Source organism: Nelumbo lutea, chromosome 1 (assembly GCF_056320005.1).
Source record: "Nelumbo lutea isolate HS-2025 chromosome 1, American lotus-T2T, whole genome shotgun sequence".
NCBI lineage: Eukaryota > Viridiplantae > Streptophyta > Magnoliopsida > Proteales > Nelumbonaceae > Nelumbo > Nelumbo lutea.
In genome coordinates, this window is record NC_142684.1 from 150,719,448 (window position 1) to 150,791,536 (window position 72,089).

At 39.9% G+C, this 72,089-nt stretch overlaps 3 protein-coding genes across 5 annotated transcripts; 1 reads left to right on the forward strand and 2 right to left on the reverse strand.

Annotated features, from left to right (window-relative positions):
- Positions 1-17,511: 17,511 nt before the first annotated feature.
- On the forward strand, positions 17,512-19,553 carry LOC148878360 (1-aminocyclopropane-1-carboxylate oxidase-like). Its single transcript, XM_088953508.1, has 4 exons — positions 17,512-17,758; positions 17,944-18,170; positions 18,512-18,845; positions 19,000-19,553. Exons 1-4 carry the CDS (start codon positions 17,654-17,656, stop codon positions 19,297-19,299), a joined length of 966 nt encoding a protein of 321 aa, XP_088809634.1. The 5' UTR covers positions 17,512-17,653; the 3' UTR covers positions 19,300-19,553.
- Positions 19,554-32,534: 12,981 nt separating this feature from the next.
- On the reverse strand, positions 32,535-44,776 carry LOC148878361 (protein CLMP1-like). 3 transcript variants are annotated; one of them, XR_016101951.1, is made up of 4 exons: positions 44,490-44,776; positions 40,954-41,116; positions 33,235-33,631; positions 32,535-32,874 (listed from the first exon to the last, which is right to left on the reverse strand). XR_016101951.1 is itself a non-coding variant. In XM_088953519.1 (2 exons), the coding sequence occupies exon 2, from the start codon at positions 44,297-44,299 to the stop codon at positions 41,966-41,968; it is 2,334 nt and encodes a 777-aa protein (XP_088809645.1). In that variant the 5' UTR covers positions 44,300-44,326; positions 44,490-44,769; the 3' UTR covers positions 41,511-41,965. The 3 variants fall into 3 exon arrangements, 1 of the variants encoding a protein (XP_088809645.1); XR_016101952.1 differs by lacking the exon at positions 40,954-41,116; XM_088953519.1 differs by lacking the exons at positions 32,535-32,874; positions 33,235-33,631; positions 40,954-41,116 and adding an exon at positions 41,511-44,326 and having other exon boundaries at positions 44,490-44,769.
- A 3,995-nt stretch (positions 44,777-48,771) lies between these two features.
- Positions 48,772-55,701, reverse strand: LOC148878362 (inositol diphosphatase DSP4-like). The gene is made up of 5 exons (XM_088953537.1): positions 54,902-55,701; positions 54,666-54,759; positions 49,461-49,518; positions 49,315-49,358; positions 48,772-49,224 (listed from the first exon to the last, which is right to left on the reverse strand). The coding sequence occupies exons 1-5, from the start codon at positions 55,141-55,143 to the stop codon at positions 49,039-49,041; spliced, it is 624 nt and encodes a 207-aa protein (XP_088809663.1). The 5' UTR covers positions 55,144-55,701; the 3' UTR covers positions 48,772-49,038.
- Positions 55,702-72,089: the final 16,388 nt, after the last annotated feature.

Consider the following 72,089-nt stretch of genomic DNA (forward strand, 5'->3'; position numbering starts at 1 on the left):
TCCGATTTTTCAAAACATTAGTCATTCGGTACTTAGAGAAGTGGTAACGTAGCACAGGTCGTTCCTCGCCGGGCCCAGTCCCGCCAAATGATTGCAACAGATCGGGTAACATAGAAATTTTAGAATTCATATGTTCAAATGCCTATCAGAAATTCGAGTTGAAGGTGGACCCATTTCTTATTGGGTCTTTACTTTATGGGTTCGAGTTGGACCCAATTATTATGAGGGTTCAAAACTTGTGAATAGTGCACCTACTACACACACTACACCTTCCTAGTTCCTATTAAGGGCACTGGGCACGGCATTTCAGCCACTCAGTAGTAGTCGCATACCTATTGCCAGTTTGGGCACCCATGGATAGATGTGTACATGTTAATTCTAGACAGATTTCCCTAATCCCAAGCCTCGTATTCATCGAGAAATGGCCTTAGCCCATCCAATCCAACATTAGTGTTTATTGTTTAGCCTCATCTTTGTCATTTTTTATAGTAATAGTCCTTTCTTTTCTTTAAGGCTCAGTTTGGAAAGAGTACAAATAAAAATATGTACAATTCAAAATAATACAAAATACAAGGTTTTTGTATTTTATATATTTGTTTTGTATTGGTACTCCTTCCCAACTAAGCCTTATAAATAATGAAGGATGTTCTATATTGGAAATTTTCTTTTTGGTTGCATTTGGAAATGATACAAATCAAGGTTTTTAAAATCAACATAGAGAACGAATTGGTTAGGGGTCCAGTTCTTAGATCGAACGGTCGGCCTATTCTGACAAAAAAATTTAAAAAATTGTTAAAATTATTCGAACGGTTAACTGCTTGGGTCAGCGGTTTGTTGACCAAAATCAACGGTTTTTGAGAAAAATCCAGTTTTGGGAAAAAACTAGGAATCAGTCACCTCTGGTCCGACCGTCCGGTTTGGTCTAGTTTTGAAAACCATGATACAAATGGAGTGTAAGTCTCAGTTCAGTGTAAATTTGCACTCTGATTCACTTTTACCTATGACAAATGATAGACCAATGCATATTTACATTGATAATAAGATGTAAAAGTACATCAATGAAAAAGAAGTAAATTTGCATTCAAGTGGGCTTTTGATAAAGAAAAATCATATATTTTGTTGGAATTCATATTTGCATCCATTATAGCTAAAAGTCTATTTGGTAAGAAAGTAATTTGTCAATGCAAAACTAACCCAATTTTACAATTTATATGAAGTATTTTACACCCTACATATTTGCATTGATACTTATTTGCATAATTTTCAAACGTAGCCTTAGGATTTAATAATTATAACCACAAAAACCATCGCAGCACAAAATAAATAAATAAATAAATAAACAGGGTTTAGTAATGGAATTTTTTTTTTGATGATCAATAATTTTACCTGATCAATTTACGAGAAGTTCACTTGATTGTTTTACTTGGCTTTGGCTAGCGACTAGTAATTTATTGACTAGCCAATTTACATTTTACCGAGCAAAAATTTTTTTTCAAAAAAAAAAAATCAGAAAAAAAGGTTATACAAAATAGAACACACATAAATGAAATACACTGATACACATGGACTAGGGGAGCAACGGCTCAAAGGCACATGTACCGAAGAGCAAAGTCCCCCACGTAGTCGTACGTTACTGTGGATGGGGTCCACACGTATATCCCACATTTTGGGACCCATAATATGTGGGATTCACATGTGGAACCTTCAGGCGGGGCTAGAGCTACTACCATGGGGCCTAGAGGCAGGATGCGAGTCATGTTACCTCTTCTCTCAACAGTCAACACACGAAGACAAATATAAAGTAAAAAAGTTTAATTAGGCGTCTAAAAACAAGTAAAAATGTTTCATCAAAATTGAGCCAATATTTTCCTCAAATAATTTATTCCATTTGGTTTTACTTTTACGTGGTGGATAAAATGAGATTTTACTTGAAAACAAAATGTTGATAACATCGCAATTAATTGATTTAACATATTTTCTTCCGTATAAAACTAGAAATCACGGTCAGACTGTAATCAATCGGTTACTTTTTACCAAAAAACCATTTGATTTTCGCCATTTTTAATTTAATTAATTTTTTATTTTTTAATTGCAATGGATCATTATAGTCAACAAATGGACCAAAAAAACATTTGATGATTCAAAATGAAAGCTTTGGCTGTTTCTCATTGTCAACAAATGATGGTAGCTAGAAGGAATATCTCCTTTTGATACAACAACTGGTTGGGTAGTGGGTCTTGACGAAGGCCAGGGGAGGCCGGAGGTGAATGTGATTTATCTCAATCAAGTGCTGAATCGTATGAATCTTGGAATTTTGAAGCCATAGTCGTTTCGTTCCACAGAAATCATTGACCAAATTAAAACTCCTTGATGATTCTAATGACTATCTTATTTGGAAGGGTCTCAATTTACTATTTACTCAATTCTATTATCCACTCTACTGAGTCTGGATCTCTGCTTACACAAATTCTGCCCACGTCTACCATCATAATATGACAGCTACACATGGAGAAAATAGTGTGTTGTGGGTAGAAGTAGGCAGAGTTTTCACGGGCAAGAGAACCGGAGTCTACTCTCTACTAACCCAAGTAAATAATGCCACCTGTCTTTAAACATGTTTAGAACCTTAAACATTAAGAGATGTTGTAGGCAAGCTATGAAAATCATTTTATTTTAGAGGTTTCTGTTTTAACATCTTCGTTTTACGGTAGTGAAGAAGACTGGATTAGAAGAAAAAAGAGAGGCTTAAGGGAGGTATATAAAAGGTAATTGCAGTGAAGAGTGGACAGAATTCATGGAGGAATATAGGTTCTATCCAAAGAAAAGGGCAAGTTGGAATTTAGATCGAACACTTACAGCTTACAAGTGGCTAGAAATACAATATTTATTATTCTTGAAATAGGCTTGACATTGATATCCGGGATATGGTTTTTAAAATCGACCCGGAGACCAAATCGGTCAGGGGTTTGGTTACTGGGTCGAACACTCCGATTGTTCAAATCGAATGGTCTCCACATTCTGACAAAAAAAAAACTAAAAAAATTTTAAAAAATAAAAAAACGGTCAAAATCGTTCAAATGGTTTAAATGGTTAACTGCCCGGTTTAACAGTTCACTGACCAAAATCAACGATTTTTGGGAAAAACAGAACCGGTCACCTGACTGATTCCTACCGGTCTGATCGTCCGATCCAATTCGGTTTAAAAAACCATGCTCAGGAAACAATGCAAAATTGGAGAATATTATCTAGAGAAGATCTAGAATTTTAATTGTCACTAGAGTTAGATAGTAGTGATATGCTTTTGTTCTGCATTAGCTGCTGACAAACAAAAGGCTTCAGAGCCAATTCGCCTCAATGAACTTACTAGAATGAGAGCAGATCGATAGCACACTCAACAGGACCCTCTCCAAATTGGGCACTGTTTTTATCCACACTCAATAGAATTGCTGATTAAACTTCGGGATCTTAGAGATTGGTTCCAACCTTTCTCATGATTTATAGAAGCTTATGCGTGAGGAGGTTCTTAGGATTGACTAATTCTTGACTTTTCCATTTGCAGTCTTATGTTTAGGTTCTTTTCTGTTTTCATCCTTTGGTTGTATTTGGATTGGGTTGAGAGATTCAGAGAATATCGTATATTTTGGGCATTGTGGGGGTAAGGTGGGTTATATCTTCCTCTTTGGGCAATAAAATTTTAATGCGGTCTCCCCTCCACCTAGACTAAAGTTTGGGGGTTAAAAATGATAAATGCACAAAAATTATAAATATATAATAATTTCTAGCAAAATACTAAAAAAAAAAACAAATAATAGTAAAATGTTTTAAAAACCTTTTTTTTAAGCCATAGGGCAAGATCTTTATTTAACTTTCAACTTGGAAGTTACATCTCATCCAAAATAATAGAATGGATACAATCTGGAATAGAGGACCAAGTAAACAATCGGTTTTGTCTTAAAGCAAATTGGGCAAGCCCATGGGCTGCTCTATTATAAGATCGAGGGGTGTGATACCAAGCACAACATGAGAAGGATTTTGAGATGGTTTTACAATCCAAGGCAACTAGCAGTGAACTCCAAGAGAGTTCTAGATCTAAAGAGAGAACTTGAATAACAACTTTTGCATCACTTTCTATGATAATCGGGTCCAAGATGAAAGATTTTGCTAGTCGAAGACCCTCTAGAATTGCTTTGAATTCAGATTCAATGGGAGAAGAACTCTTCACCAACAAGGCTCTAGCAACCAGGAGAGATCCAAATTCATCTCGAGCAATGACACCGATTGCAGCTTTTGATGGAGACCATGCTCCATCAGTATTGATTTTAATGTGCAGATGATGAGGTTTGATCCAAATGATGAGGTTCTTTGATGAGAAGAAGGAGGAGCAAATCCCAAGTTTTCTGGCTGGGTCAACAAAGGTCTTTCATGCATTTCACCAAGTCTCCAAGGTGGGCATTATAGGGAATGAGAGCGGATTAATGAGTGAATGTTTCCCATTAAAATAGATTTGGCATCTAGCCTTCCAAATATACCACATAGGAATAGTGCCTTTAGTAAATAGGGAGAGGTCAAACTCCTCTTCAATAATGTTACCCATTTTCCCCAATTCCTCTAACTAGAAAAAAAAAAAAAAAAAGAAAACATTGATCATTGCAAATGTTGACTCATAAACCCATGGACGAGGCAAACCAAATTGGTTGAACCGCTGGGCAGTGGAAAAATAAGTGGTCCAAAGTTTCAGGATCTTCATGGCAAAGTCTGCAGGTGGGATCAATGTGATTCAAACTCTTGGCAGGGTCAGCAGACATAGGAAGGGCTCCTTTGCAACAGCACCAAACAAAGATTTTTATTCTGGGTAGGATGAATTTTATCTTCCAAAAAGATTTCCAGCTCAGTCATGGACAAACCCACATAGAGTGTGAAGATTATGGAAAATTGGAAATAAGTTTATATCCCGATTTATAGGTGTAGTTACCTTGGGGAGTTAAAGTCCAAACCAGGGTATCCCCATGGGAATGAGAAGTAGACGGGATACCAATTCTCAAAATCATATTTACAGTCTCCTCATTGAAACCCTGTGTGCGCACAACATTACTCCAATTATGAGAGTGTTGATTTATAAGAGAAGCCACCATGTTTATGGGCAGGTTCCAAGTTGCAGGTTTGTCAATAAGACCATTTGACAACCAAGGATCATAAAAATTGTTAACATTCCACTTGCTACAGATAATCCACTTATACCCTTTAATTAAGTCATTTTTGCAATCAAGAATAGCAGTCGAAAGAGGTGAATCACCAGATTTTTTCTTCTGACGCCAGAAAGAACCATTTAGAAGATATTTTGCATGGAGAACCTGGGCCCACAAAAAATTATTTTCTTTTAAGAAACGCCAAGCAGTCTTCATTATGAGTGCTTTGTTGACCAAGCCAAAATATCTGAAGCCTAGACCACCTTTCTCACTGGTAAGTAAAAAAGAATTCCAAGCCTTGAGGTAAAGAGGTTTTTTCCCATGAGACACACCCCAAGTCTCTGCAAATGGCAGTTAAAAGATTTGTACCTTCAAAGTTTGAACAGTTTAACTACCATGAAATTATTTCCGTTTCCTTGTTTCCCAAAATTTTTAAAACTTAAAATTCATTGAAACAAAAAAGAGGGTTCCATTGATAAGTTCCAGGCAATGCTTTATGGAATGTCTTTCTTTTTTTTTTTTAAATTCCTTAGGCAACTTCATTCAACTATTAATTTTAGTTACATCCTTGATCAATACAGAAGAAATAAACTCAGGAATAGAGGACCAGGTTTGAGTAAAGTGACAAGTAAGAGCAAATTTGGTTAAGTGGTGAGCTACCTGGTTACCAGATCTCGGAGTAAAACTAACTGAGGAACCATCAAGGTGATTGAGGAGACTCCTACAACTAGATAAGAGAGTAAGGATACTCCAAGGAGGATGAGAGTTTTCCTCCAACAAGAGCTTGATATTTGATTCATTATCACCTTCAAAGATGGTATGAGAGAAACCCATGGAAATGGTGAATTTGATACTTTCCAAAAGAGCAGTGGCTTTAAAAACAACTAGAAGAGAGAGAGATTGATAGGAATAGCTCGTGCAAAAATGAAGGAACTTGTGCAGTCTCTCACAACAAAACCCACACCTAACTTTTGAGTGTGTAGAAAGCTATCATCGACAAATAAAAGTGGTAATCTGAACCTGGGTGGTAATCTGTTCCAAGTTATCACACGAATGGAATAATTGCATAAGATGTAAGATTGGATGGATAAAAGAGAGAAAAACAAGGGTGGAGTGGTGTTGAGAGAGAGAGAGAGAGAGAGAGAGATGGGTCTCCTCTCTTTCTTCATTGTTGATGATCAAACTAGAGAGAGAAAGGAAGGAATGAAAAGTTTTCATTCCAATCACCGCCATCACTGTAGCCAAGGTTTAAAGTATCGGAAATGCAAGGTGTACCGGAAAGACAATTTTAAGAAACATATAAGGATGCACTTTGGGTAATGACAAAAAATCAAGATACACATAAATATAGTAGAAAATTAAAATAAATCCTAAAAAATATATTATTAACAAATTCTATATAATTGTAAATAAATCATTTAAATATAAAAAACCACAATTTAATGGTTTATATAAAGTGTGACATATCGTGACACAATTGGCAACCGTTGAAAAATGATGGAATAACTAAAATGTAAAAAAAAAAAAACTAAAATGTGAATGTCAATTTTCAGAAAACCAATATAATTAATCTTAATATTTATTATTATATAAAATTTAATAATTAATTCTAGCATTTGTTAATAAACACTTGTCACACATTAAGAAAAGTGAAAATTTACTTAAAATTAAAAATAGATATAATTATAACAAACAAATATGTGTGGCTCATTAGTAAACTTGTGGTTGTTAAAATGAAGTGATTAAGGTTCAAATCTTGTTATATCTAAAATTTGAAGTTTTTTGTATTAACAAAATAAAATTAATGAAAGGCAATTATTAATTAAAGGAATTAATGAGAGAATTTGAATTATGCGCTAAAATTCAAATTTAAATTTAAATTTAAATTCCATGTGTTCCTAAAAAAGCTTGTTTGTTTGCGCTTTACAGTGCATTTTCATTTGCACTGTTAAAATTTATAAAAAACATGGAAGCGCAAATGAGTTCGGTTTGGATTTTGATTTGTCTTTTGTTTATTGCAGTGCAATTGGTATAAAATAAAACCTGAAATAGACACAAAGAAAGCGAAATTTACATATAGCATTGTACTCACACGCATTTCCAATGTGCACCTGATCATAGAAATTAATAGGCGCATGGATGCCTATCGGTTCACCCGCAACCTTAGCACAACGGAGACTGGAGAGGTTATGTTAACTGAAATTATCAACAGTTTTTAGTGGCTGTAAACTAAATTCAACAACAATATGAGGCGGTATTAAAAAAAATCTCTTTTTTTTTTTTTTTACCGGGTTTGGTTCTTTGCTGCTGCATTCATTTCCTTATTTCAGAAAAACATGATTATACAAAAATAAAGCTTTGTAATATTTCATATTTTAGCACAGATGTCTTAAATTGCCAAATTATGTTCATACTACTACTGAATTTCCTATTTGAACTCATCTGAAAGATTCCTTGAATTAATATTGGCACATTTGAACGGCCTTAGTTTACTTTATATATAGAATAGAATAGAATAGCTTTTGAATATTCCTGAATTCTTCCTTTTATCTTTGATCGGCTGCATATAAGATGAAGGAAAACAAATTATTGCATGCAAAATCTTATTTTACAGTGTTGGGTTGCATATAAAATGGTCGTGGTAAAAAATGACAATAGGTTGTTGTTGTTTTTTTTTTTTCTTTTTTAATTTCTACCAGTTTTAGAGCAACCCATGCACAACCCTGAGACCCAGAGCCGAGCAACCTGAGGTCAAAGCTCAAATTGGTAACTCAAGTCTGGCTTAACCTCAACCCAACACAACATGGGTTGTTCTGGGCTCAGGTGTGCACAGGATAGTTTGAACGTCTTCCTTCTCATGCTTTTGATTTCTACCTTTCATTCTGCTTTATAGATCAATCTACGATTGGAAGAAAATAAGAATATACAAACACTAGATACTGTTTTTTTGGGGTAGTAATACACATGATGCGCGTAGAATGTATAATATATGTCATATGTGCATATACATGTTTGATGCATGTGTACAGCTTACAGGCCCTATAGTTAATCATATAAATGTTGTAAACATATAGTGTGTACATAAATAGTTTAAATATATAGTCTAGAAAGTATATACACAGAATATATACACATAGGTTAAGTACATTATAAGAAAAAACCTTTGGCTGTTGGAGGCCAAAAGGCCGTTGGGAACCTTCTCGGGCATGACACGTCAACCCATTCAGCCCCTTGCTTGTCTTTTTGGTCAAAAGAACATTGTGTGCGATTACCCTTTTACCCAAGCTATTGGTAATGTGTCGTGCCCAAAATAAAGCTTTGCCTATTATAGGTGGTTACTGGTTAGATAGGTTCTCAATCCAGTCCTAGTTGAGTTGGTTCTAAGGACTCCCTCCATTCAAATCCATGGATAGACACAATTTCAAACCTATGCTCTTATCAGTGACCCCACAAGCCACCAACTAGGTCCATAGCAAAAGGCCTCATTCATTATTGAATGAAAGTAGAACGAGCTCACATTTGCAAGCCCAGGCCCATCCCAGAAGAAAAGAAATCAAGTTAAGCCCATGCAGAAGTTTGGGTTTGTATCAAGTCGGACTTGTGTAATTCTGTTGGGTCTGCCCAAGTTGCTGAGCCAGAGGCCAGAGTTAGCTACTCGACTCGGATTTTGCTTATTGCAACCCAATAAACCAAATTATAAACATAGGAATGAGAAGCGGATTGAACCAGAGAAAGAGCGGGAACATATACTCAAATATATGTATATGTTTATACATTTATATTTAATGATGTTTTTCATGCAAAGGTGTCACGAACAATTAGTGATGTCCTCATATCTCAAAGCTCACTTAATTTGACCATCATCCAATTTGGTGGTACAATTATTGATTCTCACCAATAATTTAGTCCTTTAAATTCCAGCCTGTTTATTATTATAACAATTAATTCTTTTTATAAGTTTGTAATTCAAAATTTCCCTGACCACTGATAAAGTCTCCGTTTGGGAGTGTTTTTTAAGCAATTTCTTTCCGATCAACAAGTTACATCTCAACATGAAACAATGGAGTTTAGTATGGATTTAGTAGGTGCAGCATTGTAAGCACAGTAAATGAACACACAATAAAATATTCTTAATCTTTTTTAAGGTAGGGTGGGGGCATTTTAAGGAATAGGTGCCAAAAAAAGAAAAAAAAAAAAAAAAAAAAACAACTTGTAAGTGCTTACTCAACATACTCATAATATGTACCTACCTGATCCGGACTGCAATCAACGACCTTACAAAGTGAGGAATATCAGTCCAGGTTATTGAACGATTTTGACTATTGAGCGAGTGTATGAGCCACTCGATTACCAGACGGGGATGCATAATAATGAGCCGGACAACAAGGGAAAGATTAACAGAGAGCCTGACTCAAAGCAGTCAAAAGGTCATAGCTGGACCGACTATATAGCGCCAAAGGTGATCTCGAATTACAATCCCTAAAGCACCCTTCACAGAGAACTGGAAAAGCCTAGAATTATGTTCGGTAAAAAATACTCATAAAGCCCAAATACAATTTCGTTCAGTAAAACTGGTTTTATTAACTTCTTCAAAGTGTCTCAGTGAAAGCCGCTTCATCAAGGCTGAAGCCGTCCCACACCGCGGGCAGAAATCGGGTCTTTCAGCAACCCTGGAAATGGGGTGAGAGACTGAGAGGGTAGGGGCAAGTGGCTAAGAAAGAGCACGTTGGTCGACGACAACGGAAGAATGGATCCATCACATGCATGGGAATTTATTAACAAGATGTTCGCATAGCAATAGCATATAGCCTATTGATTGTTGATATATCACCATTCACCAGTTGGAGTGGTTTTTGATAGTTGGACCAAATGGGCCATCGCAATTGAATGATATTGCCCATCCAAATAATTGGACTTCCATTATACATCCACGTATCACTTAGTTTTGGACGGTGAACATTAAAGCCCCTCCATATTATAAGTTACAACTTAGCCCAACTTATCTTGTGTTCAAACTTCAAAATATCAAATAAATGTACTTTTTCAAGGAAAAAAATGTCATTAAAAGAGATTCAAAATAAAAACTTATGAAGAGGCCGTTAATATGATTGATTAAACTATGTTTGTTATATTAGGCAGAGGCCCAGCACATATAACGTATGGCAATAACCGGAAAAACCTATCCAATTAAATTAGTTTATTGTAAAAAGATATTGAATTTAGAAATTAGAAGAAAAATTAGGCTAATCTGCGACAGCGAGCCTAAGATCTATTATCTATATACATGCCTGTTTGGCCTGAAAATGATCCTATGGACAGCTGACAACATTTAGAAGAGGTTCAATGCATGTGGAACATAGAGATGAGGTTTTCAAAAGCTTTGCCTATCCATCATCCATACGTTGAATGAATCATATTTCAATGGTCGTGGTCCTCTTTGCAGACCCCCGCTTTGAACACTTAGCTTATCCAAGTCCACTCCATGCTAGCCCATGGACCATTGGTCTCACATCACAGTCACAGTCGATATTGGCCTTGAAGCCAGTAATGAATATGAATGGGCTTTTTTTGTCTCTGGAGAGGCAGGTGGTCCCTCTCCTAAGTTTATCATAAATTATGCAAGCCACGTGCACGGTAACTTTACGTGTGTCAACTTATGCGTTTGCCCATTACCCTATAGATCTAAAGCCCTTCAATAGGGATGTGCTGTCTGTCAAAACTCAATAGTTCCGGTTCGGTTCAACCTGATCTGATTCCAACCCGAACACAACCCGACCATTGCATCAATCATGATGGTGCGTAAACCCCCCTTTAAGATGACCCAAAATCAGTCCACTAAGATTGGGTCTAACCTGACCAATTGTTATCCCTACCTTCGGAAAATTGCTCCAAAACATCTTGAATATAAACAAGCTAGCTGGTGAACTGGGTGGGTCATGGGTGGTGGTTCCTACAATCCTACTGTGTAGAAGACCTGTTTGATTTCAAGGTGGAAAGGTGAATTTTAACGACATGGAAGATGGAAGAGAAAATAAATAGAGCAAGAACAAGAAACAATGCATACACGATTTTTAACATGGAATACCTTTATGAAAATTGAATAAAAATACCATGGGACACTAGTTCATCAGATAAACTCCCTCCATATCTTTCAACTTTCTTTGATTTTAATCAAAGGATTAGCACAACAAGAACATCAAATCTCATTCTATATTATATATAGATTGACCTCAGTGCATGTTCACTGTTTATAAGGTGAGACTGGCCTGCAATACCATATGATAGGGATAAAAACACAACAAGACCAATTAAACTAAATCAGGGGTGAACACATCATTGTAGTGTACATGTGTTTACTCTTTACTCTTTGATTGGGTAAACTTAGAAGATCCGGAGTCGCCTTTACCTGCCTCAACCACCAAGATTGGTTGCCTATAGCCCCCCCCCCCCCCCCCCAAAAAAAAAAAAAGGAAAAAATAAAATAAAGAGAATGAGAAGGCTAAAAGATGGTTAATTGTTGGTTTACTTATAAGATCGATAAAACTATAGGAGGTCCAAACATGCCACATGGCAATAGAATGGCATGAAAATAGTGCATATATTTTGATTGAAGTCACGTGCCCCAATCATAATTTCACATGATAACCATTTGGCTGTAACATGTCACAAGGAAAGAGGATGACTTGGATAAATTATTTTGGGCATCCGGCCACATGTTGGAATTGTTTTCAACGCAATATCAAAGTTAGCTCTTTCTTATCCTTTCTTTTGATATGCAAATTTGGGAATTGGGAGGGTGAAGGCGGTGTTTGAACCTGTGATTTGACCGGTTGATCCGTTTGAATAGTCAATGGTCAAGATTCCAGGTTTGCATGAAACTCGTCATTTGATACAGTTGAATCATTGACTGTTTGACCCAGTCTTCAAGTCACAAGTTGTATGTTTAATATATGTGCAAATTTTCGGACCTTATCACTTTGCAATTGATTGGGTTTTTTTTTCTTTTTTGGATAATTTTTTGAAATCTATATCCCCCAAGGTCATTTTATTTTTATAAAAAAAAATTATAATTTTTAATATTTTATAAATAAAAAATTAAAAACTTAATTTAAAATATAAAATAATATTTATAAAAATAATTATATATGACATGGTTTGACCCGATTGACCTGAATGGTCAAACCTGTGATCTATGACCACAGAGGCAAAAATGATTCAACCTCTAGATTAGTTTTTAAAGCATAGACAACACAAACTGATTCCTAACTAATCCAGCAGCCCCCTTCAATTCACCAAAAACTAAGTTCAATTTCATATGTAAATGCATACGAGGTAAGATGAAAGGAAACTTGGATGATGGAGTGATATTAATGCAACTTAGAATGGATCAATCCCAACTCAAACAGAACCAGCAAATGGAAAAATAGAATTGGGTTATAAGATTGGTGGAAAATAAGGTCAATTATAGGACCCCAATTTCCTGTTGGAGTTAGGATAGTGTGAGGATGATTGAGGTTTAACACATAGGGTTGGATTAGGATATTAATATTTGACCTCAAATTTATCAAGCTAACCCAAACTCAAGTTGCAGCCCAGTTGATCACAAATGAATGAATGGAAGTCTTTCGAGGCATGCATGTTATCATTATAAAACAGTTCTGCTGGACAGCTCTTTCAATCTCAGCCATAGGATAGGGCCGGGAGGGATGAAATGGGAAATGCAGAATGCCTAGTTGATAAAACGCAATCTTAATTGGCAATTAACACTACAACATTCTCTTGAGTTGCCACAATAACAAACCGTCCAATAATCGGATGTGCATGCTTGCTGGACGGTAATGATTGATCACCCGATCGATCGCTCACCCAAATTAAATTATTGAAATGTTCTCATATGATTCAGGGCCCTATTAGCTAGATCAAACCTTGTAATGCATGCAATAATCAATCCAACTCTAGTTTCTATCATTATTACTACGTACGTACGTAGTTATTCTGATTTTTCCCTTGTTTCTTGGCATGTGTTTAGAACTATGCGCGTTTATTGAATAAATGCTATCATATAGGTGTTATTTCAATATTTCTCCTATTATGTAAATTTGTATGCATAAAGATTTGTAAATTTATATGCGCACTTATTATTGGGAAAAGTTTCATTTGAGCAATTCTCCAATAGATAGACATTTATTCAATATTTTGTTGATGTGGTGTTTAATGGCATGCACGTAAGTATTAATAAATGGGTTCATCATTGTTTTTTTTGGTTTTTCAAATAAATCAAGTACAAAACGTTTAGTCAATAAATGTTCATGGTTCAAAACACATGTTTGGTATTTCTGTAATAGTGATGAAATCTTTGTTTTAAAATTTAACATCTGAAAGTGCAATAATTACATTAAGAACTATATTGTTATTGGAAAACTTTTCTCTCATTTGAATTCTAAATGCAAAATATTGTTATAAATTCTGAAAATAATTAAATATCCATTTTGACCCATCTATAAGAGTTTTTATTTGTCTTTTTGAGATATCATTAAAAAAAAATTACATAATTGCATTTCAAGATATAAGAAATAAGAGAAAAAAAACAACTGTTTTTCTCATAAAATTAATTTTTTTTAAATATAAGAATTGAAGACGAAACGAAAAGACTCTAATTAACTGCCTTAATGAGCGACCGGAGATTAGGGAGGGCAGGGCAGCTGCCGACGGAGAAACATACCGCGCGTCATTGTTAATTTGTTGTAGAATGCATGTACGTACCGGATCTGTTCCTCACACAAGGCGCCTTACACGTATATGCATTGAGAATATTTTCGGTACTTATAAATTGTTATTGACGATAGATGTTACCAATGCATGTGCATTTGAGGCGCCCTTCTGTGACGAGCAGATTCCATTCCCAAACTCAATAAAACTATATTCATAAAATAGTTGATAGTCAGACTGCGTCATTGTGTGGTCAGGTCTGACGATAAGACCACACAACTAAATTGCAATAATTTGGCGCCGATTTGATACAGAGATAACAAATTAAAGACGTTAACAGTCCACCAACCAATAAGCAGCTGGAATTAAATGGTTTGGTACTTTAATCTAGCCTTATTAGCCGTTAGTTTTCTTATGTATCCACGTGAGCGCCAATTGGAATTGGTTTTCAAGCAACACGCTACCGTAACTGTTTGTACAAATCTGCCCCAACTTGCATGCCGTGATGCATCCATCTCTTCTTCACGCTGAAATCTTTACATATACATTTGAACTTTACCAAGCAGATGCACTGTATGCATGCATGATATCTCTCTCTTTAATTTGTACTGTAAGACCAATCTCTCTCTTGTCTCCATCTTCTGTTATCATGCATCTTGATCTTCATCTCATCAACACCCAATTAACCACAATATTTTTTCTAATAATTGGACACTACACATCCTACTCTTTTTCTTTGATCTTTTCCTTTTTCTGGAATTTAGTTGAAAGCCAACCAGCATCTAATAAGCTAAGCTTATATATGCATGATATGGGCAATTAATTAAGTTGTTCATAAACAATAATAAATATACTATTGCTAATATACGAGAGCTAGATCAAGGATAAGCTTTTGGTGAGCAACTTAGAGAGAGTGGACATCAATTATATTCGACATTCATGGATATAAGCATCATTTCCTCCTCTTTATAGTGACAAGATCACTCAAAAGAATAAGTTCTGTCTGGTGCGTTGCATAGTATTAAATTGTAGTTAAGACAAAAGCTTATCTCGTTTAGTGGACGATGGCGATTCTTTGGAAGAAAACTCAATATTACAACACGTAGACAGAAACCTCTTTTATAATAATGTATCCTTTGTGGTCATGGGTCTGTTTTTTTATTCAAGTGGACTACCTGGCCCATATAACAACTCATCTCTATGATCCATCACATCTTCTTAGCTCAGCAACTAAAGTCATGTTTGGTTTATTACTCTAGGTCTCATTCTTTTAATTCTTGCTCATTCTAAACAAGATTAGACAACAATGAATGACATTATAGTGTTTTGTTATAAAATTCTTTCCATGGGTCAAATTCTTTTTAGAATGAAAAATCAGCCCTATAGGACAAAAATTGAGTAACATGTAGCATGAAAAATAATTATGCCCCATCTTGCTCATTTTCATTATTTGAAGAAACTCTGACTACAAAATTGTTGTCATAGATGTTTATTTTTATGGAAGTATTTTTACGAATGCACTTTTACGAAAGTTCTTTTATAGAAGTACTTTTATGAAAGTTCTTTTATAAAAACACTTTTATAGAATTACTTTTATAAAAACACTTTTATAAAAGAGTTTTTATGAAAGTACTTTATAAAACACTTTTACGAAAGTACTTTGACAAAACATCTATGCTAACTGGTAAATATTGACAGTTGCAGACTTAGGCTAGTGGTTTATGAATACCCGACACAATATTTTTGAAGAATGAAAAGAAACAACATAGGACACTTGTCAATTTAAAAAGAATTCATTTAAAAAAAAAATATTTGATTCATAACAATATTTTCTCATTCTGCATATTTTTACTCGTTAAAAATGAAAATTGAACTAAACAAACATAACCTAGGCAACGAGTGCTTAAATAACCCCAACGTACCCAAAATTGGCAATATCAAACACAACTTGATTGATTAATGGGTACTTAATGTACCTCACGACCCATCACATTCTGTTCGTGTAAGCAGTAGTGGAGGACAATCATTTGATTGAATGAATAATTGCAGCAGCAAGCTAGCTATGGAACTCAGGGAGGAGGGACTCGCGCGCCCGTGATTACCGTACATGTACACCATGAATCATGAATACCCCCATCTTGTCTTTGATTACTACCTAATCCTTGTATTATTTCGATACCCCCATGATATGGTACCAACTATACCATATATGTTTATTTGTTGGAACTCTCATAGTAACAGTAGTAATTGTTAATATATTGTTATTTAGAGATGACGCCATGATAAGATGTTATGGTGATTTACAACTGAACTATTGAAAGACGGATTTTAATTTTACTTTTTAATCAAAACCCACCAAGATTAGTGTACGCGACCTACCGCTACCTTTTTGGGTCGGGTACTGAGAGACAATATATATGACTCAGAAGTCAAATGCCAAAGATTTGGATACAATTGAGGAGGTCCCATGTTTAGATTTGATTGCCCATAGTTTTACAAAACCGATAAAGGAAAGGGGACGGAATACAGATATTACTTCTCACCACCACCACTGAGAAGAAGGATAAAGGTAAGAGAAAAAGAAAAAAAGAAGAAGAAAGTGAAAATTAGTGAGGGTTTACCTAAAGGAACTTAGCATATATATATATATGTATATTGAAACGAAAAATAAGAATTCATAGCCTATATATACTTCGTCATGTCTAATATATAATTTATAGCCGACAAGGCACTTAGTCGGAGACAAACATTCTCATCAACGATCTTAACTCCCAAAGAAAAAGAGCCTTTCATACAACTAGCAACCAGCTGCATAAATCCAATCTGACACCAATAATAATCTCTACTGGCCTGGCTCATTGAATGGCGACCCTTAGATGAACACAGACCAGTACTGTTAAAATAAAGGCCATAACCCAAGAACATTGGCTGTAGCGTAACCCAGCCCAACTACCTAATAATCATCCAATCAATCTTCTATAATTGGGATGGTTGACGGTCAAACTGAGAATGGTCCACAACAATCAAATAATCACTCCTCAGAGTTTCTCTTGCATTTTAGGGTGAAGCGATCGAAGCATGGAAGAAGAGAGGGCACTTCTTACAGCCTAGCAATATGGATTACATTGACAGTAGTGGAAGAGGAAGGAGAGAGGCACCTTCACTGATGCCGTGTTCAAACTTGAAACATACACAAACAAATCCAAGAAATGGAGCGCATGCATACAAGAGGAGAAAAACAAAAAAACAAAGTAGCAGCCATGAGCCCTACCCCATCTTCATCTTGGTCTCTCGTCAAAAAGAGGAGAGAGAAAGCAGGTAGTGTGCCCGGCCAGCGACCGGGTCCCATCCCACCTCAGAGGCTCAGAGAGATCGTTGTTTCAGCAAGGATTAGACCATGACCATGCTTTTTGGGGCTAGCGCTAGACCGGAACACTGTGATTTTGCAGGACAGGAGACAGGACAGGGTCAACAAGATGGAAGCCTAACCCACCATTAGCTTTTGCCTCTCCACCTTTATCTATTTATTTATTTATTTATTTATTTTACGGTCAATTTTTTCTCTTCTTTTCTTTTTTTTTTTTTTGACTTCTAACTGCCCCGAAAAGCCTATAAATAGGCAATCGTTGAGATCCCCCAAGACACCACACCACATCGAGAGAAATCGATACACTGAAAGGTTGAGAACGAGAGGTAGTCGAGAGACACCCACTGTCACACACACGCTTACTCACCGACGCTTGCTAGTTAGAGAGAAAATGGCGCCCTTCCCAGTTGCTGACATGGAGAAGCTGAACGGTAAAGAGAGAGCAGCCACCATGGAGATCATAAACGATGCCTGTGAGAACTGGGGATTCTTTGAGGTAAGACAACTCGACTTCCTTTACTACTAGCTACTTAATTATATGTCCTGTGTCGAAAACTTGGGAAAGAAAAAAAAAGTGCTGTTGTTATTAGACATATGGCTGTACTGTAAGATTAAAGGGGTGCATGGGTTCTTGCATGTTCCATCTGCTTGATTATAATTTATTTGGGTTTTCATATATAGTTGCTGAATCACGGGATCTCTCACGAGTTGATGGACACTGTCGAGAGGTTGAATAAGGAACATTACAGTAAGTGCATGGAACAGCTGTTCAACGAATTGGTGGCAAACAAGGCTCTTGAAGGGGTCGAAAAGGAGGTTACCGACATGGATTGGGAGAGCACCTTCTTCGTGCGCCACCTCCCGGAATCGAACTTGTACGAGATCCCGGATATTTCCGACGAATACAGGTAAATGGTAGTACCATCAGATCAGACAAGTAGCTAGTTAGGTGGTGCCATATCATTCTGCTTTCTACAAATTATGCGAGCTAGCTATTCCCTACAGGGATATATATAATATATATTCATAGTTAAGGCTTGTTTAAATATTGATCTATAAAATAAAATCGATGGTGTGACAAGAACGATAGCTCCAGTACAGCTAGCCAAAAACATTCTGGCCTGTGTGTTAACGTTTGTTATATACTTGAAGAAGTTGTGTTAGCAATAGTGGTACTAAACTATATACTCGATCCAAGCTTTGGCTTAAACTATATATGCTGATCTCTTTAATTTGTTGGATAATACAGGCAGGCCATGAAGGAGTTTGTGGCGGAATTGGAGAAACTAGCAGAGCTACTCCTAGACTTGCTCTGCGAGAATCTTGGGCTGGAGAAAGGATACCTCAAGAAGGCCTTCTATGGGTCGAAGGGACCCAACTTTGGCACCAAGGTCGCCAATTATCCTCCCTGCCCTAGACCAGAGCTGATCAAGGGTCTTCGAGCCCACACGGATGCCGGTGGCATCATCCTACTCTTCCAGGACGACCAGGTTAGTGGTCTCCAGCTACTCAAGGACGGAGAATGGGTGGACGTCCCTCCGATGCGCCACTCCATCGTGGTCAATCTCGGTGACCAACTCGAGGTAACAACACTAACACCACGGCTCGCTCTAATCTCTTACTGTTAAGCAGAAATTTGGATTGAAGTAGTTGTCAAAAAGTAGTTCGATTTGGCTCCGCTGATATTTGCCCTCGTCTACTGGACCAACCGCTAACGTTGTTGTTATATATAAATAGGTAATCACCAACGGAAAATACAAGAGCGTAGAGCACCGAGTGGTGGCCCAGACAGACGGCAACAGAATGTCAATCGCATCATTCTACAACCCTGGTAGCGACGCAGTTATCTACCCGGCCCCAGCATTGGTGGAGAAAGAAGCAGAAAAGACAAATCAAGTGTACCCCAAGTTCGTGTTCGACGACTACATGAAGCTCTATGTAACGGTGAAGTTCCAGGCCAAGGAGCCTAGGTTCCAGGCTTTCAAGGCTATTGAGAATAGCCCCGCTGACTTTGGGGGGCCGATTGCAACAGCTTAATTAGCTTAAGAGCCTGCAGGTCGAGACTTGCTGAGACAGAGAGGGGCTGACTAGGGATCTATCGATCGTCTATGCGTCGTCACTGTTTGTTCTGGTGGTTCCGTATTAATTGTACTACTCATGCATCTCTGTGTTTAATTGTGGTTATCATCATTTCATTTGATGTATGTTCACATGACGTTTCTATGTTTCAACTTACGAGATTTGTAATTCGTTAGTCGATCGAAATTTGCAAAGGAACGAATTGAACGGTAGACTGACTGGTGGCGTGTTGGTTGGATTCAAGGTTTGAGCTTAATTTGTGATCTAATTAAAAGAGACTATGAATTTGGTGTGACATACAACTGCAAAGGAAAGGGTCTAAACTTGGAATCTGCACTCTTTAATTGCTTATGCTTGCTTCGGAATATATCTTTTGGGTCGACAGACGACAATGCTAGATCTGTTTCTCGCCTGCTGCCGACGACTTTCATCAAACCATTAAAAAATTTAAGAGCGTCTTGGGTGCTGATTCGTTGCAAGTTTGGAGTTGTACCCCACACTTTGAAATTAATTAAAATTGTAGAAGAACATTGTCTAGGTTATGGTTGGCTTGGCCCTGGGTATCACGCGTTACTTTCGCAGCCGTTTTATCTATTTAGCCACGTAGGCATCATATAATACGGATAGGTGTGACTAAGAAAAGAGAACTCCATATGGATAAGGAGAACAACTCTCTCGTAGACTAGGTCTTATCCTAAAGGTCTCCGCAAACAAGCTCATCCCAACAACTTTGAAAGCCTCATCAGGATACGGATTCTCGACTATAAGTAATTAACCCCCCACTCAAGGTAAGGGACTTTTAACTTTTTAGCATTCGTACTGTTATTCTGTTTCTGCTCGGACCAACACTTTTCTCTCAATTACTCGGTCCGACCATTCATCGTTCTTGACTAACTTGAGGGACGGAATACCTACCCGTGGAACAACTTCTCCGGCCTCTGTCCACTTTATTGTTTCAATTCTTAATGCGCGACTTAAGGGACGGAATACCTACCCGAGGAACAACTTCTCGGGCCTCTGTCCATTTTCTTGTTTCAATTCTTAATGCGCGACTTTATCCTTCCACCTTGGCTTCACCAGTTGACAAGATCATCTAACTACAATCTTAATTCGAAACACCTCAGATCAAACAGCATAAAAGTGAATCAGAAGTCACTTTTATTAAGTCTTTCTCCTCTGACAAGACATAGGCTTGAGTGTTGTCATATTGGATCCACCGTGAAGATCTCGCATTCATATATTAAGAAAGAAAATTTGTGAGCAGAGTTGAATGACGAGAGACTGCCCATGAAGTTGCAAGTCAAATACATTATTATTAATTTACCCAAGTGTAGGACCGGAGGGGAGGAATATAGATAGACGGATAATCAAAGTGAAGGCAAATTTTCTACGACTTCATGTTCATCACTACTTCCTCACCTGTAAATTTAACTTGAAAGTTGAAAAAAAAAAGAATAAAAGGCTTGAAATTTTTCCATGTGATCATGACCTGAATTTCTTTAGGTTTTGCAGAAAAAGCTAGGTTTTGTTCTTGTCATCTCAAACAATATACAGTAAAACACAGTTTGCTGGTCTAGACCTCCAACAGGCTGGTCCGGTGTACAGGGAGTTCTTTATACCACAGGTGTACGGGCCTATGGGTGCACCTATAAGTCTACCATTGAAACGTGTCCAAATCTCAATGCAAGTGCGAATGGGGTTATGCATGGATCCCTTTAGGCCGTTTACAGGGAAAAATTGGTGAATGGGTATATCTTTTCTATTAAGTAATTTTATAAGATTCTTTGTGCATTAAGGAATGGGCTTCGTGGTAAAGGGAGTTTCATTTATCTTAATAAAATTTATTTATCTTTGAAATGGATAAATCATTTTTCTACTTAATAGGAAAAAATTTTATAAAATATAATCAAACAAATTTATCATTTTTATATTAACTTTTTTATGAATAAAAAGAAATTATATTAATTGAATGAGAATCAAAAGAACATGGGTAAATGAATTTATCGGGGTAAATGTTACCTAACTAGGAAACATTTGCTCACCCAGCTAAGTGAGAAATTTGTAAAGAAACGGAGAGCCAAAGTAGTGAATTTAAAGAATTACACAAATGGTGTGAATTTTAGAATATACAATTAAGTTCTAAGAGTGCAAAGTCGCAATTAACAGAAAAGTAAATTCACCAAGTGAACGAAAGTTACAAAGCCAAGAGGAAAATACAAGTCTCAACTCTCATCAAGAACTTGTTGTTCTTGCTGCCCTAAGTGGTTTAGCATCTGAATACAATACTTTTGTTATATCTATAAATATCAAAACTGAACTGGTTGAGGATTTTCATGGCTTAGTATTAAGCCGGGAAATTCGTCTCACAGAAATTTCTCTTTCTTCAGAATTGCAAGCCCCTGCTGCCAATGCTGCAATTAAACGGGACTCTTCATAAGGAAGAGGTTTCCATTAGAACAAAGGCAATTATAAATTTGTTCACAGAGGTGGATCTTCGAATAGAAGTACTTAGGGACCGTTTGAAAGATCTTCTGGTAGCTTTGACAGTTTTAAATTTTTGAAAAAAAAAAAGAGTAATCCAAAACTAACTTGGCTACTTTGTGTGTCTTCTTGCACGAAAATAAAATGAGAAAGACATGAAAAACTCTATTTAAAACTTTCCAAAATCAATCGAAAAGACCCGAAGCATGTAGAGGAACCACTCATTCCAACAACAAGTAGAACTCACATTTTCAACCTCGAATTTTCTGTAAGTTATGTTCACAGGCTAATAACAAAGCCATTCAGTGCCCACAATTAACGTTTCAATCACTCCTTTACAGGTTCTATGATTGCTAATGTGACTAATTGACACCCAATTCTGGCGCGTTCAATCATTTTGACAGCAGACCTGTGTAATTACTTGTCTCTTCATTGTAAATACACCGGGCCATAACAAATTACTAATGGTGAATGGCACAAGTTTGCCAATTTCTCATATTGCATCCTCTACATTTTTTCTTGTTGATAATACTCCTGTATTTGTATTTTACAGATGAATGATATATTACATGTTCCAACAATTAAAAAAGAAATTGTTATCTATTCACCAACTAACTCGAGACAATAATGTCTCCATGGAATTCTTTCATGATTGTTTTCTTGTAAAGGAGCGGAAGGCTGGAATTCCCCTATTTCGCGGCTTGAGTATATATATATATACAGGGCCTTACAACCTGCACTTGCATATGTTGGAGAGCGCACCGTAGATTGGAACATCCAAATATGTGATTAGTTCAGCAACTACAGTGTATTTCCTTAATCGACTTCTAAGGGATCTCATCTTCACTATGAATTACCCGATTACACTTTCTTACGGGCTTTTGGTATTGCTTGCTTGCTACTCATGGCTACGCCCACACAATAAGCACAAAATCCAATACCGTTCAAAGTGTTGCATATTATGTGGCACACCATGCCATCTTAGTTCAATGAATCCCAAAGGCCATTTCAAACCTTAAGTCCCTCTACATCTAATGAAATACCACCATTTGGCTTAGGCCCACCATACACCTACCCTTGACACATCATCAGTCCAAGCCTATTTCTCTACTTTCATTGGACCAACAACCACAACACGTATCTACACCTAAATAATTGCTTTACAACTGTACTATATAGTTACAAATGAATACAATACAAACTGATGAGTTTTCCGCTCCGGTTGTTTTTTATTCTCTCACTTAATTATTTTCCTTTACACTTTTCCTTCTCTTTGTCTCTGCAATATAATTATGTACACTTTCCCTGTCAATAAGAGGAAACAAATTTCTCCCTTTTTATTTTCAAAATAAATTACCTAACAGGTAAGGGTGTGAATGGACCGATTTTGGATTGGACTCCGCCCAAATCAAAATCAATTTAGATGGATTAGATAGACCAATAAGACATTAAATTTGGATGGATTGGACAGACCAATATGACATATTGGATTGGACCTTATCTGGTCATAATGAATTTATATTGGATTGAGCCAATATCTAGTCCATTAATAAAAGATAAGAACATAAGTATCAATGAACCAGATTTGAATTGCAACCAATCTAATTTAACAGGAATTTGAACAGATTGAACAGTCTCTAGACCGATCCAAAATGGTCCAAAATATTCATTGGACTGGATTGGACCAGGTCAATTTGTAATGGACTCACATTGGATTAGATCGAATTAGACCAAATCCAATCTAATTGACACCCCTACTAACAAGTTGGGATTTTGGAATTTTCCGAGGTTGTCAAATGGTTATGAGAATGATCAAGCTGAGCTCTGATTGTCTTTGTCTTTGTCTGTTTCTCTCTTTTTATCTCTGACTCTCTCTCTCTTGGTTGAAAAATGGTGATGAATGAATCTCTTTCAGTTTTGAATCTGAATTCTTTATTTCTTCTTATCTTTTCCTTCTTTTTTACATCATTTCATTATTAATAATTTTTAAAATATAGAGGGAAAATCTGTGTAAGGTTTCACGTGGTTTCCACCCGGCTGAGGAAGAAATACATCGGTTGTTAATAGCATTCACCCCTGCGCTAGGGTTCTAGAAAAATTAGTTGTTAATGGTTGCTTTTGCTCCTTGTTAAGAAGAAAGGGATAGAATTTGCTGCAATCATTTTTTAGCTCTTTAGTTTGCAATCATTTTTATCTTGTACTAGTGGGACCCGTGTGATGTGATGTATGGGTTTTGTTAAGCGAAAGTTAAATAGTAATACATAAAACTAGACAATTGTTTTATATTTTAATTTTTCAAATAATTAATAATTAGTTATATTTTTATATACTATTTTTAATAATTTTTTATAATACAAAAATAGCAATAATTAATTTTAGATAGGATTGTTCATCAAACTTGTGAAACTGACCAAGCCGACCCAACTCAACCTGAATTGGTCGGGTTTCTACTATTTTTAGTAGGTTTCAGTTCAGCAATTTCCCAACCATCAAGTTGGGTTGGGCATGCTTAGATGTCAGAATAAGAAAATGAGATTAGACTTATGAAGTGACTTCTTAAGAGAGCAAAGAAAGCTATAACAAAGACGGGTACGTGACTTCTTTGGCATCATTCAATCTATTATTTTTTCTTTTTTTTTCACTTGAAAATTGATGATGCACAATCTGATTGCTCTCTGCTGGAAGGCAGCTTGGACGTCGGACTAGCTATGTGACTGAGTCAAACTACAAGGCAAGAAGATCAGAGTGATCTAGGGTGCTTTATCTAGTGTGGTCACTCCGATGCTTAAACTAGCGAAGGAGGTTAAGAGAGAGTTGATAGCTTTAGAATGATAGCATGCGAGAGTTGAATCGTGCATACCTTGTGAGGTTGGAGGCGAAGCCTTTATATAGGAAAGTTGTCATGGGCCTTACGATGTGTCCAAGATCACCGGCCCGTCTAACCCGGAGTCAATTCCGTACTCGAGGATGGACTCTGAGTAAGCTGATAATGCTTATTCAGGTTCATCCGATTCAAACGGGGTTGAGATAAAATCTATTGGCATGTGCCGTGATTCCAAGGAGATTAGAAACAGCTGGCTTGCTTCTAGAACGAGGCTACGTGGCACCTCGACAAGTCAGTGAGTGTGGCAAGCTGCTCGACCCCCGGTCTTGATTGAGTGGCCCGAGGTGACTAAGACTTATAAGGTGTCCAAAAATGCTGAAGTGTCGCCAAATTATTATGTTGCTCCATGTATCATAACGTCATTAGATAGACCAAATTACCCTTCATCAAAAATATTTTGAAGGGAAGAATTAACAGACGGAGCTTGCTGTTTAAAATCTTCATACATGTCAACTCAAACGTATGTATAGACGACATGTTCCAATGTAATTGAAAGTGCACGGCAGCCTACACCAAAAGGGAGTATAGAAAATCTGGAACCCTTAGATTTTCAACCTCTACACTATGTTGCCCACTCACCTACTTCTAGAAAAAGAAAAAGAAGAAAGAATCTATAAGAGTGGGAAAAAGGCCCTTAGATACATAAGGTCAGATCTAGAAACTGAATATGGATTGGGCCCGCGGTATTGCATCCACCACAGACTTCAATGAAATTTTCCTTTGGGATTCCTCTCTACAAATGGGAAAATGCAGACTAGAATAAAGATTTGATTTTATAGCACAACATAACACAACTGAAGCATAGGCTCTCTTAGAAGCATTAAAATTTGCTATGAAATTGCACCTCGACCAAGGGACTATACTACCACCTCTCCTTGGCAGGAGAATATTTCACTGCTCAGTGTTATTCATGCAAAACTGCTAACATGGCAGTTAATTATGTAGCTAAAGTTGGCCTATAGCAATCCTTGGCCGGTTAGCCTCTTTACTGTATCCAAAAAGGTTTCCTGAAACTGTATTTGGTTGTAGTTCAATTTTATTTGCATTGGTATAAATGCATAAGAGTGCAAATGAAAAGGATAAATACTTTTTACTTAATTTTGTTTTGGGTTTTCCTTTATTCTGTTTCAAGTGAATTCGGCTTCAGCCAGTGCAAGGCCCAATAGTTTTTATCGCCCTGCATTGGGAATATCTCCCCATGAGGAGGTATGGAGATACTCCCAAAGACTGTTAAAACGGACCTTGCACTGACTGAAGATGATCTCATTTCAGGTTATTTGTTCTGCAATCAAACAAATTAAAGTAAAATTTGAAACAAAAATATACACCAAAATTTGCACCCAAATATTTGCATAAACATAATTTTGCATCAGCGCAAACAAATTTGCACTGCAACCAAAGACAAAATGAAAGCTTGACTCGAAAAGCAAATTACATAGCAGTCAATCAATCTTTGTTGTTCACTTTCATCAAGGACTTTTGACGATTTGTCCAATAATCGTCGGCTGAGAATTTGAAGACCGAAGAGTTCAACAAACATGCCCCCCAAAGGGAACATCAGCATAATATCCGATCGTAAGGGTCAATTTCAAAAGTTGCCAATGTCTCCATTCTAGAGAAATTGGAAAGGAGAATGACTGCAGTGGAATTGTTATAAGTGGGGGTATTGACATTTTGAATTGTTGTAACTATGCAGTGAAATTTAGAATTCTGCAGTGGGGTGTAATATATTTTTCCGGTAATGAAACGGTGGCCACTCAACTAATGGTTTGGAATCATGATGGTGATTAGTGAAGATGTTTCTAATGACTTGATACTTTGGTGATGTTTGTCATTCATGTCATTTTCTCGCAAAACGAAGCTACCTATGTGCCACATCAGAGAAAGCAGTGCTTCAAACAAGCCATTTTGTTTGGTACCACTTTTCCAGAAAAAAAAAAGCGTTGTCTCATACCACGCCTTGAAAATCAGGAAAGTATTGTTTGGAGCAACGCCAAATTCAATGTTTTCTGAGAAAACGACGCATTGCTGCCAGCGGTGCAATGATGTGGCATCATCCTGAATGTTGGATAATATAGATCGATGTTAAAAATGTTACTATAATTATTGGTAGCAAACAAACTAGTGTTGTTTTCTCAGAAAACGCTTAAATATCATTTTCTTACTTACAACTTCACATGCCCAACACCGTTCTTATGAGAAAACAATGCAATATTCACAGCACCAATGCCAAACACCTACTTTGTTAGAATCAAGCTTGTTGAACTCTGCTTCACTTAAACCCTCTGATCCTATGTTGGTCATCATCATTTTTTTTGTGGGTAAAAGAATTAAACCTCCCCTATTAAGATTTCCCCTCTTCTTTAAAAAAAGGACCAAGACTTCCCCTATAACGGTTATGTCTAACAAAATGATCAAAAAGTCTTTATTACCCTCCCTCTCTTAATATTTTAATACCTTTCATAGATATCAATCCACCCACGCAAAATTAGGTCCCCTAGACTTAAGGAAGCAACTGAGGTTCAATTCAGTGTTAACGAGAAGATATAGTCATATAGAAGCCTTTATGATGGAGGAGCTTCGCTAGCTTGAGCATAGAGATTCCATGGCTCTGTTCTGGTTAAGGGATGCTAAAGACTCTGTTTTGAATTAGGAGTCTGCTCAGTTGGATTGGTCTCAAATACATACGAGTTGGATGCTTCAAATTTTTCCAACGGTTCCCATGATTGGATTGATTCATTTGTACAGAGGAATTTGCTTAAAATCTGTTGCAAACGTAAAAACATACAGCACTACCACATCCAATTGAACGAAGCAGGCAGGAGCATCCCAGTGAGATCCAAGAAATTAGGTTTATTGCCCTAATCTCCAGTAAAAAGTATTCATCCTTGACAATATCCACTGTGTTGGTGGTGGTGGTATAATTAGGCGCACCTTCAATCACCTCACCTTCTTGTTCTTGTCCAACGTCTTTCTTTAGCGGTGGTGAGTCTGCCACTTACTTTTTCTATTGAACATTCCCATGCCAAAGATCTTTCTATGAGTGTTTCTTCTTTAGAGGTTTAAGTCTTACTATTGAGTTTGCCATATTAGGGGAGATTTAAGTCTATGAGTGTTTCTTCTCCTATCCACAGCCGATGTAGTGGCATGTGTACAGGGATGCGGGGAGGAGATCTAAGAGTCCGTTTGGTTCTCAGGAATAGGGGTCCAGAATCGGATATAGAATGGTCTATTCCGATTCCAGGCGTTTGATTGGGTGGTCCAATTCCCATTCTGGGCAGAATGGCAATCCCCCATTTGAGGGATTGGCCATTCCCAACCCACCCCTCGGAATCGGAATGCCATTCCCGCTATTTAATATAAGAAAAAACTAAAATGACAAAAAAACCCCAAGCCTCTCCCTACCCGATTCCAACTTTCTAACCTTCATTCCCCTTTCTATTTCGCCACTCACTCCTTCGGCAACTAAAGTTTGAAGTACTGATCTGACTCAACCGACCACAACTAGAGCCCGAAGCGGGAATGACGCCCCTACCTCCTAAGGCTAGAGGATGGTAACCGAACTCCGCACATCCAATTGACTAACCGCCAGATTAGAGTTACCTGAAAAACGTCCAGCCTAATAAGAGTGTAAGGCTCCCCAAGACTAGGTGCCACTAAGCATCTCCGAAGCGATGAGAGTTCGGAAGCACCTCGGCAACAAAAGCCGAAGACTGGAATGTCTGGATCTCACCTACCCTAGACCTCAGCCAAAATAAGACCGAGGCTTGCGACTAACCCGCTCATTCAAATTCAACAAAGAGAAAAAATAAGAGAATGAAACACAACTCGGAACAAAAGACGCTTTTTTCATTAATAACACAAATAATTACAACTTGGCATATCGAGCCATGAACATCGCAGTAACAAAAAAAGGAAAGGGCAAAGATAGCAACAGCAGTAGCAGGCGAAGCCTTCACTCCTCGACCTCCTCGGGCACCTTGACAGTAGCAATGCCATCCTTGGTCGGCATAGGGGGTCAAATGGGTCCAAACCCTACAAGACCTCGGCCACATCAGGGAATTGACGCACAATCTTGTCGTGACAAAGGTAGAAACCCTCCGCCCAGGAGTGAGAGGCAAAGTCGTCCAATGCATTCTAATAGTCCTCCAAGCCTTCTTGAACTTGGCAATCGCCTCCTCCTTTGCACGAGCCACCCTCTCATCGACCTCCTTCTTCAACGCCTCCCGTGCTCCCTTCAGCTCGAAGACACCACTCTTCAGCTTATGAATGGTGTCACTCTGTTCATCAAAGTTGTGCTTCAGCTCGGCATTCTCAGCCTCAAGCTCGACCAACCGAGCCTTCGAGTGCTCTACCTCAGCCTGCCACACCTCGTGAAGGCATTGCACCATTCAGAGGCGGTCAACCACGGCAACCACCAAGCAAGCATTCTAAGAAAGAGACCACCGTCACCACAATAGAAATAATCAACCAAGGAAAAAGTAACCAAAGAAGCAAGAAGACTTACTGCCACAGCCTAGTGTAGGAGTGCACTCTCTAGAGATCCACTCGAAGACCCGATGAGCTTGTGCCTGATAGCCGACGTCAGCAAGCCCCGGACCAACTACTCGGGAATGCCTTCTGTCTTAAGCCCGTCCTTGGGCCGAACATCCCACTACGGCACGTACATAGTGGGATTGCCGCCCTCCGGCGCGTTCTCTCATGGGGGAGGAGAGTGGATGACCTAAGCACCCTCCTCCAGGTCGACCACCACCTCCTCAACCACTCTTGGCCTCTTCTGCTGTGAGGGAGTGCGTTTCGTAGATCTCAGTTCCATTTCATCAGCCCGTGGCTGAGTCCCCTGGGCCCTTCTAGACCGCACCCTCTCTGTCACGGCCCTCATCTGACATGCCATCTCTTCGCAACTGGCCATCTCAACACCTACACAAGGCAAACGACACATCAGTACCAAGTCGAAGAGCTCGAAAAAAGCAAAAAGCAAAAATCAAAGATGTTAGCAAGACAAATAGATCGGCCACCTCACTCATCAGCCCGACGTGGATCAACATCAAGAAGGGTGTGTATTCCATAACGTCAACCTCCTTAATCGTTCTTATCGATGCCCTCTCCTCCTCGATGAGCTAGGTCTCACTGGGCGCTTTTACCTTTGTCCTCGGCTTTTGAAGCTCGGCTAGTAGAGGCGAGCCTCCAGGACAGCGCATGAAGAAGAATTTCCCCTTCCAGCACTTCACCGAAGACGGGGCCCCAACCAACATCTTAATGCACTGTCGAGCCGAGAAGTAGTATTACCTTTGATGCTGTTGCTTCAGTTGGAGAAAGTAGGTAGTCATTCACAAGGTGATCTTAAGGTCGTGGACAAAGCAATAGGAAACAAGGCCGACTACAAACCTAAAGGAGTTCAGCATTAACTAGACAAGTAGTACCCGGTACCACCTTTACACCTCGACATTTCCCTTGCACAAAAGAAACCTTAGCCCAACCATCAGGTTGTGCTTGTATACACCGAGCTCACCTACCCGAGCTGAAGTGGGTCTCTCACCAGCACTCGAGCACCTAAGTTCATACTCCTCAGGTATACAATCCAAGGCTTTGATCTAGGCTAAGTCCCCAGGTGTCAGACAACAAGAGGTGGTCCCGAATTGGCTACCAGCCTACGGAGGAAGGGCGACCTCCTCCCTAGTTCATGGATCAGCCTCAGCCTCACACTCGACGACCCACTCAGAATCGAAGGCCTCGAACTCCTCGGCCTCAGCCCCCTAGCCGTCGACCTCATGAGTATTGAGCGCGACAGCCTCAATGAGAAACCCTGACTCGGACTCACTATGGGAAGAAGAGGAAGAAGAACAGGAGAAGTGAGTGGAGGAGAAAGACATCTTACTGAACTTTATGAAGCTTAGACCACGGAACTAAAGCAACACCGAGCCAAACACTACCTCTCGATGAGCTGTAAAAGTACTTCCTTTGCAAATGACAAAGTGGAAATGTTCTTCACCCCATGTTATAGGACCCTTAGTGATCCAGATCAACGGCATAGATCAAACTCCGCCCTCTAACAGCTCAAGAAGATGAAATAACGCCATCGCCCTTCGCATGCGTGTAGCCTCGGGGAAACAAAACAATGCTCCTGTCAACCTCCTGAAAACAATACGAGCATCGAGCCAACCGGTTTGCCCAAAAAACCGATTCAATCCCAAGTCCCTCCGCCCAGATAGCGCGCTCAATCAAACTTCATGTTCAAGTTCCTCAACCAAGAACCAAAGAACTCTTCCACACCACACCGTGGCTGAGCACTACACTCCTCGACTTCAGAACTGGTAGAGTGGTGTTTGGGTTATGGTTGAGTTGGCATCGGGTGCCATGTGTCACCTCTGTGGCCGCCTTGTCACTTCGGCCACGTTGGCACCACGTCATCAAATAAGTACGACTAAGATAGGAGAGCGTCGTACAGATAAGGAGAGCAGCTCCGCTGGGGATTAGGTCTTATCCCGAAGACCCTGACGGACAACCTCATCCCAATAACACCGGAAGCCTCATCCAAATCGGACACGAATCTTCGGCTATAAGTAGGTAATCTTCTCTCAAGGTAAGGGACTTTTGACTCTTCAGCCTCCACACTATTATTCTACTCGAACCAGCATTTCTCTCAACTACTCGGCCCGACCACCTACCATTCTCTACTAACTTAAGCATCGGAGTACCTTCCCGGGGAATAACTCCTCAATCCTCTAACTGTTTTCTTGTTTCAGTTCTTGTTATGTGGCTTCGTCCTTCCACCTCGGCCTCGTCCATTTGGCAGGACTATGTGATTGTAGCCTCGGTTTAGGATACCTCAAATCGAATAGCATCACTTTTATTTAATTCAAATTAAAATAATAATTAATAAATAATTCTATTATTAATATCTTTATTGGTATAAATTTTTTGAGATTAAAAACCACTTTTTTTGTAGAAGATTAAAAACCACTTTTTGATATAAATGTGGGTTTAAGAAATTATTTATTCTATTAGTTTACAAAATATTAGTTTTTAATATTATTTTTTATTGAATTAGACACAAATGTATGTTACTTGTCCGCATTACATGTGGACACTATAATTGATAAAATAATATTCTATTTCACTTGTCATAGTGTGAAATATGGTCTAGTGGATTAAGAGTGCGAATAAGGCTTTAATGCTTTGAGATTTGGGTTCAAATCATTCTAGTCACATTTTTTACAACTAACAACACATGAATAGAAAGACGTTGATTTGTTATCAATCGATACAATACGATGCCATATATCAAATATATCGTATTGATATTTAAATCCTTGATTAGAATCATAATTTTGGAAATTCAATAAATTCTTATTGGATATGGATCGATCGGATTTCTTACCTAATTGGATCAGATATACTCTTTACCTAACTTGATATGATCTCATTAGTTTATACCCCTATACTTTTCTTGTATAGGTTGATGGGTCCTATGCGTATTTCTCATGTGTGGAGAAATAAAGGTGGTAAAGCATTTATTGTTTTGTAAGGAATTTTTTTTTTATTTTATAATTTCTATGAATAAAAAAAAGATAGTACAGTTAGAACAGTGGCAAATGGGGTAATAAATCAAAATTCAAGAGGCTAGTGAATCATAAGTGGATGAATCACGTGTGATCCCATGTTGCCATATGAATGATCACGTGGCAGATCGTTGACCTAAAAGTTCTTTCGCGTGATCACCTTTTCAGATGATTTCCTGACTTTTAACCCATTCCGGTTTTATTTAGGATGATATGGCATCCAACATGACATTGAATAATAACTTTAATACAAAAATAATTGAGCCTTGAAAATCAATACCAAACAGACTCAAAACTGATTTCTCAAAAATCAATTTACATGGCATAAATGATACCAAACAACAATGGATTATATTGTTCCAGTACTGAACCAGACCCTATGAGATCTATAACTTTAGACCTAGAACAAAACCGATCACTTCTGGAGACAATCGAGTCTCACCAAAATGGACCCAATTATAAGAACCTGCGGAAAGGATAGGATAACATACTATTGTATGTTGATGATATTGCTGACATGAGAATGAGCTCACTTGAGTACCTTAGGAATCCTCACTCCAATCAAGCCACGAATAGCTTCTTCGCAAAACCTTGAGCTCACAATACCTATATTTTGGTTGAAAGAAGAAAGAGTGCAACATCAGATCATGCATCGACTGTGTTCAAAATATATAGGGAACAAGACAAAAAATATTAGTCGCACATTGGTAAATTGTTGGTTGTTGGTTGTTAGCTTGCCGCACGGCCTTACCTGCAGTGCTTGTAGTGGTCATTGCAATGTAAAAGTGTATTGGTGTTTAATTTGACAAAATTGTTTATTAACCACTTTTGGATTGTTTTATAATTTTAATAAAATTGAAAATTATAATTACAAAAACTAAAATAAATAATTTAAGATTTAATTTTCTAAAAAAAATTAATAACTAAAAGTTAAAAAAATGAATTTTTTTTTTAAACTATCCTTACTGTTTAGGTAATTGACAAACTGTACCCTGTTGTTAGGGTATTAGTCCCATCACATGCCAACTCTCTCGGACAAATAAGAACAAAATCTTTCCAACCTACTGTAATCCGACTTTTCGATGGGGAAGATCTCCATTGCAACCTTCAAGCAAGTTTCTAAAGGTCTTTTGTACCCTGTCCTTGTGGTCATTCTTCTCGTTGTCATCGCTTTTGGCCGAGACCACCATGGTGACAGGAACATGCGCCTGGAGGTATCTTTTCTCGCCGCCGATATAGTACTCTTGGGGACCATCTGAATCATCGTTAAGCTGAGACTAGAAGAATGATTCAGATCAGCAAGTGTATGGATGCACCATGACTCTTGTCCTCGGCGATTCTGAGGAGTTTTAGAAGCTCGCACCTGCAAAAGAAAAGAAGAATAAGAACGTGAAGAACGGAGAACCCTCTTCGTTTTTCGTTTTGTTTTTGACTTCCCCCCCTTATTTTCTCTCTAATTTCAAAATTGTAGGTCAAGCTTCAGTTCAATGAAGAGAGTAAAGCTTGCATCGTCGAGTTTCATCAGTTTGGTTGTAGACTTGGAGGACGGAGGACGAAGGACAGAGGGTCTGGTTGCAGAAAGAGCTCTCTTTCTTGCATCGTCGAGTTACGTCGGTCTAGTTGTAGACTTGGAGAACGAAGGGTCAGGCTTCAGTTCGGCGTAGAGGATGAGAAGGAGAGCAGAGTTGTTGTTCTGGTCGCAAACTTGGACGGAGGGTCCAAACTTCAGTTCCGCTGCCGCCAATGCCCAATGTTGTGGCCTCTACTTCTCTATTCCTCGCCCTGGTTGTAACAACCACACCTGTTTTTTGTCGCCAGAGAAAGCGATGAGCTTGCAGAAGACATTATGCCCTTAAATCCGCATATCAGAGGCAAGAACAAACCAAAAACAAAACCAAACACCTGTGGTTTGTCCAAGAAGGACATTGAAGGAGGAGTTCATGAGTGTGTTGCTGAGAGGTTAGAGAAGGTGCAGAAACCACTTGAGAATTCGATGGACGACTAATGTTTTCTAGCATAACACCCGAAGAAACATTCGAGGAACTACTGCTCGACTGTTTATTAATCGGATTCTGTTGAGCCTCTTATGTGAGAACAACAATTCAATATCTTCCATGGTGGTTTTGGCCTCGATGGTAACTGATGAGGGCAGATTTGGCCCTCTAGTGGAATTATGACATGTGGCACCTCGTGCCAACTAAGTATGGCCTCCAGGCAGCTCGCTACAGGCATAGGCAGCAACTTACCATAGGCAGCTCGCCATAGGCACCTTGCCACAGGCATAGGCAGTAGCTCACCATAGGCAGCTCGTCACAGGCAGCTCACCATAGGCAGCTTGCCACAGGCAACTCGCCACAGGCAACTGACAGGGCTTGCCACAGGCAGCTCGCCATAAGCAGCTCGCCACAAGCAGCTCGCCCTAGGCAACTCGTCACTTGTAGAGAAGCTCGGTACAGAAGTAGTTTGGCGTATAGCAGGAAGATCTCCTGCCTGACGACCTGGCCCAGACACTGACCCGCCGACTAACACGGGTGCCGACCTGACAACTTGGCCCAGACACCGACCCGTCGACTAATGCAGGCGCCGCCCTGACAACCTGGCCCAGGCGCCGACCTGGCCGCCTGACACAAGCGCCAGCCTGACGACCTCGAGGAGTTCACCACCATACCCCGGTTCTAACGAGATGTGACGAGTCTTACCGTTTGGAAGCTTTTCACCCACCTAACCTGCGAGGACTCCGATATATAAAGACCTTACCCCCCAAAGGGGAGAGAAGGGGAAAAAAGGTGGATGTAATCCCTGCTCTCTAGCTCTCTTGTTTCTCTAATATTATCTTCAAAGCTCTCTACAATCAGAGTGCTAACTTAAGCGTCGGAGAGCCCCCGCTAGGAAAATACCCCCGGGTCCTCTGATTTAGTTCTTGTAGGTCCCTCAGCTCCCGCCACCTACAAAGAAGAGGAAAAGATGGAGTTCTCGTAGGTCCCTCAGCTCCCGCCGCCTACAAAGAAGAGGAAAATATGGAATTCCCGCGGGTCCCTCAACTCCTGTCGCCTACAAAGAGGAGGAAAAGATGGAGTTCTCGCAGGTCCCTCGGCTTTCACTGCCTACAAAGGAAAGAATACCAACTCATGCAGAGGGCAGTCGGGTTGCGCTTCACCAGGGAACTCCACCATTCTCTAAGCCACAAGCCACCTACAAGGGAGTTCGCCACCAGGTAGCTCCCCGCTAGGCAGTTCGCCCCCAAGCAGCTCACCACCAGGGAACTCACTACTAGGTAGTTCGCCACCGGACAATTCATCACCAGGCAGTTCTCCACCAGGCAGTTCGCCACCAAGTAGCTCATCACTAAGGCACGTCACCACCGGGTCAAATAACGAGGTACTTAGCCAAAAAATTTTTACATCACAAAACATTGGTACGTGGCCAAAAACGGTTACATCAGTAACCGTGGATGTCATAGTTAAAACTTCGAGGCATTTCTTTCTAGGGTTAAATACAGAATTAAGCTTAACTAATTTGTTAGAAGTTCACCTAGTCTGAATTAGAGGCGTTGAAATTGGGCGAGAACGATGTGAGAGTTGCAAAGAAATTAGGAAATGATGAGAAAAATTTTTAAGTGGAACGATGAGAGTGCAACTTAAAATGAGAGCGATCGAATTTAAATAGCAAATTTGAAGTGGAACGACCGAACTTAAAACCCTGAGAATGAACCAAAGGAAGATCCTCTATCCTGCTAAAAACTTCAGTCTCCTCTGCTAGAAAAATGGGTCAATCATCAGTTGGGTTTTAATTTAAAAAGTTGAGAAACAATGGAGGGTAAATTTGACAATTTGTTCTTTCCGTTAATATTTAGCGATGATGACAATTGTAAAAAAAAAAAACTTGAGGGTACTTCAAGACATTAGTTAAATAGTAAGGGTACAATTTGTCAATTATCTAAACTGTAGGGATAGTTTAAGAAGTTTTTCCTTATAAAAATAATTTATTTTATCTATCTTAAATGATTTACATGTCTTATTTTACATTTAAATTATACATTACTAAAAACATATTTATTATTTGAAAAAATAGAGTTATTATTTATATAAAAAAACTAAACAAATAAATGTTCCCAAAAACTTAATAAAAATTAAAAATTATAATTGATAATTATTGTATGATATATACATGTTTTAAAATCCCAATATCGTTGATTGCAAAGTTTTTCTTCATATAACCTGTTAAAGTTGCATATATCATGCATTTATACCTTATTCACAAATAATTTAGCTCTAGATTTAATGTTATTAATATATTTATGTGATATGTGTGCATTTTCTAGCATATCTAAACTGTCAAATGCAATACTCCATACTCATACTTTAAACTTGGTCATCATTATTGTTGTTGCCTTCGTCAACCAACAATATTGTTATTTGCAACCAGCAAGGTTGAAGGCTTTGAGCTTAGAAATGGAGAGTTGGAGTTATTAGATACTTCAATGGGGAGATGAGAGTGAAATTTTGAGTGAAAGGAGGAAGAATGGGTGGATTTGGCTGACTAGAAAGAAAGAGGGAATAGTCTAACAGTTGATTAAAGGAAAAAAGGGGGGATTAGCCGTAATGGGAAAATGAAATGGTTTAGTTCTGGTCAATTGGGCTTAGCCACTTAGGGTTTCATTCAAAATATTAGTAAAATGACAGTTTAGACATTTAGGCTCACTTGGGTCTAAGTCGGTTCAGGACTAGGCAGATCCAACGTAAACAAATGAGACTGAGGGCCACATAGGAATAGAGGTCTGGAATCAAAATTGGAAAAGACCATTTCGATTCCAATTGATTGTTGGGCAGAATTGAAATCTCATTCTCATTTCTAGTAGAATGGTCCTCTCCCTCGTGAATGAAATCTCATTCCAGCATTCTAGCTGATTCCAATTTTCATCCTGATCCCTGTCTAAACCAAATAAACAATGGGAATAGACCATTCTAATTTTGATTCTAAAGGATTTCAATTCCGATTGTAAATTAAATAGACTTTCAATTTTTATTTAAATTGCCACCTCATAGGATGGCTTTCTAGTAAACATATGGCTAACCATCTATATAAAAGCACTCCAGCTTCTCTAGTAAATTTAATTTTTATTTAAATTAATATTTTTTCAAATAAAAATACATTGCTCCCTTGGGACGACTCCCTTTTTGGGATCTCTTTAAACAGAAACAAATAAAAAATTGCCCGCCTGAATTGAAAATCCAGCTTCGAATAACTAAAAAAAAAAGGGAAATCCCTTATCAATAACCGTGAAATTTAGGGGTTGTGTCAAATCAGTCCCCGAACTTCAAAACTATCTATACAGTACCTAAACTTTCAAAATATGTCTATTAAACCCCTATCGTTAACAATCTGTCAATTATCTGTATCACATGATGACGTGCGTCAATTAAAACTTTTAAAATATCAAAACTACCCCTGAAAGAAAAAACTGTTCATTGTCTTCTACATTGAGATTGAAGAGTTGCGCCATTACTACGACAGTGTCGGGAACTGATGACGGTGCCAGGAACAGATATGAACCAATGACAGTGCTGGGAACTGACCATGTTCCAACGACGGCTGAAACCACCATTGCTATAGTTTTTTGTATATTATATTTTTTTTTTATACAGCTGATGAAAATTTCCTATATATTCTAAAATCCATGTTGGATAGTTGGTGCAACTTTCCTATCATGGAATCGAGGTAGAAATACAACATAATTTATTAGAATCAAGATTTAAATTGGAGAAATTTTGTTTAAATTGGTTTATGTGGAAGTGGCAGATAAAGAAAATTATGACACCTGATGGATACTTTTGACATTTCCAAAATTAATTGACGGACTGTTAACTACAGAAACCTATTTGACACATTCTAAAAATTCGGATATTGCATAAGCACATTTTAAATTTCGGGAACTGACTCGACACAACCCCTAAATTATAGGGTACTGATCAAGAATTTTCAAAAAAAAAAAATCATTCCCCAAATAAAATCCAATTAAGTTTGCTAACTGGACAAAATTTTAAGGTCGTTCTGCTCTTCTGAGGTTCAGCCGTAGCTTAGTCCGCTCAGCTCAGGTAGATCCGAAGTTGATGGAGCATGCAATTACACGCTCAATGTGTGTCGAGGGAGGGTTTCAACTTTCAACTTTGAAGCAGATGGTGAAAATTTAGATTGTCGAACAGAGGAGGTAAAAAAGCTGTTAAAACCTCGAGTTGGTTCTTACAAAGGCATTTGCTACTAAAACTCTATATATGTTACAATAAAATAGAATAAAAAATATCCTGGATAAATTTTTTTTGGTTTTCGTTATTTATATGAGCGAAAAGAGAGCAAGGTGAAAAATAAAATCAAGAAAGGAGATAGCTGTTTGTAAATTTTGTATCCAACACCTTGTCCAGCATGTCACTGACTCACAAACATGACAACAAAGGTTCAAGTCTGGGTAATGGCCCTTTGTTGAATTTTTATACTCTGCCAACTTTTCTCTTCTGTTCTCTACAGTTTTAATTTACCTTCACCCTTATCAAATAGAAGGCGTCACAACCTTAGTCCATCAAGCCAATTTCATCATCCAAGTAAGCTTTTCTCCTCTTTAGTTCCTCTTGAGTTTCACAAAAAACAGAGGAGAAATCCTTACCAAAAAAGCACAAGTCTAGGAAGCCAAGAATATCCAATCCAATCCAAAACCCTATGACATCTGGCCCCTACAATCTACCCTTCATTACATTCCTCTCTTCTCTGGCAGTTTTGAGGGAAAAAATATATACTTCCATCTAAAGATATCAAAATGTCCACATACGCTCTCTCTCTCTCTCTCTCTCTCTCTCTAAATTCTGCATACTAAACTCTGAATCTGGTTTTTCACGGTTCCAATGTTCCATCAAAGGTGGCACTCTTGACCTGGTCAGCAACATTAGATAGATGCTTAATAGTTGACAATCTGAAAAGGGAGTTATCAGGGTATGGTACTTGAAAGCTGTGATTGTGTGTCATGGGCAAATGTCCAGAATCGAGGATGATTTCCTTCACCGTAATTTCTCTAGTAAACTTTAGGCAAAGGTCCCACGGATTATTGGTGTGAAAAGGGCGCTTTCCTGCCTCTATTGAAGCATTTTTTTTCCTTGGCATTTCAGAGGCTTGAAAAGAAAAGGTATAACAGATTGGAGTATGGTACCCTTCACAATCTTTTGGTACATTTGGTGTGAAAGAAACGCATAATCTTTTGGGATACAGTATGATCACAGGAGATGTTGCAAAAAAGCTGTATGGCATATTTATGCTCATTGCTAAGGGTGTCAATGGACAGGTTTTGGACTGGACCCATGCAGTCCAAAATCAATTTGGAGGGATTGGACAGACCAACAAGACATATTGGATTGAACCAATCTGGTCTAAAATATTTATTAGATTGGACTGGACCTGGTCCATCTAATAAATTTATATTGGATTCAGATTAAGCCAATATCCGGTCTGCTGATATAAGATAAGAATAGGTGTCAATGGATTGGGTTTGGGTTGAAACCAATACAAATTAAAGTGAATTTGAACAGATTGGATGATCTGGACATTGAATTGGACCAGTCCAAAATGGTCCAAAATATTCATTGGATTGAATTGGACTTGGTCCATTTGTAATGGACTCACACTGGACTGGATCGGATTGGACCAAATCCAATCCAATTGACACCCTTGCTCATGGCTGGTCAATAACAAACTGTAGGAGCATGGAAGTGGGAAAGCCCATTACGCAACATAGGATTGGGAATGAGAACCACCAGAACGGTCCCAAAACCATGTCAGACAAGGTGCGCAAGGACCAGAAGGCATATCATGAATGACTCAAGGGCATAATAGTCCGGAAAAGAGGATAAAGAAAAGGGTTGAAGCCAACATCCTCATGGGAAAAGGGAAAAAACCTGATTACCACGTTCCCTTGAGGCCACATGGTGAATCCCCATAAACCTCTGCAGCAATAATCGGTGCAAATCCCAAACTTTTAGGGTGATTGACAACATGACAGGAAACCTTCCGAAGATGGAAGATCTCATAACCCCGGGGAAACGTTTATAAATACCAAATCATAAGAAGGGAGGAGACATGAGTGCTGTCATAGTACTTCCCTGTTCAGGAAGAGAGAGCCATCCCTCCATCCTTCAGACCTATCTCCTCAGTGTCATAACCTACCCACCTACAACTCCTTTTAACTCATCCTTAATCAGTTAACCCCAACTAATTGAATGCAGGACTTGTAATCCCTCACTCTAAATCCCATCCTTCGAATTTCCAACTTTTAATGCTTACCTAAACCCTTCCCCACTTGCCCATACTTTTCTTATTGGCATAAATAGCTCCCAACTAAGGCTGTAATTATGGGAAAGGTCGTTCAAGCTGTGTCAGGGCTGCAGGATTGGCATTAGGTGTTTCAGTGTCCACGAAACATGGGCTATATATGGAAGGAAAGGAAGATATATTTAAAACCATCCAACAGAATACTGACATTCTGGAGCAAATAGAATTATACAAGGAAAAACACGATGGTTACCACTGTTATCCTAGCTTTTGTCCCACATATTTACTTAGGCAACATGATAACCATTCCTTCTGTTCTTTTTATTCAGTCATATGGAACATCTTCAGCCAAATATAAAAGGAAAGCAAGATTACCTTCCAAGTCATTAAGGAATATGCCACTTCTCTTGGATCAAATGCAAGAAACAAGATCTTCATCATTCTAGCTACACCAATGTATTTGGTATGCAACATGAGTTCATTGCATTCCACTCTAAGGTCACATTCTCTGCTATTTCTATCCACAAGACCATGTACTCTGTTAAAATGATGCAACAGAGGAATAAAATATATTAAGGCCATATCTAACTAAATTAGCTCTCTGGGTTGGATTATCTGCCTCTAAGAATTGCTGATTAAAAAAATCTGCCTTTAAGAATATAGTATGAGGTCTACAATATATCCCAACAAGGGAAGATCAGAAAAGAAGTTCCAACATGCATGCATAACCATTGACTAATCACTTCCCATAGTTTTATCAAAAAATATACCAACAAGGGAATATCAGAAAAGAAGTTCCAACATGCATGCATAACCATTTACTAATCACTTCCAATAATTATAAAAAACTAATCCTCCTCATATAATCTGTACTAAGAAGTTCCCACCAGAAAATAAGCAAAGAAAAAGAGGGAAAGTAGTACAGTACCAGATTAAATAATCAGTAATCAACAATTCCTTCAGAAGAACATATAAATAACTCGTAATAAAGCAAGGCACCATGTCTGAAAGGTCATGAGTGCATCAATAAACTGCTCTAAATTCAAGAAGGGACCTTATAGACAAATAATTGGGTCATGGCATAATTCCATTGAAATCATCAAATAAAATGCATCAAATTGAAATCAAAATTCAGATTAAGTCACCTAGGAAGCTGTTCTGAACTCAAACACAAAAAAACTTTTGAGTGAACATACTTGTGTCCTGTTGGCACCTAACCCTTCTACTTCCTTAGAAAAGAATGAGAACCCAATTACCCCAAATTTTGCTGAAAACTGCTGAATTATGGAAAAAGCCGGTTTAACTCTGATCATTTAAGAAATAAGCAGTCAGAATAATTCTTTGAAATTACCAAGCATGTAGAATCAATCATCTCAAGCCACCTTTCTCATTCATTCTTGACCTCCTTGCAATTTGCTTCAGCATTGGCATCAGTGATTAGGTTTGCAGATATTTTCTCCTTATTTTCTACCATATTGCTATTGGAGGGATGATTCTTCAGAACCACAGAAATATCTGCTTCAGAAGCCCCAGCAAGCTTAAACCTTTCAACAGCAGCATCCAGGTTCTTTTTCCAACCATCAAACCCTAATTTGAACTCAATTTGTGAACGCTCAAAAAGCATGTTGCCCCAAAAGAGATGTATCTGGGATCTCATCACAGCTGCTTGTTCTGCCAGTTCATCAGCTGAAACCTCCCCATGACCCCCATTTGCAGAGGGGCCACCATTTACACCTGCTCCCTGTTTCTTCTTTCTTTTCAGCAAGTCCTCCTTCTTGCTTGCACTTGGGTCTTTCAGCTCATTAGCCCTCTGTTCCTCCAGCTTCTCCCACATCTCAGTCGCAGCCTTCATCTTTTCCTCTGCACTATCAAAGAGCTTAATTGTCTCAGTAGAATCCCAGCTCGAGAGATCAATCTTATTTGCAAGAGCAAAGGACCATTGAAGCTTTGCAGTTTCAAAATGTTGTTGTCCTAATGCAAGCAACCCTTCATAAAAGTCTGGTTTTATTTGGAGTGCCTCTTCATACTTCTTTCCTGCCAAAGAATATTTCTCCCATACCCAGTCATAAGCTGCTTGTAGCTGGGCTGTCATCAATTCCTTTGTTAAAGAGTCATCCAATGGTATCCGTTTCCTTGCTGCACACATGTGAACGTTCCCCCAGTTGAAGAAGGCCAAGGCAGCCACCTCCTGGAACTTGGAAGCAGCCATATCGAAGAGGCTTTGAGCCTCTTCACTTGTCACAGTCTCCTCAAGAGCCTCAGTGCAGAGCTCCATCCCGAGCTCATGCAGATCAATGTGGGCATCTGGGTCAATCCCCACATGGGTCCGAAATAGCTGAGCAAACTCAAATAGCCAATCGTCTATCTCAACCTCCTTACATTCGGTATCATCAGCAGCTCCAGCTTTCTCCTTTGGAGCTGCTTCCTCAGTCTTATTAATCTCAGTATCCACTACATCCAATACAGAACTGCCAGATGAAGAATGAGAAACATTCTCATCTCCCTTGACCGTGTCATCTTCCGCAGGCTTCTCTTCCTCTTCTTCCACTAAAGGTGGCGCCTGCTCTGGGCTCACCTCGACAATGTGCAACCTGAGCATCCCCAATGGATCAGTTTTCTCTGTTTCTGACACCTTTTGAGTAAGGCCGTCTACACAGGATTCTGACAATCTGAGCTCACCAGTACAGGTGATGGTCACTAAATCACCATCGTTGTCCTTATACTTGACGAGAACCGATTTGGATGAGGGAAACCTTTTGCTTACAATATCCCTCAATACTCTAAAACTGCAATTGGCAGGCATCTGAGCCAGCCTGATATCATGATCATAAATAAGTTTCAATGGCCTCCATCGAGTGGTAGACAAGCTTGAAGACTGCCCATGAATTGGCAAGTCCTTTTTATTGTCCTTAACCAAACAAGGAACAGGCTCCACACAGGAATCTTTAACAGGTTTTGAAACAGATTTTAGCTGCTGGGTATTCAGCTCAGGACTTTCTTCAGTAATGTGAAGGTGCTTGGCCTTCTGGCCCTTATTATTAAGCGACGACATGGCACCAGAACCGGCACCGAGGGTTGACGCGGCGCCTGCCCCTGAAGTTGTTGTCTTTATAGGTACAGGACGGGCCGGCAAACAGGGGCCCAGGCCAGCAATTGGGGCCCCGCGAACAGCAGAGGCTCCTAGAGCAGCGGGGGAGGGGCGGCTCTGGAGATCCTGCTGGGCCTCCTGCCGAGGCCCGAGTGCAATACGCAATCGACGGGCAATCTCCAAAGCGTCTCGGTGATTGGGATCAGCAGCCAACAGTAATTGGACATCCTGCATCGCCATTTCACACTTACCGAGAGCCTCGAAAGCACGAGAACGACGAAGGAGGGCTCGGCTAAATTGGGGTTGAACCTGAAGAGCGAGTGAGCACTCGGCTATGACAGTTTCGTAGTCAACAGGCTTCATCTGCATCAGACAAGCGGCACGGTTGCTGTGAAAGACAGCACGGTCGGGGTGGGTCTTGGGGATGAGGCGAAGTGCATTATCATACTGTTCAAGAGCACCCACGTAGTCCTTGGCCTGAAATCGTTTGTTGCCTTCTTCTTTGAGCTCGTGGGCTCGTTTCAGGAAGATTGTGGAATCCAAACCAATACCTCCATTAGCAGCAGATACCGATACATCTCCTGTCACCGCGTTTGCTCCCCCCTTTTTTCTCCTGCCTCCCGATTTTCCCATCTCTCTCTTTCTATCGGCCTTGTCTCTCTAATAAAATTGATATAACTAAATCCTAATAGTTAAATCGAAGATAAATAACAGATAGCAGCAATTTTCAAGTGTCAGCAGAGATAACTGAGCGATATAATTTGTGACAATTGGGGGCTTTCCTGAAGAAGAGATTCCAGAAAATAGATGGAGAAGTCCTTACCGGCTTAGTGATAAACAGCAAACAGGGGTTGAGACTTGGAGACGATGAGTCCACCTCCACCAAATCGGATTGAAGAAATTTGAGAGATTGATGTCTCCTGTTGTTGATGGGAAATTGGGTTGGGGCGAGCTTGGGGACGGGAGATTGGCTTTAGAAGGTCTCCATTTTTTTTACGTCTCTAACATCGTAACCCTACGCCCTACAGACCACTGACTAGAGCCCGATTAGATTCTAGAGACTTCTTCGTTTAGAGAAGCAGCAGATGCTCTGTGTATTTTATTTGATGAATCCCAATATCCCATCATTCCCATGTATAAAAACATAGGGTTATTTATCTGAAACACCCTTCAATATGACTTTCTTTTAAAACAACCCTGGCCATACTTACAAAATCCCATACAAAATCCTTCCCTGTAGTTTCTGACAATCATAAAAACTTTTCCTGTAATTTCATTTTAATAAATATTTTCTCTTAATTTTTGAGAAACTCAACAAAAACTTCTCTTCTATTATCGAAAACACTAAATTGAAGCATGAGTTTTTTTTAAATATCCATTCTATCTTTTCATAAATTATTTTACATATAAAATTATTAAAATAATCTCATTTTAATTCAATAAAAAATTATATTTCAATAATTATATTTTCAAATTGATCTCTTGGCGAAGTCAACGGATTAAACGGTAAATCCGTCTTTGACCCAACCCTGGGTTATAATTTTGATTCTTTAATTTGAGTTGAGTTTGGATTTGGCTGATATACCCTCAATGGGTCATGATTCTTAGGGGTTTTTATTTTTTTTCAAAATGTTTATAAAAAGTACAATTGAAAGTTGCAAGGGCTAGGGTGGAAATATTAGAGGGTTGAGTTAGGGTGTAGCAAACCCATAAAAAAACCAACCCGTTGGCATCCCAAAATGTAATTGTTGATGGGTTGTGAGATGAGTTAACTTACGTAAACAAAAAAGGGAGAGAAATAAATCAAAAAGTATTTTTTGTTATAAAAACATTAATAAGATAGACTGATTGAAGGGTAGGGCTGACACCTTGGGTCAAGTTATTAACTTAACTTGACATAAGGTAGTTATTAACTTAACTTGACATAAGATAAACTACATAAGGGTAGGGATGACACTAGGTATCCAATCGGGACCAACCTCTTTATGGTTAATAACTTAACTTGACATAAGGTAGTTATGCAAGTGTAGGGATGACAATTTCTCCGTCCCCATTGGGTACCTAGTTTTCTTGACCCAATGGGGATAGGGATGGAGATTGCCTTGGTGGGGACGGGAACAGGAATGGGGAGTGAATTCCCTACCCCACCTAACCCCAATTGCACAGGTACACACATAATATTACTATTAAATGTATATGTGCCTTGCATATGATTATTTTAGATGATGATGATGATAATGATGATAATAATAATAATAATTTATTTTTTATATCTTTTTATATAAAATTAATTCTTATTTATCACACTTATTTTTTTTTTTGGAATGGATGAGTACACAGCTGTGCCCAAATATTTTTTTATAACTTTTTTTTTCTAATTTCTATATTTTTATCTGTTTTAATTCTATTGTTTCATTATGACATCAATGTTGATGCATTTGGCCCAAAAAGGTTGAACTATTGGTCCACTACAAAATAGGAAAACAATTTCATTTTTTGGTCATTATTAATTTTTGTATTTCATTTTTTACCAACAATAAAAATAGTTCTTCTTACTTATATTTACTTTTCTTTAATATGGTTAATTTAAAATATTATATATGTGCCCACATTTTCTATAATTTGTATGTTTTTGTATTTGTTTGCTGTGGTGAATATATAATATTAGAAATATGCCCATGTTTATTTATTTATATTTTAAACATGTTTTATTTAACTACAACATCATGGGTTGACCCATTTGATTTTGATGGTCAAATTGGTTACCCGGTACCTAGATAGAAGAACGATTTTGTTTTTGAGAATAAAGACGATAGAATTAAAGGAATTATGGAGGTTTAACTAACCTTACAAAATAGATTCATCAAGCTATTAGCCTTTATAAAAAATAAAAAATTAAAGCCATAGCTAGTTTGAGAATGCCTAAAAATTACTTAACTAAAAAGAGTTAACCTTGTCTACTAATTACCAAATAATTAAAATTCAAGGCAACCCATTTTGTTATTATCAAAATGCAAGTCAGTTGGCCTTGGCAAAGAATTTGAAACCTAACAATACCATTTTATTGTTATTTTCAGCGATTACTTTTCTTTATCCATCAATCTTTCAACTCAAATATATCACAAACAATGCTTAATCAACACTATTTGCTTCTTTATGTGTTGTTGTTGAAATAATTGACCTTTGCTTTAATATTGCACTACTTGAGCATCTCTTTGTGATGCTAACTACAATGGAGGAAAATAGGTAATAGATTTAAAAAGGTTTCGTGAGGTCGCTTCTGAGAGGATCTGATTATATGATATTTCCTATTTTGTTATATTAGCAAAGAACTTAAATTTAGTTGAAAAAAAATGAATTTAACAATGACCCATGGATCCTTATCAGTTGGGAGATATACATCAAAGCCAGCTATATTGTAGGGGTAAGAAGTTGTCTTAAAAAGAACTAAATATTTTATCTGAAATGTCCAGTCTAGTCACAACAAAATGAGGTGAGGAGACACGAGAGTTTCTATCCATTTAAGGTAATTTCATGTTTTGGGTTGTGGGACATTTTCATCTTTTTTGTTGGATGGACTTTAATGGGATAATGAGGTGGCGTGTTTATGTGACTTTTGCAATGATAATAACTACAATTAATCTAAGCTGTTTCAGTTAAAATTTTTTTCATCAGAAGACAATTTCCCTTTAAAGAACTCAAGATATTTGTCAATGAAACTTTCAAAAAATCATACTCATTCGCACTTTTATAAGTAATATAGATTTATATTATTTATATAAAAATACATTTAAAATATTTTTATATTTTAAAAAGTTTCCCTTATTTTAAGTAAACCTATTTAAAAAAAAAAATCTAATTTAAAAATTTTGAAGATTCGAATCCCTAGTACAAAACTTGACGATGTTGGGGATCAGAGATGGAGAACCAATATGGATCATCGTTAGGGATGGAGATTTGTTTCAAAGTTAAAGTTGGGAAAGGGGAATATGATCCCCACCCTGAACCCGTCCCATTGCTATTCCTATGCAAATGTCCAACAAAGGGGTTTCTAAGAGGCATCATCCATTGTGAGAACAATATAAGGAAATGACTACTTTAGATCTATCTTCTAGTAACAAAACAATGTTACGTACATCACTATTTTCTGTGCTGTGCATACTTTTTTTTTCGTTGTTTTTTTTTTTTTTCATTTTTTTCTTGATGAACAGAAGGGAGCATCCTCTTTTCTAATTCATATGCACTGCTTCGAGCTCGGGCATTTGGGTTGGGCTCATTCAAAATTTGGCAAAAGCCTAAACCGAGCCTGCTCAAAACAAAATACACCCCTAGACAAGTGGTACAAATTACAAAACATTGATGTGCTTAGCATTGTTTATTACTACCAGATCCAATCTCACATGGGGTGCAGGGTGCTACAACAAACATTAGCCAATACAATGCCAAAAAACAAAAAAAAACAAAGAAAAAAAATTAGCCGGTATTAATCGTTTTTTTTTACGCCACAACAAACTATTAGTCTTTCTTGCTGGAACTGATTTCTAATGTCATGACTTTTCTGACTCAAAAACATGACAATAATAAACGCCCACTAAATCATACTTTACCTATTAAACCAATTTTTTATTTTTGTTCATATAATTTTACACAACCTGCCATGGATAATAAAAACTCTGTACACGGCATCCAATCACAGATGAAGAATATCTCTCATAAATGTAAGATCATGAGAGGATGTTGTCAATGTAAAGATGGATGATCGTGCTTTCGAGGTGTGCATAGAATATTAGTTAGATCCTGTCACAGAATTTAATATATGGTACCAAAGTCATTTCTAGTTAATTTTATTTATTATATATAATATAATGTCTTTGACATTTGATTGTTTTTAATTAAATTTAGTAATGAGATAATGAGATTCAAATCAAACATAGACTAATATGCAATTATCATTAGGCGTGAAATGTAGGAGATTCGGGGCGGTATACGCGTTTATTTTATGATTTTAATTTTTGACACCATCTCAAAACTGTAGTACGAAGAAATAAATGAAAAACCACAAGATGAAAAGCCAGTCTGCCCATACGGATTGTGTAAGATAGAAATAGAAAAAGAAAAGCGAAGACGAAACGCTTGGAAATTGGAAACATAGGGAGGGAAAATGGTGATACATATATGCTAATGCTACAATACTCACCTCTTATTAACAGAGGAGGAATAAGGGACTGATGTTTATTCTTCTTTGCCAAAAAGACCACTAAAACACACCTTGGGCCTCTTCGGTCTCTTCTTCATCATTCCTTCCTTGGTACAGGAACCTTGAATTCTCTCCCTACATACGGAAGGAAGTCCCTTCTTGATAAACGAGTTCATTACCTCTTTGAAAATGAAAATGAAGTTGGCAAGTGTTTCAAGCTGGAAATATCAAACAACTCCATAAACCTTATATCTGAAACCCTGGCTTTGGCAGCAGCAAAACGTTGGTACTCATCAAACACTGAAGATAAACACCACCTCTGCAATTTCCTCAAGCACCCCACCAGACAACCAGTCCGGTGCTGTGGATAAACCATAAAATACACTCAGAAAACAGTTAGAAGATTTCAAAACTCCTTATTCAAAAAACTGAGGTATATCGGTGCACATACCTTCCCTCTATTACAATGAATTAAAAGCGGGTGGTTCCTAACATCTGCATGGCAGACAGTAGACTGGGTATAAGCAAAGCAGGAAACCAACCTCTCGGATGATCATGGTCATAATAATAAACCTAGGATTTAAATATTTTCAGTACCAACGACTACTTTGAGTGCTTCACGAATCATATCCTCTGGAATGTTTACCCAAGGCTCCTGCATTGAACATTCTCAATCATCAATACGACAAGATATACCTTACCACCCAAATGCGAAAACTGCTCCCTAGAACATATAATCAAATACATCTTATTATATATGACTACTTTTTCCACTGACGCTTCGTTATACTGCATCTAAATAATCACCACAGCCAGACATATTAAGCAGTAATACCCTGTGCTCACAAGTTTAGCATGATCAGAAACCCCCAAAACATTGACTCATTATTTTTAAATTCCCAGTTATGGGTTCCTTGATCATCAACTTTCTCGGTTCCTCCAAAAGAATATTCCGTGTTTTTGACCTAATGAACTCCTTGTTGATTTGCAAATGGGAACTCCTCTAAAATAATGTCTTTCATGCAATATTAACATATGACCTCATTTCATTGAATTCAGGCAACTGCTCATTTTTTAGAGCATCCTAGTGTGAGTGTGCATTGGGTCGAAACAGAATGACCACTAGGTCACAGTTTTATCAGTTAACTGGCTGGTTCACTCTGCCCATGAAAACTGTTGATTAACCAGTACCTAGAAAGGTCTCTGGGTCACCAAGTTACCAAACCATTCAGTCCGGTCCAAGTCAGACATTGACTCTGGGAGGGATATCCAAGTGCTGAAATCATCTTATTTGGAATAATTAACTCAAATCTACATCTGCAGGGCAACATGATCAGTAGAAAATTATCTTGCTCACGAATCCAAGTGTCTAATCTTCACAGGATCACAAGCAAGTGAAGGGTGTTCGTCCGGAGCTTCAAAGGGACAGACCCTCTCATTTAAACAAGAACATCATATCTTGGGTGCCTATTTTTATTTTTGCATACATACATACATACACCTTGGTCACATGGGTTAACGAGGTTTTGCACACATTCATACACATTTTATGTCAAGTCAGAAAGGTAACCAAATAATATGATTTCTATTCTAGAATTTAATTTAGGATTTTCAACCATAAAAGAGAACAAAAATAGAACAGATAATTAGGTTCCATTTACCATGGAATAGTGAAGAGGAAATAATCGAAGTTCCAAAGTCCAAAGAAATTAAAGCAAAACGATGTAAATGTTCATGTTTTTTCCTTATTTATTTATTTTTAAAATGATTTGCTCACCATTACAATTAGTCCTTGCTTCCATTTCCCTTTGCCCTCATACTAAGCTATCCACAAATATTAACCACCTATATTCTGTCAACATCATGGTCAGACCAGTGGATGAGCCACTAAAAAAATCAATGTAAACAGGAAAACAAGGGACTTGTACTTTTGATGTTCACCTAATCATTGTCAACAAGGCTAAGCTCAGTTCAACAATATCCCCTAGTCACATGCACAATAAAATACACGCATACAATATGAGGACATATATAAAGATGTGTATTTACACATATACCTATATGATGCATATTAGAGGTTGGGCTGGATAGGTCCTGGATAACCAAGATTAACCCCCTAGTTGAACCAATGTTCCAAGACCCGGCCATCCACCCAAGTCAACCTCCCGTCTGGTTTTGATTACTATGGAAAAATAGTAGTTTCTTTTAATTTTATACCCTTTCTATAAGAAAAGATGGATGCTTTTAGAATTTATTGATAACAAAAGGAAGAAGAAACCAACATGGGAGATGGTGCACACAAACCCCTTGCTAAGCAGCTTCCTTTCTTAGATGTTTATAATTCTCATAAAAAATCCATCTACAGGATAATGATACTCATCTAAAAGGTGACAATCAGACATGCACACACACTGACACACAACAGCTGATCAATACCACATATAGTAAGTCTATGCTCCTCTGCAACTATTGGATATCCCATAAGGAGTTCTGGCCTCAATTGAAGAAGACAAAGGACGCCTAGAGCAAAGAAGGTTCAGTAATAGCTCAACCATAGTAAAATTATTTTGTTATAAGGTCCTTCAGCCATACTAAAAGAGATTCTAAAGAAGATAGAAAAGAAAGTAACCAAGGTGGCAATTATAGTGTCCATAGGTTTGGGGAGCATCAGCCCTGGGGATCACAACAAAGTTGTAATATCGTGCTGAATACTTTATCATTGCCAAAGAAAAAAGATGATAGCATCCATGGGATTCAAGTAGATGCAGCTGACAGAAGAGAGACAACAATATATTTGTCTGAGATGGATATTCTTTAACTTAAGCTCTGAATAACAGAAAGATTAAATTGAACTTTGATTATTGTACCTTAGGAAATCCTGCTTCATTCAGTTTGACTAGTGCACCTAGAGAGAACACCATCAATACCATTTTAAGCTTCTTCAGTCCAATTAAAGATGGGACCTCACCATCGGCAAGCTTCTTACTCTTTTAAAAGGCCTAAAGTTGATTTACTTTCAGGATGGAGTTGGTTGATCTAGAAGATGATTGCCAGGTTATAATTGGGTAGATATCAGAACAAGCACGAGGCAATTGGCCCTTCAAATTCCTTGTTAGAGAGGCCAAAGCATTAGCATTTAGGTTGAATATCTTATTCTGGGGGATCCTTTGAGCAGTTAACATTCTTGCTAATTAACTTGCAAGAGTAGAGAGGACTCATTAGTGAGGGAAATCTAGGTGAGGTTGTAGCAATTGGCCCAATATTTCTTCATTTTTGCTCTATCTGTGCTCTTGTACTTAGTTTATGCTGTGTATTGTTCATTGCAGTTGCTAATGGTCAAAAATTTATTCTTTAACTCAAGAATTGAGTACAAAATAGATCCTTGGAAGTTGGGATAATCACCTATGTAGGAAACTCATTTTATTCCATATTTACAGTGTAAGGGGCCTTTTAGCAGTTTCAAGTGACATCTTCGAGAATTGTAATTAAAGTACAAAACTTGATTTATACCAAGTACAACATAAGTTCCATTGAATGGAAAATTATGAACATCACTTAGTAGAAAAGGTAATAATAGATTTATAATATAATTTCTTAGTTTCATGTGTGCCTGTTAGAGAGAGTTTTTACTTCTGTTTCTTTTTTCTTTTTTAATTCTTAGCGAGGGTTAGGGGATTCATCGTCTACAAAAATGTCCCTAGTAAATTCACAAAGACAGATCAAGTAACAATCCAACTTATAGCATGATAAGCTTCTCCAAGAAATTGGAAATAGGGCCATGACTCCATGGCTCCACCACATCTTTAGAAACCTTAGACAGAATAAATATATTCAAAAAATTGTGCAATATTTGCACATATTTTTCCAAGCCTCAGATGCTTAAAACTCAATTACACTCGAATGATTAGAAAACACTCGATTACACCCTAGCTTTAACTCCTTAACTGAAGGACTTGAACAAAGTAACCTAGGGTTTTAAATTTTCAATGAACTAGTTTCATTGATATCAGTAAAAAGAAAAGAACATGTTAAAGGAGTCTACATATCAACTAGTTTAAATCAAGGGGAAAATGTTATGAATATCTCTGTGAAGTCATATTCCAGAGGTTACGTCTGTACCCAGTCCACCCTTTCCAATACCACTGATAGCAAGGACAAACATTGGGTAATAGTCCTCAAGTTTATATCATGACTTAAAAAAGAAATTAGAAACTGATGCAAATAACAAACTTAAATTTGTATAACAAAAAATCAGCATATAACACTTATATTGAAATGATTTAAGCACCCATAATTTCACAATGGATATGGCACTGAACAGAATGGAATGGGAAACAAGATTCATGTAGCCGACCCCATATGGTTAGGACAAGGCTTAGATGATGATGAATTGATGGTATTGGTGATGATGATTGGGAAAAAAAATGCTTTGAAAAGTCAAAGCGACCATAGTTGCAGAGGTTAACTCTACTCCATCATATCTGTAAAATGAAGCTAGAAAAAAAGATTCATCTTTCATCTTTACCAAAAAGGTAAAAGAACAGATTTCTCAATTAGTTTCAGAGGAATGGATTGGATATTCCCCGTTCATAACTTGTTTTCCCATGGTCAGCCGTACTTGATACCACCAAAAGGCACTTGAATCAACCCATAAAGAGGTGATTGAGCAGACTTGAACATGCTTGAAGCTCTTACTCCAGCCAAAAAAAGGAGTTGCCACAACCTTAGGGCAAGGGAGCATTGACCGCATGATCCTATCATATATTACAGCATAGAAAAAGATGTATGTTTTGTTGGTAATTTTGATTAGTCATTCAAATTTAAATGGTAAGGCTTGACTTATCAATAAAAAAAGGGTATTTGACTTTTGAAATTTATGACCTTGTAGAAGGTAAGTGGAGGCTAAAAGAACGAGAATTGAAAGTAGGCGTGAAGCTAACAGATTTTCATTTCCTTGAAAAAGGAAACAGCCAGCCATTTCGTGATATTGCTCTCAAACTCCTACAGATTTTTCTCTCGAAGAGGACGGAGTGGAGTAGGTAAAAGGGCAATCTCCATATTATAAGAAGACCCTCCCTCATCTCTTTCCAATCTCTGATTTCGTTTTTACCAAAAAATAAAAATCTCTTTCCAATCCCGATCTCCAATGCTTGATTTAGAGAAAAGAAAAACAATAAACAAAGCTCTCTGTAATCTCGTTGCTGGACATCCAAATTTCTCACTTATGGATTTCTCTGTGTAACAATCTGTGCAAATCTGTAGAATTAAAGAATCTAGATGTCAGAAATATAAGGGTGACAAAAATTACTCCGTACACTCAGGTAACCATGGAAAGAAGAAAGATGGACTTCCAGAACGCATTATATCATATTAGAGAATTAACATCTGGAATGCATTAATGTTATATATTGTTTATCATCGTCAGCTACTTATTATGGCTGAACCAGTTGTAGTCAAATGATTCAATTACGCCTGTCTTCCGTACTCTGCATGCCACGACTAGATGGCACAATTAACTTGGATCTCCGTATTCTGGACAGTATGCTCACTATCTCTGTCAACAGCTAATGTCCAGTTCTCAAGTTCAGTAGGCATGCATGCTGTGTTTGTTATTTAGCATAGATACGGGAAAGAGAAAAATAGGAGAAAATCAGCATAATAAAGAAGGATATCCGAGCTTAACTGAGCAAGTGCTGAAGACAAATTCCTGTAAAATACTAAAAACCTTAATCTAAGCTAGTTGTCTGCAATCTTGGAAAACAGCGATCAAACAAATAGTAAGAAGGGAGGGAAAAGCCGTACCTTGCATCCTTCAATCCCAAATTGAAAAAGACGAATCCCATTCGACTTAAGAAACTCGGTGTTATGCTCGGGATAAGGTTCCGGACAGAGATATCTACACCGATTGAGCAAATTAAAACCCTAAATCCACGAAACATGACACGAAGCGCAACAGGAATCCAAGAAGAGAAAAAAAAGGCGATAACAACAATAACAACTGAAGAAGAAGGCAAAATGAAGAACAAGAAGTGGCTTACACGATGGAACGAAGACCGAGGGTCTGTAAGAAGGAAAAGTTGGGTGTGTCTGGGAAACCAGACCTGAAGACACCATTGTCGACCATGGCAAAGTTGAGAGGCGGAACGAAAAGCTCCTCTCCATCTATGTCAGCATTATCCACGGGCGCGGGAAACTGCTTTTTAATATCCGGCGTAAACTCCTGCTCCTCCTCCTCTTCAATCGCCTCATGCATCTCTTTCCCGACCATCTCCACTTTCATAACTTTGGCGCCAATGAGAGAGAGACACAGAGACAGAGACAGAGAGAACAGAGAAAGATAAGAGAGAGAGAGAGAGAGAGAGTCTGACGATGCAAAAGTAAGCAAAATCGCAGAAAAGAGCGATACCGGGAATCTGAAAGGATCTCCCTTTGCCCTCCCTTTTATACTACTTTAAAAAGGTTTGGTGTATGGAGAAGAAGCCATTGCAATTTTGCAATCAGAGTCAGCCGGCGCTCGTTGTTAAAATGCGCTTTAGTGGTTAAAGTCTTTTATGACGGCGACGCGGGAGAGAGAGAGATGTTTCATTTTTCAAGTGAAAACGAAACCAACGAAGCGATACTTCTCGTGTTAGTTTGGTTGTAAGAGAAAGAAATGGTTGTAGAATAACTAGAAGTTCCTAAAACCACCACTTAAACAGAAGACACGTGATAGGCCTAGGTGACTAGGCCCAAGGCCCAGGTTATCTGTTGATGAATCTAACCAGGTAACGTACTACTCCTAACGTGTGGCCGAAAGCCCACGTGTCTTAAGCTGGGTCCTACATGGCAGTGCCACATCACGATTGGGCCGGTTGGTGTAAGGGATTAAATAAGCGATAGAGACTCGACGGAGGGAGAGAGAGAGAGAGAGAGAAAGAGGATTGAAGTTACGAATCATGGGTTGACGTAACGTAAGTATGTGGCTTCTTCATGTGATTAGACGGAAGCGCATACGTGGAATGAGAAGTGCTGGAGCCTGGAGTGGAGGATGAAGATGATGATGTTCATTATTTCCTAATCTAGTAGGACTTAGGACTAGGAAAAATAATTAAAAAAAAAGAAGAGGTCCAATCAAGAAGGGGAGAGGTGGACATGGAGCAGTACCACACTATAACACACGATTAGAAAAGAAAAGGGTTATAACCAGAAGAAACCCTGTGGAGGAGGTAGAGGCGCTGGCGTTGGGTGTTGGTGGGTGGCAAGGGCTAAGGTCAGGTGGAGTGGAGAATGGAGATTTCTTTTTTCTTTTTTGTTTTAATAATTTTCAAAATAAAAAAAAAAGGTGGGGTAAGAATAAGATGAGGCGACAAGGCACAATAGAGTAATAGTAGGGGGATGGGAATGGAGGAAGGGAGGAGTACATTCGGGGAATATGCGGGAAGCGTCATTTTAAAACTTTTATCGCCACGACCGTGCGCCACGTGCTACGCTCGTCGTGTAGTCATCATGCCTCATGCCATGAAGCCAGAGGGGGAAAAGGCAAAAGGGTTTTTGCATCTCATAGGATTCTCTCCCGTGTGCTCTGTGTGTATTTTATATGGAAGGAGGTTTTGTAGTTGTATTCATTTATTTATTAATTGATTGATTTGGCACAAATTTTACCAAACATATATCTCCAGTCCACTTTGAAAAAACCAAATCCAGCCTTATCTTTGCTTACAGTCGGGATGGTTGACGACTCGACTCGTGGGAAACTGAGAATCAACCAAATCTCTACCAGAAGGGCAAGAAAAGGAACCTGGTGGCGTTTGGCAAGTGTTTATGGTCTTTTCTAAAAACTTGGAATTTCAAATTTCGTCTTTTTCCATTTCATAATAAGGCTGTGTTTAGTTGTAATGTAAATAAATTTGTACAGATACAAAATCATGGCATGGCAGTGCATATGATTTGAGTGTAAATTTTGACCTATTTTTGTTTCAAATTTTAGCTTATTTTGTTTGGTTGCAGTGCAAATGAATTAAATTAATATATGAATTAGAATAAAGTAAAATTTAAAACAAAATTAAACAAAAATTTTAGCTTATTTGTAATTTTTACATTTGCACTCCAATGCATTTGTACTAGTATACATAAATTTACCAAACACAGCCTAAAAGACAGGAAGCCAAACAGACTTTTGTCCTTAAAAAACTCCAGCTTTTAGGATACTTATCAAACTTAAACCATTTAAAGTTTTTAAGACAAGACCCTAAAAATTCATTACATCTTTTAGCCATTTAAATGATCAGAAGATCTTTCTAAAAAGACTTATAAAATAGCAGCAATTCTATTTATTTTAACTCTAGTGTTAGACGCAGTTAGGCTTTACAGAATTGAAAACTTCCGAACCCAAACCCACTCTGCCAACCGATGGTGGCTTACTTCACAGATGGTTTAGGCTTTAAAATAAGCAACAAGTGGCCCAACAACAACAAAACAAGAAAATCTTGTCTCTAATTGGGGAGTTGAAGAGGAGGTCCCCCACCATGCGTATTCCTATGCCCTAAGAAGGTAAACCAATTTGGATTTTCTAACTTCACGTTTTCAGTTGGGCAGACCTCTAAATCACAAACCTAAAGCGTACCTCACAGAGCATTTCTACGAATAAAAATTTATAAAGCGTACCTCACAGAGCATTTCTACGAACAAAAATTTATAATTGCAGAGATATTCCAGATGCATGGGAGGAGAATATCCGAACTCCAGCCACTTTCACTTTACACATCAAAATATCAGGGTTTTTTTTTTTTCCTTTTAGAATTTCTTTGACCCAATAAACCTATTCATGCCAAATTGTCTTTTTTTTTTCAATCGTTTTCTTATTGAAGTTGAAGCTTTCAGTACCCAAAAGGAAAACAATGCCATTGATTTTAATGCCCGTTTGTGCACCAGGTACACGGATTTCTGTGTGGAGGGCCGTTTTCAGAAACTTCATTTTTGATGTTTACTTTCTGTAATCAGGGGGCATTCCGTCATTCCCTAGAGTGTGGCATATTGACAAAATTAAAAAGCATAACACTTTTATGAATTGCTATATTCCTCCAAGCATACCCTAAAAGGAAAAATGATGAAAAGTTACATAGGATTCCCCATTAGAAAAGGTATTGGTTTAACAAATTCACTTGGCAAAGAGAGTGATATGGTCGGTTTTTCTGAAATTTTAAGTCTTCTTCTATATGCATCAACTATCTAAAATTGGGTTATTAGTTAATCAAAAAATCTATAATTGGGTTATTCTTCAACCTCTAAACGCGCTCCACAAATTGTTTAATGAATTTCTGTTTTTACCTTTTTTTTTTTCTTCAAGCAGTAATCTGAGAGGACCAATCTCTCCAATGAGGTCCACAAGGATATCTTTAGGATAGACACATAGGATAAGAATTATGTTGATTATTGGGGTTTGGCTGTTTGCCATGCAAAAAATTCTGATTCATTTTTTGTTCATTTACATTGTAAAAATAAAACCTCAAGCTAACTGAAATAAAACCCAAAACAAATGTGGATCTGAATTTGCATTCTGATGCATTTTTACTAGTGCAAACAAAATTGCATTGAAAACAAAAGGAGCTTAAAAGTCAAGTCCAACCATGGGGTGTGATGAAGGGTGATTTGGCCCGACCTCGTAACAAGGAGACACGTGGACACGACCTGATCAAAAGATGACAATTCGGCTTAACGAGTCCACAGCAGATCAAGCTCGGGTACCCGACCACCCCGAGCTAAATTGACCTTGGAACAAACACACCTCGGGGCGAGATTGACACGGTACCAGATCGCAAACAAGAAAAGCCTAATGCCAAGGCACTCCGGCATCCAACCCAGTTCGGGACTTAAAGACATCAGTCCAGGGATACCAGCATGCCACTACGTGGTGATCCCGAAAATCCCTTCGGCGGTTCCCGGGCTTCACGGGATCATGCCATGTAACAGCCAGTGTTATCTCCCCCGACCAATTCGGGCGGACTCAATAAACCCTATTAGTTATCCCCCATTAATGCGGAAGTGGATCTCATTGTGACGAGGATCCCATAACCACTCCGCGAAACCCGCGAGGACTCCATTATATAAGGGCTCCACCCCTCGAGGGTGCAAGGTATGCGTGATTTTCCTACTCTCAAGCTCTCTCTACTTTCAAAGAAATTTCAGCTCGCTACTAGTCTACTAACTTAAGCATCGGAGCGACCTCATCGAGTTAGCATCCCCGGGTTCTCTGATATCCTTGCAGGTTCAGTCTGTCGTCCGTCTAGAAGCCATATCACCTCCAGCAGGGAGCATCTAGATCGCGCTACATCAATTGGCATCATCTGTGGGAAACGCTATGAGAAACCTCTTTCCACCAAGAATCACAAACCCAGAATCCATGGCATCCTCCAGCAATGCTGGGCAAAAATAATGAGATGAATGTCTCTTGGGGGCAACCTCAGATCCCGACCATGTGCATCGGTCAGTTCACCATATCGATCTCCGCAGGTGGGGTCCCGATGCTGACCATGCCTTAAGCAACTATGCCAATGAACATCCCACTTCCTCCTGTCGTGGGTGCAACTGCGTGCGGGCTATTCAAGCCCAAATGCAACAGGTCCAACAATTTTAGCACTACTAACAACAGGTTTTACACCACATTTACCAGCAGTAGTTCCCACCACTACAGCAAAATCAACAGTCGGTTCCACCTCGGCATCCGGCAGCACAGCAGAATAAGTCTCGTCGTCAGAACACCCACCCTCCTCGTCGGGGAGAGACTTCCCAGATCCAGCATCCCCTTGGGAGCCAGGTCTCGTCCCACGGCAGGAGGGAAAGGCAAGTTACTCCTCCCGCTTCGCAGAACGTGAACAGGTCAGAGACACTCAGCCCGCCAGAGCTACTTCACCTCAGCCCTCGCAACATGAAGGTTCACTAGTAGGGAACTGATTCGGGGTTATGGCCGTGGATTCCAGGCGAAGCCCCTCCGTTCACAGCAGCCAGCATCAGCAGTCCGAACCACTCCGTGCTAGGACATTACCCGACCACACTGAGGTCAACAGCACCAATGCGGAGCCAATCAAGAAGCTGCAAAGGTGGCATCCTAAGGCACGTCGAACTGTAGTTCCAACCCAGCTCGTTGGACCTAGTCAACCTGAGCAACCTAAAGGTAAAGAGGAGGCAAGCTCGGAAGCCACAAAGACCGCTCCCCTAGATAAGTACGATGCCAAAGGACTTCCAAGTGCCTTCGCTGAATAAGTACAATGGGTCGTTCGACCCAAATGATCATGTAGACTCATTCCAGTCCCAGATGCATCTAGCTGGTGCTGACGAGTCCTGCATGTGCGCTGCCTTCTCTACGACATTCAAAGGAGTAGCTCGCACATAGTACAGGAACCTCGCGCCTGGGACGATCAGAAGTTGGGTGCAGTTCGTGCAAATGTTCACCTCTCACTTCATCACCAGCAAGAAGTGTCTGATGTCACAAGAAAGCCTCCTCAACATAGTCCAAAGAGAAGGGGAATCGATCCAAAGCTACATCAAATGCTTCAATGACACCTGTTTACAAATTCCTGACCTGTATCCCGCTGTAAGACTCATGGCAGCAAAGAAGGGTATTACCCCACAGGGAATTTAAATGGCACGTAGTGGCAAACAAGCCCAAGGATATCACTGAATTCCTCAAGCTCACCAACCAATTCATCAGGACCGAAGAGGAGATGAACCAGAAGGATGAAACTCCAGCGGAGAAGAGAAAAAGAGAAGATGACAACATGAGCAATGGTCATAGCAAACGAAGAAAAAGCAAGTCCCCAAACAGGGGAGGAAACAAGTCAGATTGGCATTCTCGAACTCCTCCGGTTTAAAGAATGAGCTACGTGCCCCTCAATGCGAAGCGATGAGAGATTCTTATGGCGATCAAGGATGCCTCCTATGTGAAGTGGCCACCTCAGTTGAGGGGAGACCCCGTCACTAGAAATAAAAATGTATATTGTCATTTCTACAAAGACCACGGTCATAGTACCGAAAACTATAGAAATCTCTAAGACGAGATCGAAGAGCTCATCCTTCGCTGATACTTGAAAAATTTTGTACAAAAGGAAAATAAAAACCAAACAGATCGGCAAGGGGAGCAAAGAATAAATGCTCCCGAGTCCAGTAGCAGGCAGAGTGAGCAGCCGCAAAGACAGTTGCCAGAAGAGAGACCAATCCGTGGAGTAATCAATATGATTACTTGCGGGTCCATTGTCGCGAGCTGCACTCAGTAGCAGGGAAAACCTCAGTTTGTGAACTGGAACATGAGGAGCAGAATCCACCGAAGCGACCTAGGCTAGAAGACCCTATAATTTTTATAGAGGATGATGTACGCGGGGTTCAGTATCCCCATGACGATGCCCTGGTAATAAAAATGAGACTGAATGACTTCGAGGTAAAGCACGTCCTGGCAGATTCGGGCAATTCAGCTGATATCTTATTCAAGAACGCCTTCGATAAGCTCTAGCTCCAAAAAGGCGACCTCAAGGCAACAGATACACCCTTGGTGGGCTTCGGCGGTGAAGAGGTCAAACCGCTAGGGCGAGTCTCAGTACCCGTAGAGGTCGGCACATGGCCCAACATTGCAAGGTTCAAGCATACATTCATGTTGGTCGTGACTCCCTCCCCGTACAATGCCATATTAGGTCGGCCCATTACCCACGCACTTCGCACGGTGGTATCCACCAACTACCTGGCCATGAAGTTCCCTACGGACTATGGAGTAGGGGTAGTGCGAGGCGACCAACTCGAGTCTCGCAAATGCTACGTCGCCACTCTCAAGGGGAAAGCCAAGCTAGTGGCTGATATTGAGCTCGAGCGACCTGTGGAGTATCCCAAGGAGCGAGCTACGCCAACCAAAGAGACGGACCACATCTTGGTCTCAAAAGAAGATCCAGCCAAAACTCTCTAGATCGACGTATCGATCAAGAAACCACTCCATTCTCAGCTGGTAAGTTTTTTAATTAAAAATGTAGATGTATTTGCATGGTCCGCGACAGAGATGCTCGAAATAGATCTAAGAATTATAACTCACAAGTTGAACATTAATCCTTTATTCAGGGCAGTTATACAAAAAAAAATGCAACCTCGCCCCGGAGCGTTGGAGGATAGTCGACGAGGAGGTCGAGAAGCTCCTTGCAGCCGATTTCATCAGGGAGGTCCATTACTCGAGCTGGGTGGCTAACCCAATTCTGGTAAAAAAGGCCAATGGTAAATGGCGCATGTGCGTCGATTATACCGACCTGAATCAATCTTGCCCGAAGGATTGTTCCCCACTCCCTAAGATCGACCGTTTAGTGGATGCGACCTCAGGGCACGAGTTGCTGAGTTTCCTGGATGCATACTCAGGATACAACCAGATCAAGATGGACCCTTCCGACGAAGAAAAAACGGCATTCATAACCGAGCTGGGGCTATATTGTTATAAGGTCATGCCCTTTGGGCTAAAAAATGTCGGGGCGACCTTCCAAAGACTTGTAAACAAAATCTTTGAGTCGTTAATCGGCAATAAGGTTGAATGCTATGTAGATGATATGGTCATTAAGACCCAGTTTTCAAATTTTTAAAAAGATGATTTACGATGTGTTTTTGAAATTTTGTGCAAGTGTAACATGAAACTAAATCTTAACAAGCGTGTCTTCGGTGTCACCTCGGGTAAATTCCTGGGCTACATAGTCAACCAATGTGGCATCAAAGTCAACCCTGAGAAAATAAAAGTCATCCTAGATATGAGGCCACCTCACAAATCGAAGGAAGTGCAGAGGCTGAACGGTCGTATAGCCGCTTTGAGCCACTTCATGTCCAAGTCGGCAGATCGCTGCCTACCTTTTTTCAAGGCAATTAAGAAAAGTAAACACTTTGAGTGGACCGAAGAATGCCAACTCACCTTTGACGAGCAGAAAAAATACCTAGCTAGCATCCCGATTTTGACCCGACCCGAGGAGTGAGATGTATTAAAGTTGTACCTCTCCACGAGTGGATCAGGTCCAATGACCTATCTACTATGTTAGCAAAGTTTTGCAGGATTCTGAAACAAGGTACCCAGAGATTGAGAAACTGGCATACGCGCTAGTTATAGCAGCTCAGAAGCTTCGTCCATACTTCCAAGCCCACACCATCGTCGTCCTCACCAACAAACCTCTGAGGCAAATCCTGCCCAAGCCCGAGGTATTTGGTAGACTGACGAACTGGGCCATCGAACTCAGCGAGTATGACATCCGATACGAGCCTCGGACGACAATTAAGGCCCAAGCCTTGGCCGATTTCGTTGCAGAATGTACCTTCAGCACCGCAATCCCTGAATTGATCAAGCTTGAGCACAGAGAGGATGCTTCAACCAGTGTGGCACCAGTCCCAATTAGAGCAAAGCCGACCTGGGACGAGAAGCCCTGGATCCTCCACGTAGACAGCTCATCCAATCAACAAGGAAGCGGGGCAGGTATTATTCTGTACGGTCCAAACGAGGTGAAGGTGGAGTACGCACTTTGGTTCAAGTTCGTAGCATCTAATAACGAAGGAGAGTATGAAGCACTGTTAGCCAGGCTCACTCTAGCGAACGAAGTAAAAGCTAAGCACCTCACCATCTGTAGTGATTCCTAGCTCATGGTCAACCAGGTCACCGGCGATTATGAAGCTCGTGACCCCACCATGGCTGCTTATATAGTCAAGGTCAGGCTAGTTCTACACAACTTTCAGTCCTATTTCATTAGGCAAATTCCAAGGTCCGAGAATGCTGAGGTTGATGCCTTGTCCCGGTTAGCCAGCACAAGCAACAACACCATGAGAACGATGTATATAGAGAACCTACCTCGGCCTAGCATTATCGGGGGGGAGCAGAAGAGGTCGCTCCTATTGCACAAGCAGATCCAAGCTGGATTGACCCATTCACGAGCTACCTGCTTCACGGAACCCTCCTTGCAGATCGCAATGCGGCCAGAAGGGTTGAGCGCCAGGCAACCAAGTACATCATGATAGACAGACGACTGTATCAGAGATCCTTCATGCTCCCCTACTTGCACTGCTTACGACCCTCAGAGGTCAAGCTCCTTCTCCATGACACTCATGAAGGCCTGTGTGGCAGACACTTGGGGGGTAGGGCTCTCGCTCAGAAAGCGCTGTAGTAGGGGTACTATTGGCCCACAATGAAGGCAGATGCACTCGAGCTTGTTAAGAAGTGCGATAAATGTCAAAGGCATGCCAACATCCACCACCAACCTACTACTGACCTCAAGTATCTCACCAGTCCATGGCCCTTCGCATAGTGGGGAATCAAAATTCTTGGCCCATTCCCACCATTGACAAGATAGAGGAGATTCCTGGTAGTAGCAATGGATTACTTCACGAAGTGGGTGGTGGCAGAACCTCTAGCAACAATCACAGCCCGCAGTATACACAATTTCTTTTGAAGGAAAATAGTGTGCCGCTTTGGGCTACCTCGGGTGCTTATCTCCGACAACGGTAAGCAGTTCGAAGATACAAATTCCATAGTTGGTACACCGAGATGGGGATACAACAAAACTTCACTTCGGTGGCACACCCTCAGACAAACAGGCAGGCAAAAGCCACGGACAGAGCCATACTCCGTGGACTAAAGGCTCGCTTAGCCCGAGCTCAGGGACTACGGGTAGACGAGTTGCCCAGTGTATTATGGGCTTACCGAACCACCATTAAGACCACCACGGGTGAAACCCCCTTCAACCGCACCTATGGCACAGAAGCGGTGATCCTAGCCGAGATCAAGGTACCTACACTACGCTTGGAGGCATACAACGAAGAAGCAAACAACGATGAGCTCCGTACCAACCTCGACCTAGTGGAAGAAGTACGAGCCTAGCATACATTCGGACTATAGCCTACCAGCAAAGGGTGGCTCGGTACTATAATGCTCGGGTCAAGAAACGACACTTCTGTGTCGGTGACCTGGTCCTCAGGAAAGTCATGGTATCTGAGCCCGAAATCAGTAAGCTCGGACCGAACTGGGAAGGCCCCTACCGAGTGAGATGGGTACTCGGGGAAGGAACGTATGATCTTGAAACCTTAGAAGGAAAACAGGCTCCTCGAGCATGGAACATCGACAACTTAAGGCGGTACTACTTGTGATCCTCAAACTGGAGAGAGGACTACGAGTCACTCCCAAAAGTCCAAGGACTAAAGTGACGAGCAGATAAAAGACATTGGCACTACGATAAGTCCCAGTTGCCTCCTCAGCATGGGCACACAAGACCCAGTCACCTCTTCGGCATGGGCAAAACCAAGGGTAAGGAGAGCGGACTATGAGTCGCTCCCAAAGCCAAAGGGTTAAGGTGCCAAGCTGACAAAAGACCTTGGCACCATATAAGCCACAGTCGTCTCCTCAACATGGGCATACAAGTCCCAGTCGCCTCCTCAGCATGGGCAGAAAAGACCTAATCGCCTCTTCAGCATAGGCAACTCATCTCGTGCCTAAGGTATAGACAAATCGAGTATAAAACCTATGATGTCTAACCCACCTAGGCATATAATGAAATAGTTGAACCCTAGTAAAGGGACATCACCAAGTAGCCCGCGCGTAGACAAGTCGGGTAGATACCCTACAATGTCCACACACCTCGGGTACATCGTGCAAAATTAGTTCGGGGTAACCTATACCTATTTGGTTAGTTCGCCAGTTAGAGAATTATTTGCACTTAGAATATTTGGCAAAAAATGTATTTCATTAATGTGAGGAGCTCGTTACAAGAAAAAAAAAGAGAGAGAAAATTCTCTACTATAAGCCGAGCTCACAAGCCCGGGATATATGACATTGAAGATTTAATGCTCTTCGCCCTTGCCCGAGGCCTCAACAGGAGGATCAACCCTTTCGTCAGCACCGATCTCTCTGATGTCAAGCAGCTCGTCGTCAATCTCTGCCTTAGATTCCGGGTCTTCGGCGGCTTAGATGACCATTTCATTTATAACCCTTGAGGTGGTGATAGCACTCAGATCAAGCTATGGAAACTCGCGCCTGGTCAGCCACCTGCTAAGCTTGAAGCCTTTGCGGTAACCCTCCATCCCGGCCTCGATTAGCTCTCCATGGAACTCCTCCGAGCTCTTGTACTCTTCGACAGCCTTTGCCTTGGACTCTTCCACCACCTGAAGTAGTACCTCGGTTCGTTCCTTGACATGGGCTTCAAGGTTCTCCACCTCCCGCTTCAGTGTTGCCTTCTTAGACATCAGCAGAGCCCAGGCATCGTTCTTCAACTGGTTGATCTCGTTACGGGCCAAATTCAACTCGACGTGAGCTTCGCAAGATGAGGACTCAGTTGCAAGAGCCCGCTTCAAATGTAGATCGGACAGGTAAGATAGATCATGCAGGGCAAAGTTCACCTGCCAAGAGAACAGTAGTTAGTACCAGAAAAGTTTTAAATACAAAATTGAAGAAGTCAAGACAGAACTTACCACCATGCAGTGAGTAGCCGCTCGAGCTCCGAGCTGAGCGACCAACAACTCGGCCCAGCTAGCGACCTCTTCGTCATACACCACGCTTTTGCTCTTGAGAAGACTATATTTCAGAGTCTAGGTGCTTTGAACTGCTTATTCGTTGCCCAAAGATGCGGCGGTTACAGGGGCGAGCTCCGAAGATGCCTCCTCAGGTGCATGAGGCAGGGAGGCCTTCCATGCTTCCTCCTCGATCAGATCGACTACCGAAGATTGCACATTAGGAGGTTGTTTGGACTCAGGCACGGTAGCCTACGGTGATTCGATGTGAGCTCTTTTGGCAGCTCGCTTCTTCTTCCCCTTCATCCCGGCAAAGAGTTGATCTGCAACGAGCTTCATGGGAGCTGCAACGAAAGCAGAACGTCGACAACATTATCAGAAATAAAGTAAAAACACAAACAGAGACAACCTACCAGGACTCAGGCCAACCTGCACAAACTTGTCTTCAGCCATGTAGTCTGTGAAGTTGACGCCGAGCTCCACCCAAGATTGGAGCACTTCCCTTGTTTTCAGGTCCAGTTTGACACCGGGATCCTGAATGGCCCCCCTCCAATGGGTTAGGAAGGGTCATCCCTTAGTGCTTCGGACCACAAAGTAACCCCTCTTCCAGGGTGGGACCCTATTTGGGAGCTCGTGCAAAAGCTTGTAGCCCGGACAAGGAGATAAGTAATAGGTCCGCCTATGCTCGGGAAGGACACAGGAGGCATTCTTCTTTATGGACAGGATTGAAGAGAGATATCGAGGTCAAGGGGCAGGTTATAGTCATGAAAAAGTGAGATGGTCCCTACTACGTTGCGGATTGAGTTCGGGTGCAGTTGGTCTATAGTAATGTTGAAAAGCTTCAAGACTTCTACAATCAAGGGGTGCAACGAAAGACGAAGACCAGCTACGAGCTGCTCCTCGAAGATCACGATCTCGTTGTGATCATGCTCCCAGGGGAAGTTGCCTAGCAGAAGACTATAAATGAGGTTGTTCGGGAGATTGTACCGAGCTATTAAGGCCTGGAGCTTGTCTATTGTCATTATTGATGGGCTGAAATTGTCTGGCACCCGACCTCGGTGCAAGGTGGATGCCAGATTACCAGAGGCCTCTCGTGCCTCCCGTGGTGTGTGCACCTCGGGAGGGCCACAGACTGCTTCCAAACCCGAAGTAGCTTCGGTATGACTATCGACCTCGACCTCATCTAGAATACTGACGAAACTGAAACTAGACATGAAAAAGACAAAGAAGAGTTAGGGAAGACTCACCAAGGAGAAAGACCGAATCGAGAAGAAACAACAAACTGGAAGACCCAAGCTAAGGACCTTGAACGCGACCTCAGACCGGAGGCTAATGAACTTATGGCGAAGAAAATGAGTCCCAAGTCCCCCTATTTATAGCCACTGTACTCGAGTCCCCCGATTGTGCGACCCCTGAGGTTAAAATCAATTTAGCACGCTTTTTGACATCCACGGAGTTTGTAGATCGCATGACATCCACGCGGGTTATCATTGGTTAAGCCGAGTAGCTGAACTGGTTCGACCAACAATTCATCCGACAAAGCGGCCTGGACCTCGAGCCAAATCCACTTGTCACATCGTGAACTCCCCGCACCAGCTCTGGACCCCTAGCTCGGGGAATGGGGGGCAATTGATGAAGGGTGATTTGGCCCGACCTTGTAACAGGGGAGCACATGGACACAACCTGATCAAAAGATGACAACTCAGCTTAACAAGTCCACAACAGATCAAGCTCGGGTGCCCAACCACCCTGAGCTAAATTGACCTTGGAACAAGCTCACCTCGAGACGAGATTGACTCGGTACCAAATTGAAAACAAGAACAGCCTGATGCCAAGGCACTCCGGCATCAACCCAGTTTGGGACTTAAAGACATTAGTCTGGGGATACCATCACGCCACTACGTGGTGATCCCGAAAATCCCTCTGGCAATTCCCGAACTTCACGGGATCACGCTGCGTAATAGCCAGCATTATCTCCCCCGACCGATTCGGGCGGACTCGATAAACCCTATCAATTATCCCCTATTAACGCGGAAGCGGATCTCATCGTGACAAGGATCTCGGAACCACTCCGTGAAACCTGCGAGGACTCCATTACATAAGGGCTCCACCCCCCGGGGGTGCAAGGTATGCGTGATTTTCCTGCTCTCAAGCTCTCTACTTTCAAAGCAATTTCAGCTCGCTACTAGCCTATTGACTTAAGCATCGGAGTGACCTCATCGAGTTAGCATCCCCAGGTTCTCTAATATCCTTGCAGGTTCAGTCCGTCGTCTGTCTAGAAGCCAGATCACCTCTAGCATGATAATATGCATTTGGCCTGCTTGTACTTTTCCATAGAACGTATTGGTGATGATAGTATTGATAAATTTAAAATTTTATGGTATTTAAAATGAATGAATATGCCCTTTCAAATCTGGAAGTCAGATCACCTCGGAATTGATGTCAAATAATGGGTGGCCATTGGTGTATAGAGTAAGAATTTTTGACATTTTAAATATGTATAGTTCTGCGATGAAATTCAGATATATGCATTTGGCCTGCCTGTACTTTTCCGTAGAACGTATTGGTGATGATAGTATTGATAAATTTAAAATTTTATGGTATTTAAAATGAATGAATATGCCCTTTCAAATCTGCTCAAAATAGCGAAATTCGCCGTTTAATAGGATTGCATTTCAAGGAACCGTTCCCAAATAATGGAGTCGTCGAGTTATGGCGACCAATCCTTTACACCCCAAGTTTTAGTCTTGTTACCATGATAATATAAAGTAAATATAATTCAAATAGCGTATATCATCCAATTCTATTACTTTGATAACACGTTAAAGATTTGATTGATACCTTATCTTTTTCCTTCTTTTAGGATGTAAGGTCGGTATCTTATCCAAAGAATTTAAGCCCCGTTTGGCTCAGAGGAATAGGGTTTGGAATTGAAATTGGAATGGGTTATTCCATTTTAAATGTTTGATTGGATAGAATTGGAATCTCATTCTCATTCTTATTGAAATGCATTTTTCCATTTGACCTATTCCTTCCTTCTCATTCTTGTTAATTCTAATTTTTATTCCTATTATTGTTTGAACCAAACAGGCCTTTAATGCATTTCTCTATCTTATTTATCATCTCAAAATACTTATCTTATAAATATAAATAAAAATAAAATGTCATTATTCAATGTTGGCCCCAACTATATGGGATTTAGTGAATGGTGGACTGGATATAAACCTAACATGGCCGCTCTTTAGCTCAAACCTATGTTCTGGCTTGTTCGGCCTGAGATTTTATCATTAGATAGAGCAGAGCAATGTCCTGTATATGTATCTTGTGTTCGTCATATATCACTTTCGACCATGAAGACCCACATTTGGAGGGAAGCAGAAACATTGAACATGCATGGATCAGGTACAGAAGCTTTTTTAAGAAAGAAACAGTAAAAATAAAAGGAAAAGTATGTGTGAATAATAAGCAAACATTTAAATATAATTGAGCTGTCATTTTGACTTGTTTAGATAGATTCAAACTATTCCTGCTGCCACATCTTCTAACTAGTCTATTCCCATGCCTTCTTTTTCCGATGGGTGTCTTGGTTTCTCAATATAAGCAGAAAGCATGTGCACCAGAATCAGATGCAATGTACTTAGAATTTAAAAAATAAATTAACTAAATTCGGCCTTTTGTAAGCCAAGGTTGATCCGAATAGATGACTGTTAGGGGTTATTATAGGCTGGGCTGGGCGGCCCATTTCTGGGCCTATGATATATATATATATATATAAATTTTACTGGGCCGGGCCCGAAAATTTCTAGGAAACAGGAGTTCCGCTTTCTGATTCACTATTTTGAGAGAGGTTTTTGGTAGTTATGAAATGGTATATAAGTGAAGTCTGGCAACTTTCTTAAGTCTTACTTCATCGACATGGCCACTTGGCCAGTCCGGTTTTCAAAGCATTACTATGTGATGAAGGAGAATTTGGCCCGACCTTCTCACAAAGGGACACGTGGACATGACTCCGCATAAGCAACAACTCAACATGGTCGGATCGACACGTGGACATGACTCACCCCAAGTGACAGTTCAGCACGAACCAGCTTGCTAACCCCGAACTAAAGCCACTTCGAGTTAAGGTCGTTTCGAAACCAGATCGCGACAAGCGACACCAAGTTCGTTATAAATCATGCCCGAACCAATGAATCACCTCGGTCCAAGGGCACTTCAGCATTCGTGTCAAGGCATACCTAAGGGGTGCAAGCTCGAGGAGCTCGCCACCAGTCAACCCGCCATCGAACAGCTCAATATCCTACAGGCAACTTGCCTACTGTTCAGACCTCCGAATGGCAACCTCGAGAAGCACACCACAGTACTCTGTATCTTACAGGGCCATACCTCGTAACGATCACATTAGTTCACCAACTCCCCGGTTCTGAGATGAAGGGACAATATTACCGTTTGACGGCGTGTGATAGTGTTACTGTTTGACAGCGCATGAAAGTATTACCGTTGGACGGCGTTTCATCCACCTAACACGCAAGGAAGTCCCATCACAACTGGGATCCAGTAGCTATTCCGCCAACCCGCATGGACCCTAGTATATCAACTCCCCCCCCTCCCCAGGGGGGGGCAAGGTATGTTCTATTCTTATTGTTGTGTGTGTAATCTCTAGCTCTCTAGCTCTCTCACTACTATCATCATCAAGCTCTCTCCACTACTACTATGCCCTAACTTAGCCATCGAAGTATCCTCGCCGGGCGAGCCACCCTGGGATCTCTAACTCATCTCTTTCAGGAAACCCAATTTTCACCGTTGTTGGTAGCCAGATCGTATTCAGTAGGGAGCTGCTGGATTACGCCACATCAATTGGTGCCGTCTATGGGAATCATTGTTACTAAAAGCCTTTTTATCTCCATTTCAGAAACTCAAAACCAAACCTATGGCTTCTTCCAGCAACGCCAGACAGCACAAAGAAGCAAATGCCTCCGGGGGGCAACCCTGGTTCTCGACTGCCTACATAGGCCAGTTCGACGTACCGCTCCTTGCGAGCGGAATTCCAACACCCGCTGTACTTCAACCAATTGAGCCTAAGAACGCCCCACTTCCCCCTATGGTAGGGGAAACCCCCGTTGAATCGCCCTTAGTCCCCCCTGGAGTAGGGCAAAACCAACTAAATGACCTGGTATACTGTATACGGGCTATTCAAGCCCAATGCAGCAGGTCTAGCAGTTCCAACAATACAAACAACAATTTCTGAACCACATATACCAGTAGCAGTTCTCGCCGCTGCAGTAGAACCAACAACCTACCCCTCCCTAGTGTCCAATCACCCCGAGCAAACCCCGCCACCAAAGCAACCATCCTGGCCAGGTAGAAACCTCCCAGGTCTCATCTCGCAGCAGGAGAGAAAGACAAGTCCCCCCACTTCTCAACAAGTAAGGAAGTCAAAAGATACTCGGCCCACCAGAATCAGTTCACCTTGCCCTTCGTGACCCAAAGGCACTCTCACAAGAAACCAGTTCGAGGTCTTAGCAGAGTACTCCAGGCAAGACGTTTCAGTTCGTAGTAGCCGGCAGTTCGAATCACACCCGACCAAAGCACCATCTGACAGTGTGGAGGTCAGCAGCACCGCTGTGGAACTAATCGAACAGCGGCCAAGGAGGCATGCTGGAGCACCCCAGGTGGTAAATCTAGGCCAGCCCCCGCGACCTAGCCGACCCGAGCAACTTAAAGGTAAAACGGAGGTAAGCTCAAGAATCACAAAAACTG

Bases quoted from the DNA above. Each gene is read 5' to 3' on its own strand.
- LOC148878360 (XM_088953508.1), top strand. From the start codon at position 17,654: ATGGCGCCCTTCCCAGTTGCTGACATGGAGAAGCTGAACGGTAAAGAG. The intron at 17,759-17,943 runs GTAAGACAACTC...TTTCATATATAG, and splicing joins AGAACTGGGGATTCTTTGAG to TTGCTGAATCACGGGATCTC. The intron at 18,171-18,511 runs GTAAATGGTAGT...TGGATAATACAG, and splicing joins GATATTTCCGACGAATACAG to GCAGGCCATGAAGGAGTTTG.
- LOC148878361 (XM_088953519.1), bottom strand. From the start codon at position 44,299: ATGGGAAAATCGGGAGGCAGGAGAAAAAAGGGGGGAGCAAACGCGGTG.
- LOC148878362 (XM_088953537.1), bottom strand. From the start codon at position 55,143: ATGAAAGTGGAGATGGTCGGGAAAGAGATGCATGAGGCGATTGAAGAG. The intron at 49,519-54,665 runs GTACGGCTTTTC...TGTTCAATGCAG, and splicing joins TTGGGATTGAAGGATGCAAG to GAGCCTTGGGTAAACATTCC. The intron at 49,225-49,314 runs GTATGTGCACCG...GTTTATCCACAG, and splicing joins TTCATTGTAATAGAGGGAAG to CACCGGACTGGTTGTCTGGT.